Below are 72,089 nucleotides of genomic sequence, written 5' to 3' on the forward strand. Positions count from 1 at the left end.
ATCTTGTGATCATGCCATCTATTGTTGCTGTCAGTGATAACATCACAACTCTGAAGGGCAAGCGCCTGCCTGCAGTCAGTGGCACAATAGACAACGCACCTGACCACAGAGATTATATGTTCGAATCTTACCTGGCTCGAGGGCAGTGCTGAGTTTGCCCCGCTCTTCTGTCGTTCAAAGGCTGAACTGCGGTTTCAAATCCTGAACTGCAGGAATAGGGTCTTTTTCATTAAATGGGAAGCTGAAGTAGTCGCACACGCTGCTTTTCGCACCATTCAATTTTCCAATCCCACCTCCGGTTCACTGTGGCAACTGGGCCAAGCAAGGCAAGGATAGAGAACCAAGTGTCAGCTCTGACAATCTTGAGAAACTGTTTGGGAAGCGGAATCAGAGAAGGATGGAGTGTGAAATCTCTGACTGAGCAGAGATTGCTGAGTCACCATCCCCTTCGTTAAAAGTCCGTGACATTGACTCTCATGTCTTGAGGTCATTAATTGATCTGAGGTATGAAAAGCACTCCCATTGCAGGTGCTCTGCTTTTTCTGATGTCGCTCTCAGGATCAGAACAAACCCCAAGTCCCGGAATGAGAAGTAAAACTAGGTCACAGCGAAAAAAAAAGAACCGCTCGCCCACCAGAAACAACTGCACGATCACACTCATGCGTGGAGTTGCAGCCCTCAATCTCGTTGTACGTGTTCTTGTCAAAAGAATTCGCTTGATGATCTTTGTTCTTTTTCCATCACTTGGCGTTGTATGCATTAGCATCTCAAAATCACATCCGAGGTGATAAGGTTATGTGGGTACAATTCTGTGAACCCTTGCGGACAGTGAACTCTCGATGCAACCACCCGCTGCCTGATGAACTTTGTTCCAGTGCTGTCTCATGCTTGGAATAATATGAATTGAAGAAAAGCATGCAATATTCTCGGGGGAGCTGAATGAACAAATGAGAAAAATGACCAGAGAAAGGCACAGAAACTTGCCTTTTCCAATAAAGCATATTTTGCTCAATACTATGGTCTGAATTTTTTCTCATCCCATGCTCCAATTATCTCTTGTCCGTGTCAGTAAAAGCTGCTACATGAATATTAATCTCAGAACCACTGCATCTAAATGGGATTGACTTGCTTGAAGGTACCGACCGTGGGATTGGGCCACTTTCAACCAAAACAGTGACCACTGCAGCACAGACTGAACAGTGTCAATGGAGTGTTATATTGTGCAATTCGTCAGTGAAATGGGAGGATGGACGCATAGGAGAGTTCGTGCTTGTGGGAAGGAGGTAAATCTGCGATAACGGATGGTTATGATATTTGAAACACAAAAATGTCAGAGAGCAGGTGTTTGAAGGAGTAAATTGATCACCACGAAGGGTATTGCTATGTAATAAAAAAGATAGTTTTATTTAACATCAAACACTTCATCAATTTCCTCACTCATTCACGTAATCATTGCTGTGGAATATCATATAATTCCAATTCCCAGGAGTGGAGTCAGATAAATTGAATCGCACAGCCTCCAAAACCGAGTGGAAATGAAGATGGGGATGAGTGCGTGGATATGGCTGCAGTAACGCAATTGTTGAACAGTGTGTCGTCCTCTGATGGTGCAGAGGCGTGTGACATATCGAGGCTAAAAGCTCAAGCCTAGTCTAGACCAGATTCTCTTGCTGTGCATGAAGAAGCAGTGGGACATCAGGCTTGGAGCTCCAACCTCACCTGGATCAGTTTACTTAACATATATTAGGGAACTTTGGGGAATCTAGCTGTGAGCTCTGTCTTCACCTGGAAGAGCATCGATTGGAATGGAGGCGGGACATCGGCTGGGGGAAAGGATAGTCAGCTGTTTTAATCTTAAGTTAAGTAGATTTCAGCAGGGCACATTTTTGAGCATGGAGAGAATATCTCAAATAAAAAGAAGTATTCTGCAAATATTCCACTCATGGAGGAGCATCAGTGCACAGCGAAGCAGAGGAAATGTTTCAGTTATCTTACCGCCTGATATGGCTGACTCTGCACTGGATTAATTCGCATGAAGGATTCTTTTTTTGTTCTGTTCACATTTTTCAATTTCTTGCATACTCACACATGTCATTAAAGTAATCGAGATTTCCGACAAAAATCTAGTACATGCAATGTAGTTATCAGGCTCAATTGCACCTCAGTTATGGTTGAGAAGCAAGAAAGTGGATTCAAAATTCATCAGATCAGCATTGATCCCATTCAATGGCTGAGGAGCATAGGGTGAATGGAAGATACATGAGGGCATATGTGATTCCTTTGGGAAAATCGCTGCTTCGCAAGGTGATGAGCATTGAACCGAAGCAGTGACAAAGATAATCTTTCTTGCATTTTCAAAGTGGGAACATGACTGCTATCACTCATGTCCGTTTTAACAGCACAGCTCTGGAAATTGAAATCGGCTAGAGGGCCAGTAGCGTGTTGGGTACTGTGCCTGACGGCAGGTTAGGAGATTGTAGGCTCATACCTGGTTCGAGGTTCTTTTACACATACAAACTTTCTTGTTGTTCTGAAGTTGAAATAATGTTTGAGATCCTTCTCTGAAGGAACGAGTATGGCTTCATGAAATATCTCTGAGAACATAAGAGTCACTGTTCTACTGTTAGCACAGGAGAGGAAGCTGAAATATTCGCATACGTTGTTCATGGGCACCTTTCCATTTCACAAACCCACTTATCCAATAACAGTGGCTCGCGGGAATGGTAAGAAAATAATCTCTATCGCCCATTCCAAGCTTTGATAATCATTGGAAACGCTTGGGACAGTGAAATTAGAGGAGAATGAAGGATTAACTGTCCAACTGAGCAGGGACAGTCAATGAACATTCTCCTTCTTTCAGAGGCAGGCATATTGAGTCAAATATTGTGGGAGACATTAAGTGATCCGAGGCATTGAAAGTACTCCCGTTCAGTGTGTATATTTGCTCGCTGAGCTGTAGGTTTGATATCCAGACGTTTCATTACCTGGCTCGGTAACAACATCAGAGTCGACCTCCAAGAAAAGTGAAGCTGCTGTCTCCTGCTTTCTGGATGTCAAACCTACTGCTCAGCGAGCAAACATACACCCGAAACCTAAACCTGAGCTACAAACCTTCAACATACCTTGCAGTACTCCCGTCACAGATGCTTCGCAGTTGCACAGCTGTTGTCGCTGACAGGAACGTAAAGATAAAGAAAATCCCTATTTCTCTGTTGGTACCAATCCCAGATCACGGCAGAAAAAAACACAGCTGAACCCTAACCACTGTAACCAGAGATGATGACCGGAGACGAGTGCACGGGTGAGGTGACACTTCCCATTATCCCTATACTTGCTCTTGTCACAAACAACCACACGACGAACTTCACCCCATTTTCCCTCACTTGGTCTTGCATGTTTCAGCGTCACAAATTCACACTGAAATACTACTGAATGTTATTTGGGTTTCACCCTCTGTGTTTCTTACAGAGAGTGAGTTGCAGAGTCTCCCACTCGCTGACTGATGATCGATCTGGAGGAAAAGTTTTCTTCAATCTGTAATTCCATGGTCCTCGTTAATTTGTACACCTGAATCATATCTATGACTCTATGTCTCCTCACAAACAACTTTGCTCTGAGATAAACAATTCCTGTTTTGGCGAGACCAGACCACTCAAATCATTCTGAGGTAGACAGTCCAGAGCATAACTTCGCTATTTGTTTCGGTAAATGTACAGTGAAATTTATTCGGAATAAGTTAGCGAGGTTGACTTCCAGGTTTTCAAACAGACAAAAAATTATTCACGTAATTGCGGAATTCTAAACAAAGACCAAAATATAAAATACACACAGAATGCAGCTTTCTAAACTCGACATAATTATGTTTTTTCAAAAGCACTCAACAGCCCCAAAAATTAAGCGCCATAAACACAGAGTAAAATTGAAACGGAGGTTTCCTAGTCGAAATTAGAGAGGCAGAAGAAGAGAGACACGCACATCACTGGCATCGATGGGCACATTGAAAGTCTTCGTGAAATTTGATATAGCTGATACTTTGGCAATGATTAACACAGTATTTAGGCTGTTAATTACGTTCTGAAAGTCGTGTGTTCACTGAAACTTCTTGCTTGTTTTAAAAGTTCATTGTGTGGAGCAGTCCAACTGCACACATTCGGAACAAACTTTCTGAAAAAACCACTCAATCCGGGGAACTTTATTACTGCTCGTTTCGTCAACGGTGTGAAATAGTCCCCTGTAACTTTCGTTTTCGCATCCCCTGAGGCTATCTGTCCGTGTTCAATGACATGGTCCAGGAAGGTGACTTGGGCATTGGCAAATTCACTTTCAGCTAGGTTTAGCACACAGTCTGACTTCCGAATTCGATCAAACAAGTCCGATAAATGATTCAAATGTTCAATCCATGAGTGACTAAAAGTCACCACGCACAATATACTCCATGCAATTGGGTATTCTGGCGATCACCTTGTTAATTAGTTTCTGAAGTGTGGCAGAAGTGTTTTTCGTTTAAATGGCATTACTTTAAACTGCCGAAGTCCAGTTGTCTTTACAAAAGCTGAAGTTGCCTTTAATCTTTCTGACAAAGTTCACTGCCAGAAACCTTTGAGCAAGCCCGACTTAGAAATGTAAGTTGCTCTTCCCATCTTTGCAAACAGTCCTCCAACCACAGATATGCATGTGCATCAGTCTTTCTAACAACATTGACTTTGTGGTAGTCCACACATAACTATTGAGTCTTATCTGGGTTTGGCACCACGATGATTCGTGAACTTCATTCATTGAAACTCACAACGATTATGCCATCCTCGAACATGTCTTCTATCTACTTATGAACATTTACCAACTTTAGAGGGTTATGCCCACAAGGATGTTCCGAAGTCAGAACAGCATCTCCTGTATTTTGATTAGTAATTCAGAGTTTATTTCAGCATATCTCCGCATGCAAGAATATTAACTCTTTCAGGTCATTTCGATTTTCTTCTTGAAGATAACTGAATAGTTAAACCAATTGTTGACATCTGTTGCATTGTCCAAATTTATTAAGAAACTACCAATGCAGAATCCCCTGCCATTGGTTCTTCCCATTGTGTTATCGTCAATAACACATTCTCCTCTTGCGTTATTTCTCTGCCAAACTACCATTGCAGCATACTCACATGACACACTCTGAGTTTTTTCATGCCTGCAGTGCCTATCAAGTAGATAAGCTCACTCAATTTCCTCTCAATTTGATAAGGTCTGCTAAACCTTGCTTTAAAGGTTCAACTATTACTGAACGTTTGACCAATACATTATTCCCCGTTGCAAAATTGTGAATTTTTGATTTCTCAATAACTTCCTTCTTCACCATATGCTGCGAGAATTTTAAATGCTGTCTTGCCAACTTCCTAACATTATTTCGTCGAACTCTAAAATTTGAAACATCAGCCAAATGCGTGGTCTCTGAAATCTGACTTAATAATTTCTCCTTAATCAATTTTAATGCCCAAAATTAGTTTTAGATTGACTTAATTTGTTGGAATCGTTTGGTACATCTCTGATCGCAAACAGCACAGATGTAACTCCCTTATGGAAATCATCTGGCTGCGCCTAACCATAAACATCAACATAGTGTTTAATATTTGTCGTCAGCTTTCTAGTGTTCCCTGTGATTCTGAATGGTACACAGTAGATATGAATTGTTTTAGACTCAAGCTATCCATATACTCCTTGAAAAGTTTGGATGTGAAGCTTGAACGTTGATGTAATTGAATCTCTGATGGTCGGATTAATCTAGTTACAAAAAAAGTGTAATATTTCCACAATTCTTTTCGGTGCAATATTGCATAATTGAACAGCCTCTGGAAATCTCGTCAATACATCCATTCATGTAAATAAATGCTTGCTCCCATCTTTATTAGATGTCGGGAACCTACACAATGAATGAAGACACTTCAGAAAGATTCCTCGAACGCTGGAATGGGTGTGAAAGGTGCAGGTTTTATTATTGCGCATGGTTGTTCCGATTAGTTGAAATGTATGACACATCTGTCAAAATTCAACTACATACTTGCGCATTCCAGGCCAGTAAAAATGTCTTTGCATTTTAGCCTGTGTTGTCCTCACGACTAAATACCCTCCAATTTGCAGCAGATGCGGCACTCTGAGCACCACTTTTCCGTTCACTACTGGAAAAAAAATTCCTGTCCATTTCAAATCTGCTTGAAGATGTGAAGGTCTCCATTTCCTCATTAATAAATCATTTATGAAGTAATATCACACAGGGATTCATTCACTCTCCTTCCATGTCTTCTGATCCAACTGCTTTAACTCTTCATCTTTCTGCTGTAACTCAGTCGCATAGCAGAGATAAAGATACTTGCATTTTTAACATTTGTCTCTGCTATGTCCCACTCAACTAATCAAAAATAGTTTGTAATCATATTTCAGCATCCTCATTTGTGCCTTTTGATTTCTCCTGCCTCAGCTCGTGACCCTGTGATCTCGTTAAGACACATTCTGGGAAAAATCCTTGATAAACGGCCTGCATTGCTTCACTTACTTGCATCTCCACTGGCTTTTCAACTGGAGTATGCAGCACGCTTACTGGTGAATGAGCTATACAATTTGCAAGCACAAAGTGTATTCCTGGAGATGAGAGTTTGTCCAGAACTCACACCACAAAGCCTCTGCTCTTTTCTGCACACTCTAGTCTCATTTTACATAATTAAGCATTTTTTCATCTCACCATGAATTCCCATACACAGTACCTTTTCTGAGAATAGTCCTTCAGGAATAAATATTTCCCCAGCCATCAGCATCACAGACTGAGAGGATGCTGTGTACATAAATATTGTTACCTCACTACCTGCTACTCCTGGCCAATGTAAACAAACTTTATTTTGCAGGTATATTTTAAAACAGATCGAGCAGTCCCTCCTAATCAACCTCGGATCGGCTTGTGCTCTCTGATGCAGCTTTCTAGCTTCCACTGTGTTTTGTTACCATGCCAGCAAAACATCCAGGCTTTATGTTTCTCTTCATCTGGCTTTGCAGTGCTTTCTCTAGTAATACAACACTGTGATTTCATTTGGCCTACTTTATTGCAATGAAAACGTCAGATCTTGTTCCCTTCAAGGGATTCCGATTTACCCTGTGATACGTTATCCTTATGATCTTCACTGAGATTTAACTTTCCCTTTCCACATGAGGATTTCTGTTTGCCACAATTTCTGTCTCTCAGAGACTTAAAATGCCTCTGGAAACCAATCCGTTTTTTATGGAGCAGTTCATAATAATCAGCCATTTAACATTATGCTATTCCAAACAAAGCTTACCTTCAGACTTTACCTTCAGCACTTTAACGTGAATTCCTTTAATACTTGTCAGTTTATGAAGTGCACTCTGTCTCCCTTTCTCCGTGGTTTGCCGTTCTCGCTTCTTTCCTCTCTCTGCTTCGAATCGTTACTCAAACTGATTTAAATCTGGTGTCCTTTCCTTATCTCTCGCGTCTAACTCAAGCTGATTCACTTTCAATTAGTTTTTTTCCATCTCTACAGATTCTCTTGGTTTTTCCAGCTGAATTAAATGTTGAGCTACTGCGGGAATGATCTCAACTTTCATCACAGAAAGGCAAATACAGCCCCAGCTTCTCTTCTACTTCCAGAAGCCTGGACAAATCAGTTTTTTTTTGTAAAACTACTAACTTATTCTCGTCCACAGCCAGACAACTCTTGGTAACTAAATGAGACGTTGCTTTCCCAAGCATTGTCTTCTACCAGCCAAATCAACACCCGAAAGCAAGACGCTCACAATTGCTCTTTTAATCTGTCAACTACCTCCCAATTTGTGATGGACGATGCTAAACCACTCAAAGCACTATGAAGGAGGCAACCCCCACCATAACATTATAATTTGTTTCCTTAGGTGTACCCTGAAATTGGCTCGAGTAAGCAAGTTAGGTTGACCAAATATTATTGACAAAATGACGGATTGAAAAACGAAGAACAGAATATAGAATACCCACAGAACCTAGTCTATGCAAACTGGACTTATTAAGCTGTTCTGAAAACACACACTTCTCCGAAAAAACAAGCAACTTAAACACAGTAAAAATGAAACAGAGGCTTACAGGCCGAAATTAGAAGGGTAGGAGGAGAGAGGTTTTTGGTTAACACACCACTGCTGCACGAGCTAAATACCGGTATTCAGCTTTCCAGAAGGACCACTGTTCTATCATCATGCAATTTATTTCTAAAGCAAAAAGTTTCGGTCTAAAGCCTCTGCTGTTGACGATAAAACAAAAGGCCTCACAGTGAAAACTTTAATCTCTGTACCACTTCATACAATTAGGACCCTGAACTGTTTTACAACGCCTCTGATGAAAAGAAATCAAGATAGAGTATCCTTGAGAAAAAGCAGAGCTCCTTTTTTTTTAATAAAGAGAACACATTTTTGACAGCCAAGTCCGTCCAATCTACCTTCATAACTGAAACTCTTCGAACAGAAAATATCCTGATAAATCTGGTCTGCTACGCTTCCAATGCTATCACATCCCTGCTACAATACTTATTGCAGAATGACACACGATACTCCAGCGAGAACCGATTGAGCAAATGATATTAATGACGTGGAATGCCGTGAGAGATAAATGAGCAGTTTGTGAGTTGGGGGCGTGAAAGCTGAGATTGCGGTGCGTTGGTGAATGTGCAGAATAAGATAATAGTTCAGAGAGGAGATCGAGCGTGTCGGTTGGAAAGATAATGTGAAGGTCATAAGGGCTGTGCTCAGTTGGAGTCATGAAACGAGAATAATGTGAGGGGAGGGTGAATGTGGTAACTGGTAATCCCATGTGGTATCAAGGTCCCAGGCTGAAGATGAGACCTTCTTCTTACAGGCGTCAGGTGGTTAGGGTTTAGCACTGGAGGAATTTCAGGAACTCCTTGTACTGGGCCGATTGGGAAGGGAAGAATAGTTTGCATCACAGATGATCTTCCAACTGCATATCCAAACTATCATTATGAACCTGATACATCTCAGGAACAGTTTCTGACTCTACCACACCTGAGGAGAAATTGAGGACTGCAGATGCTGCAGATCAGAGCCAGAAAGTGTAACTCTAGAAAGGCTCAGTGGTTAGGCAACATCTGAGGAGCGGGATGAAGGACTTATGCTCAAAACATCGACTTTCCTCATCCATGGATGCTGCATTACCAGGTGTACATTTCCAGAATCACACTTTTAACTCGACACCACCTCAGCTCATCTGCTTTAGAAAATTAAGTGAAGCACCTGTCACCACTCAGTTGATTATTCTGTCGCATGCAAGACAAACTGCAACATTGTATTCCCCATAAATCTCAGATCATTCAGATCTCTAAAGGAAAGATTACTGCAGACGGTGAAAATCTGAAAGAAAAGCAATAATTGCTGGAGAATGCACGAATCTCTCAGTTCAGCTGAATGGTCGAATATTAAACTTGGTGAAGGAAAAGAAAAATGTGCAATTTCATAACGGCTACATTCTGTTTCTCAAAATAAAAATGAGTTTCATGAAGTGGACTGTTTCGATCAGGCAATGCACGCTCACCTTGTCGAGTGCTACTGGGAATGTGTGAATATAGATTGGCATCGCCACTGCTGAACAGATGAAAAATATTATTTTGCCTTCCGAATCAGTTGCTGCTCCTGCAGGAAAGTCAATGTGACTCATATCCCAGCACAGTCAGATCGGTGTGTATTTCAGAGTCCTGCAACATCACATTTAATTTAAAAAATCTTTACTGATTGTCCCTTATAAATATCGCGTTCTCGATTTTATTCTGCATCAGACAATGTTTTACCCACTCACTTACTCAACTGTACATCACTCTATTTTAATACCCCTGACGTTCCATTAACGATTTACCGACCAAACTACTTTCTCAAAGAATTTTTTTTTTAAACCGAAGACTGAGGTGAACTCATGCCGATCGGAAATCAAACATCGTTCTGTCACTCTCTATACCTTGTTTAGTGTATCTCAGGGCCTGTCACCTTAAACCTGATCCCTCTAATTTTGAACTCCACCATCCTGGTCAAATGATTTCGGCCAATTGCCTTTCCATGACCCTCGTGACTTTATAAACGGTGAGAACGTTACGCACTGCCTGTAACATTCCAGCAAAAAAGGCCCTGCCGACCCAGTCTCAACATATAACCCAAGCCCTCATGTCCCAGCGACATCCTTGGAAATCATTTGTGCACAGTTTCAATTTTCACAACATCCTTCCTGCAGAAGCTGACTATTAGTGCAAGCAGGATTCTAAATGTGATCTCACCAGTGCTCCACAGCCACAACATGGCATTCCAACTTGGATAATCGACTTCCTGACTAATGACAGAAAGCGTGCCAAGTACTTTCTTCACCAAATTGTCTCGTCGTGAAACCACTTTATCTGCTTTTAAATTCTTTGACTTGACTGATAAAGTTTTGCTTTTCTTCTTAGCTACTACGTTCTGCTGCCTTCACGGATATGTGGCCCAACTTGCAAGGTCACTCTGTTCCTCTATTAAGTACTTCGTATTACTTCCAATGTGCATCACCTCATATTTTTCATGGTTAATTTCAAAACTCCATATCTGAATTTAACACTTGACAAATCCTCACTAACCTTCTCGAACCTATGACCTTCTTCCTTCCTGTTAACTACTTTGCCAATATTCGTATCATCGGTAGTTCTGCTTATCTTTTCCCCCTAATTTATTCTGTTTACACCAATGTATGTCAGCTTCCAGTCACACTAACAGCCTTCTATCACCATCCTTAATCTCCTACCACCACCAAACTACGTTTGGATCCAACTTGCCAGGGGACCTTATAACCCTTCTCACTTTTAACCTGTTACCAGTCTCCAGTGTGGTGTCTTGTTAAAGGCTTTGTTGAAGTTCACACAAACAACATCAACTTCACTATACTCGTTAAAACCCCTGATCACTTGCCAAAAAATGTATTTACTCCGGTGTGTTCGGCATGACATCCTCTAACAACACCGTGATGACTCTCCCTAATGAAACATTGCCTGTAGAAGTGGCAAATAACTGTCTCCTCACGGAGTGTTCCAAAAGGACCCCTTCAACTGATGTGAGACTCCCTCCTGTGTGATTCTCTGGTTTATCTCTCCCAAGCATGCAGTCACTTCTAAGGTGCGAGACGCCAATGTAAAAGAAGAAAAGCACAAATTTAGGAAATGATATTTGCAGCCAAACTGATTCAAAATTTTTTGTTGAAAGGAAAATCACACTTGGCAATTTTTGTAGATTAGATTAGATTTTTGTTGATTAGCTTACGAGATCTCTCTGCGAACATGACCAGCAGAGCTAATCAAGGGAGATATTGGTCGGAGTGTTCTTGAACATGAAACAAGCAAACGTTAGTGACATATTCATTTCTTTTTCTGGCGAACGAAATGATCTTTCCTGATGGTTACAATGAAAGAGATGGTTTCCAATAAAAGACAGAGATTAAGTCGCATGTAGATATATTTCAACGTGATAAGATCCACTTTCAGTCCCACATTACCCCAGAGGTGGAGGGGGTGAGTTAGTTTTCTTCACTCTTCAACTCCTCAGCATGGAGGTACAGACACAAAACCGCTAGAGATGGAGTGCTTGAATTGGGAAGCAGCGACACTGAAGGAACTAGGCAAAAGTGAGGACTGCAAATGCTGGAAATCAGATTTTTGATCAGAGTGATGCTGGAAAAGCACAGCAGGTCAGGCAGCATCCGAGGAGCAGGATAGTCGACGTTTCTGTTGCCAGGCTTGCGGCGTTCTGCAAACAATTTTCGTTATTGGCTCAGATTTCCAGCAACTGCAGCTATTTGTTTTATGTTAACATTCATAATGTTGTGGACAAACCCAATGACCTGCGAGCATCGGAAAATCGGCAGAAGTACTGGTACACCGATATGTTTACTGAACCATACAACCATTCCATGAGCGGGAATAGGATCCGGGCCACGGTGCTGAGAGTACCGAATCCTCACAAGTAAATAACAACACAAGGCGATAGATACTATCGTATTTGATGTAAATAACACACCCTTTCTAAACATTTTCGTTGCAGATTATTTTCAACTTGTCTTCGAAGAATTAAAAAGTGGCAAAAGGCCATTCGGCCCATCGTGCATTGCGGCTCATCAGAGAGTCATCTATTCTAGTCGCAGTTTCCAATTTTGACCCAAAGTTTGGTCATGGTGTCAACCAAGCAAGACCCTGCAGAAACTCAGCGAGTTCACGCAGACATTTTTGTTGTGCAGAATGATTGTCACATTTTGGCAAATTCAATGGCATCCGAATGGGTATATAGACAGAAAGGTTTCAGAGTGATATGGAACACATTTTTGCAAATATGATTCTGTTAATTTCGGTTTTCTGTTCAGCAGGGATAGGTTCGATTGTAGGGCCTCTTTCCGTGCTCGGCAACTTTGATAGGCTCCAGCAACTGAAACCAGTTTTAACGGACCATTTGCAAATAAAATGCAATCTATTTATTACGCAGTCAGCGCGTTTGCCTCAACTTCTGGAGGGTGAATGGGACGAGCTGAACCAGCGATGAAGGTAATTCCGAACTTTTGCTACCAACGACTATTCATTTGGCACCTTCCCAACTTTGCCATCAAAGTGTTTGGCTGAAGACTAATACCGCACGGATAATGTTACCCCCTCAGCTCTCCAACGAATCCAGATACTGACAGCTCTTCATTTGGAACAGAAGCAAAACAGAAAGGGTGGACCATTGCCATGCACACGGAGCATGCATGCTGCCTTTGATGCAGTGGAAGCCGATTATGTCATGAACTGCTCAGAGAAATGGCAGCCAGGCAATTCAAGACATGCTGGAGATTTAGTGCATTGCCAAGTCACAGAAAGTGTTCAATAAACATAAAACAAAACTGAACAGCAATAACACATGGAAAATGAAGATTAACGATTACACTCTTGATGAAATTAGGTCAAGAATGCGCTAATGCCTCCATCTGATCGAGAGGACCAATCACCAGCCCCCCTCACCAGGACAGTAATGAAGGAAATGAGAGAAATACAAAAAACATTTCACATCGCGATTGCCAACCTATTCGCCACGGAAACAGCAAAAGCGCTGAGCAGATACAATGCAGGATCTGGTTTCATATCAGCAATGAAATGGTAATCTCCATTCACTTTCAATGAAAACGGTGAACAAAGGAAATTGTCTGAAATATCAATACCCAGCCCATGCTACTTGGTTCCCCGATTATACTGCTGCACAGACTTTCATATTTAAAGGTACCTTTCAAAGGTGGCTGTCCACATGACAGTGGAAATTGTTGCCCTCGCTCTCACTGCCATTATTGATCTTGTTGGGTTTGGCATCCTCACCCTGCACGCGGGAGTTTAGTGTCCAATTCTCTGCTGTGAAAAATCGGAATGCTTTGGAGCAGACAGATGTGAAGCTCGTGTGCTTCATGGAGATGTTGTTGGAATGTTTTGCGGAGCTGGGAAGTGTGATCCTCAGAGTTCTGGGTTACATCCTCAGGGTTGCAGAGCCTGTTGTGAAGCGCTACTGTCCTGTGGCGGTTGGAATTGATTCAGTTTCATTGCCGCTGGGTCCGGTTGTTAGTGTTGCAGATTGGATCCTGATCAATGTGTTTATTGATAGAATCCATAGCTGAGTGCGCTGCTTTTAGAAATTCTCTGGCTGCCTTCTGTTTGCCCTGTCCTTTTACTGTTGTGCTGCTCTCGTGGAATTCGTGATGCTTGCTGTCTGTACGTATAGCTACTCGGGACAGCTGGTCGTGGCAATTAGGGACGGACACAAAAATTCTTTGCCAAGAATATGTATCCCACAACTGCATTCCCAGATGTCTGGCACACTAAATTGTCAACTAGGATATGCCACAACGCAATTGAAACAGCATGCATTCCCTTATTAATATAAGTTTCTGGAAACTGATAGCCAGACTCCTCTGAACACTCGGATTTACGACAGCAGATAAATCACCAACGTCGCTGAGGGAAATCTCATCGGAAAACAAAATCCAATGCCCATCTTGTGCAGGATAAATGTTGTTGTCAATATTCCACGCAGGGACTGCATGAAACACTATATAGGAGAAACAGTCGGACAACGAGCGAGCTGCAATCATGAACTTCAACAAGCCCGTATACGCCACGGGTAGCTGTTCTTGTCGTCGTATGCAGGGCATTGAGTGTTTCTGATTCAGGGGCTTGGACTCTCTGCAGCACTGGTTAGTTCCTTGCGTGTGGTAACTACTGTTGGAACATATACAAAACTCGATTGCTCATTGAGAAGTACATTCAAAATAGTAGCCGAGATAAGTATTTTGGTGGTTTTGCTGGTGCTGTTCCTGTCATGCCCTCTGGAACTGGACTTATTGGGTACTTCCTGACGGTTCGGTGCATGTTTCCACGATCGTATTGTGGGCACAAACCTGCGTTTTAACTGCAATAACGTGCGTTTGCAAACCTGGTACACCTCCCTCTATTTTGTTATATCTTATTGTGTACAATTGCAACATGCGAAATTCTTAATTAACACTGGAAGATGAGAAACGGAGGCGCGTGAAATGCCAAGGTATTAGTGACATTTATCCTCTGGTTGCATATTACTTTGATTCAGGAGATAAGAAGTCATCTGCAGGTGGAGCTAACAAGTGCACTCGCAGTAACCACGATTTACAAGAAAAAAATACTGCATGGGAGAGATAAAAGATGGCAATAGTTACAAGTGATCTCAGTTTCCCATCTCCCACTCACGGTTCAATGGTAAAAAACGTTTGGATGACAATAATCAATAAATCATATATGTCCCAGAGAACGACGCGGGCCATATTTTGGTCATCAATTAGTTTACAGGTGACAGTCTCTGTCTTTTCTTGGAAGCCATCTCCTTTGTTGTGACCATCAGTAAAGACATTTCATTTGACATAAAGAAAATTTTGATTATGTCACTAATCTTTGTTTGTTTCATGCCCAAGTACAATCAGACGAACAGCTCCCTTGATCAACTCTGCTCGTCATATTAGCAAAGAAATCTGGAAAAATGCCAAGTGTGATTTTTGTATCAATAAATAATTTTGACTCAGTTTGACTGAAACCACATCTTCCTAAAGTTGTGCCTTTCTTCTTTTAAAATGGTGTCTGGCGTCTTCCAAATGACGGCAAAGATATGAGAGCAGATGGAAGCAATTTAGCCCATCAAGTCTGCGACAAAATTCAATGAGATCATGGCTGATTTGGTTAATTCTCAACCCCCGTTTTCAGCCTCATCTCCGTGATGCTCCATGTCTGTATATCACAGCCTTGAATATACCTCGCCCTCACAACCCTCTGTTGTTCGGAACCCCACAGATTTGCTACCCTCTGAAAGAGTGAATATCCTCCTTATCAAATGTTTGATCCCTTCAGCTGTTAGAAAGCACTCCCGTCCCAATTTCTCGCGGGTGTACATCAGAGCAGAATAAGCCCCTGAAGGTAGGTCTGCACTCTCGAGTGCCGCTCTGTGTATTTGAAACGTTTTCATATTTTGACCTCTGATTAAAAATAATAGACCTGATTTGCACATCAGATTTGCCAGTGGTGGTATTTTTCAAGAGCACTTCAATGGCTGTAATTCTACTGGCAGTGAAAGGGCTAGACAAATGCAAGGGCATTTTTCTTTCTCGATCCAGTGCTGTGTTCATTCACCTCTCTGCGCATGAAAATGGATCATACCCATCCACTTTATCTCTCATCAATATGTGTGCAATTCAAACTGATGCGGCCATTACTACACACGCGCAATGCTGTCTTAGTATGTCTAATGTCATAGCAAGTTCCAACCAGAATCAGGATTTGGCTTTTCCTGGTACCCCAGCATCCTCCTTCTTTCGAAAGCAAGAGAGTGTGACAGCGAATACTTTGGGACCATGAATACCCAAATCCTGGTGTTCCAGGTTGGAACTTTCCATTACATAAGACATACTAAGACAGAGTTGCGTGCGTGTCGTCATGGCAGCGTGATACAGGTGATGTATCAGAAATCCATTAGGGCTTCTCTCCACAGTCTCGAATTCTGCTGGCTCTGTTTTCAGTGATGTCATGCGGACGAATTTTCGCTCACAGTTCAGAAATTTCGTCTCAACCAACAAGACCAGACAGTTGATTAGTCTTAGCAAACTCAAGTTCTTAATCAAAAATGCAACACACTTAAAATATTATCTCCGTTTCTCTTTTCGCAGTTACTGCTAGACCCATCGCGATTTTACAATATTCTTTGAATATACTGTGCAGGTGTGCTTCTTTTGAATACATTCCTTTTACGCCAGTCCTCCTTTCACTAACTCTGGTCAGTGGCAACACATTCCCCCGCTCGTCGAAGAGCAAATCCCCAACACTACTTCTCCCATCATTAATAATAGCCGCAGGAAATTTGCTGACAAACCATCTTTTCTCTATAAGGATGATACAACCAAACCCACCACAAACCAAAATTAAGGAATAACACCTCAGTATCGCACTCCACCGCAAGCCCAAGGATATCTACACGATGCTGCACTTCTCCTGCTTCCACCCTAAATATATTAAAGAAACCATACTGTAAGGACAAGCGCTTCACCTGCACAGGAACTGCTCAGATGAGGAATAATGCGACAGACACCTAAAGATTTTGAAGGATATCCTCACGATGATGGAGTACATGTTGAACTGATTGATCGCAAATTCCGGTGTGCCACAGTGAAAATCTGCTGTGAACACGTCAGAAGACAGACAGAGGATGCGACTAATCAAGTATCTTTCATTGTCAGTACTTTCCTGGAGTTCAGCACAGTCTTCACAGGATTCAACATGTCACCAATGATGATGATCATCTCACTAAGAACATCCCCATGACTTCACTTCTCACCTTCAAACTCCCAGCAAAATTATAACATATGACCGCTTATAGTAAACTACTCAGCCTTCACACAGCATTAACCACAACACCACAGCACCATGCCTTCGTAACTTCTGCAAGACATGAACACTACCATCTCCGTTGGTACACCACCCACCATGTACACGACAGGTACTCCTGTGACTCAGGCAATGTTGTTTCTCACATATGCTGCAGGCAATGATACCACAAGATACCACAAGATACCCAGTAATGGTATATTGGCGAGGCCATGCAGACGGTGTGCCAATGGATGAATGGTAACGGCATAACAATTGCCATACAGGATTATTCACAGCCCGTCGGGAAAGAGTTCAGCAATCAAGAATTTCAATCTTAGTCTAATTGTCGGCCAAGGCAGCTTTCGAGGTACACAAGAACGCAAAATCGCCAAACAGCATTGGATAGCCAACTGCCCTTGCCGTGGTCATGGCATCAACCATCATATTCGGTTAATGTCACACCGCATGTTTCCCACGACACTGTTCTGTATCCCTAAAATCTTCCTTATTGCTCTGTTATCACACCATCACCGTGACAGGTTGTTATTGTCTCTCTAATGTAATCACTTTGTTCAATATTGGCATGCGACTCTAGCCAAATGAAAATCAGAAGAACTGGGAATGCTGTAAACCAGGAGCAAGGGCAAGGGTAACTAGGCAGGGTGGGAGAACGGGACTGGGGCAACGTGGCGAAGGGGGCAGGTGTTTCGCTGGTCTGGGGACATCTGTGGAGAAACATGAGAGTAAATGTTTCGGATCTGGTGACCCTTCCTCTGGTGTTTTTGTTGTGGAGCGATTTTCCAGTTGCTTCTGTTTCTGTTCCATGTCATTCCAGTGCCTTGCTTTGTCTCCAGTACGACCATATTTTAACGTTTTGAAATTATCTCTCTGCCTCACTTTGTTGGATCATAGGTCATCCATTCCGTTGGCATTCAGTTATTGACACATTACTCTCACTTTCTGACATTCTTGTTCAGCTGCAGAGACGAAGTCATTGACACTCCGCTCACACAATTTGCCTGATAGTTTGATATGTCTGCCGTTGATCTCTCTTCCCATAAATTCAGTATTCTGTGTTTATCCCTCTCACTTCACCTGACGAAAGGGCTCTGGTCCGAAATCTTGTTATTTCAAATAAACATGTAGATCTATAACCTGGTGTGATTTCTGAATTTGTCCATCTCAGTCCAAAACTGGTACATGGGAACACTACCACACGCACGTTCCCCTCCACACTGTGTTCAAGCTCATTTACTCCTGTTGCCTCATGTAATTCTGAACTTCTTGTTGTTCGTGATGAAATCTTAAGTTTCAGGCGGTTATTTTGCAATGTATGTACTTTGGAATGTGGTTCAATTTCAAAGAAAAGCATACTTCAAGGGACGATATCTGCTTCAAAGCTTTGCCTGAGTTGTTTGTATGTCACTTATATTGAACCCAGCAAGCTGCCAGAGGAATAAACATGCTTCGCACTTCTGCCACACAGTGCCAGGGACCCAGTTCAATTCCAGCCTGTGGCGATTATCTGTATGGTGCTTGCACTCCTCCCATATGTGAGTGAGTTTTCCTCCCACAGTATGAAAGCTGTGTAGTTTCGGTGGATTGCCAAATGGAAAAATACCCAACGTGTCCAGGTATGTGGAGTTTAGGTTATTTAGCTTTGAGGAAGTGGAAGGGGATCGATTAGGAAGTGGTTCTTGTTGGGATAATCTTCAATGCTTTGGTGTGGACCTGATCGAGCGAACGGCCTATTTCCACACAATTGGGATTTTACGAAAATTATTGCGATCGTGCGATTTTCCACACAGTCGGAAAGATAAATAATATTTTCAGGTTTCGTTTTGAATGTCTGCAAACAATATTCCAATTCTCACACAGGAACTACACCTCAACCCTCCACTTACGCAATTTAAAGCTGTGCATTCAGTGTTCACGCTTCGGAAATCACAGCTTTTTACCATTAAGATCAAATCTTGTGTTTCTTAATCTATGTCATAAAAGTCGAATTAGTCTCATTTATCGACCTTTCGTGCATGTACTTGCAAACTGATTGGAAATATAACTTCTCAGATTCGGGTTCATTTTGATCATGGATAGTTAGATGACAACCACTCTTCCCATCATCCCAAGTGGATTTGCAAGGCCTCGATCACCAACGCTGAGCCGTGCTGCTCCCTGGGAGAACGTGAAGCTCGGTGATGGCCTGTTCAGTGACATCATACATGTATTTTTCTCCAGTTAGTTTCTATGGAGTAGGACGGACAATGAAGGGAAGTTCGAAGGCAAGAGCTGATTCTGGGAGGGGAAGCCTCTTGAAGAGGTTTTGGCAGTATCTGAGAGACTTTCCAAACTTCAAACAGGCAATGTCATTGAATAAAATCTCGTGGGATGCCTTCTAACAGGAGAATGGTGTAACTGAAAATATATAACATAGCCTAAATGAAGATAAATACCGCAGTCTTAGCAGGACGAATGGTAAGAAGAACATATTTGATTGAAGACTTCCTGTTGCAGCCTTTAACGAGTGCAGCATGGTCAGCTGCTCATAAATGAAGACAAAACATCTGTCCTTTAACTGGTCACCTTCAGCAACGTGCTGGAGTATGTTTAGTCTACGAATGTCCACTTTATTCTGCAAAACGTCTATGGAGACTTTTAGGTCTTTGTTATCAGGCTTATTCGGAAGAATGGCTCCACTAAGGTTTGAAATTAGATTCGTGACTCGTTGGTGAGCACTGCTGCCTTACAGCATGAAGGAACTGGATTCGATTCCAGCCTCAGGCGATCGTTTGGAGTCGCACATTCTCCCTGTGTCTGCATGGGTTTCTTCGGGTTGCTCCCGTTTCCTCCTTTAGTCCAAAGATATGCAGTTTTGATTAATTGGATATGCTAAATTCTACCTCGTTCTCCAGAATGTGTTGGTCAGGAGCAGTGCAAAGTAATAGGGGAGTGAAATTGCTGTGGGTGGAATACTCCTTAGAGATTGCTTGTGAACTTGTTGGGCCTAATGACCATTTTTCCACACTGTAGGGATTTTATGATTCTATTTCCTAACGTCGGTACTTTAACTCAGCAGCTTGCTGGTAAAAATGGCGAATGGTGGATTCACGCTGATTATTTGTGTTAATGTTAACTGGCAAGTGTTCGTCTCAATTGGAATTGACGACAATGCAACTTTCATTGAAACAGAATCATGGCTGCAAAGTGCCTCCAGTTAAAATGCATCACCAAATTCAACATTTCTATTCATGGCAAGTTGCTGAGTCAGCCTATCTCAAATGTCTAATTACACGAATCTCCTGCAAGAACACAGGGATACATGTTTCCAAACTGCTTCTCTTCATGCTGTAGCTTAAGCGTTCCATTTTTGTGAAGTTTTTCACACCTCCCAGTAAGTGTTGGCCTTCTAACAATTGAGTTTGATGAAGTTTATTGGAAAAGATCATTAACTATTTCGATGTTTTGAAGTGGAAGAGGAGAGCAACCCTCTGATCTACCGGGACAGTGAAGGACTGACTGAGGGAATGCCTATCCAATTTTGATGTTTAGTAGCTTGAAAGGGAACATGCAGATAATGATATTCCCATTCGTTTACTTCCTTTGTCTTTAGGACGATAATAGTACTGGAGTTGGACTGTGCTGTCAAATGGAAATTGTTGATGATACAAAAAGCTGCGACAGTGGTGAATGGATTGAAATTATCCATAAAGTGTCAATCGAACTGGCTCAATTGCCATGGAATGGGACGTTCTGAAGAAACTCAGCTTGCAGGCAGGTGGCAGTTGCTCATGGTTCTGCTGAATAATGTACTATTATGGAGGAAGAAAAGGAAACTTGAAACTCTTATTGGCTCTGGGTTTCGAATACTCTCGCTCCGTGTTGTGCCATTCTCGGATTCCGGTGCTAAACAAGTCTTTCTGTTCATCCGAGCAGCAGGAGAGTCGGCGTTTCTGGCAGGAGCAGAATTCATTATCTCCAGTGATCACTTTATCTGAGGAGAGAAAATAAACAAAGTTTCACACAGTGACTAATCAGAATTGCATTCCGTTTCAGCATGGTAGCAGATATGGGCTCGCAAATTCAAAGCCAGATTTGCTGATGAGAACAACACGCACTACCGCTCAGAGAGAGCAATTTCTTTCCACTGCTTATTTTGCAGAACTGGTGCAGTTGCTGCGAGTCTGCTGCAGGGTTTCATCAGGTACATGCTCTTGGGTTTCCGGTTTGGCCTGTGTGCCTGCGTGGCTGAGCAATCTGAGACTCTGTTTTCAGATTCCACTTCTTCAGAAGCCTTGTGTTTGCATCACTGCGCGGCCACGTGTGCCATTGGATTAAGCTGGCAACGTTTTGCAGGGATGAGTTTTGTTAAAGTTGAACAGAAAAAAAAACAGCCATTTCATCGAACCCGGTTGTGATGTGCCACAGCAGAAAACAACCAACATGTCAGTGCCCACGCTGCTTTCCCCTTCTGCTGAAGTTGTCACGTGCCCCTCCAGCGTAATGCACGACTGAAACGCAGGCGGCGCCAAGCTTTCATATTCCAGACAATTTGCACTTTTCACCGTTTTGTCTGAAAGTGAATGGAGATATTTATTTCCCTGTTGATGTGAAATTAGGTTGTACATTGAATCTACTCTCAGTTTTCTGTTGTTGTTGCGAAAAGGAGGGCAATTGCGATATGAAACTTGGTTACCTTTCCCTAATTTCCTTAATTCTGTCCTGATGTGAGATGCTGGGGATTGGCCTCTCGATCCGGGTGGACACATCAGCCCAATTATTAACCTCATCTTATTGAGACTGTAATTGGTAATCTTCACTTTTCATGGTTTACTGTTAGTCACTTCTTATTCATGTTACTTGAGCACTTACCTGGAAGTACTGGTGCACTAAGGTGTCAGTACGTTGAAAGCACCATTTGGAATTGCCTCGCTGCCATTTGTGCGAGCAGCCCTGGACCCAGACGACTCGCTCTGCCTCACAGACAGCATTCATGAGTCCGTGTGTCTGAAAATAGGTTCTCTTTGTCAGTTCTGCTTCTGTTCATGAGTTGTCAAGTTTTGGTTTTACTTCAGAGCTGAGTGGGTAACATGACTTGTGAGGTATTTTCCGCAGCCATAATCTCCCACTACGAAGCTAGGAATGTGTCAAGAACAATGGTCATTGGCAGCCTAAGACCAGAAAAACTTGATTCGTTGCTGATTTTAACCGAGCCAGTGTGTGTGAGTTATCTTAAATGGGCGAGTACACTCTTTGCATGAGAGAGGTTGTGGGATCGATGCCTGCATTCTCCATCCCCTTTTACGGCGGCTTAGTGGTTAGCACTGCTGCCTCACAGCACCAGTGTTCCACGTTTGACTCCTGTGCTGAGTTTGCACGTTCTCCCTGCGTCGGCGCGTGTTTTTCCCACACTCCAAAGGTGTGCAGGGCAAGTGAATTTGTCATGCTAATTTGCCCATAATGATCGGTGCATTAGTTCGAGGGAAATGGGTCTGGGTGGGTTACTCTTTGGAGGGTAGGTGTGGACAAGCTGCGCGGAAGGGCCTGTTTCCATACTGTAGGGAATCTAATCTGACCAGAAAACTAGCCCAACGCACTGACCAAGTGATAAGTGCCTATTCAAACTGGTGATCGCCACTGCAGCATCTCAGAGGGGCTGAGCCCGTAAACACCCGCTCTATTTGCCAAATTTTCACGTTTATTCTTTTTCAACATTTCTGTATGTATACAGATCCACATGTCTTTGAAATGTTGAGAGTGTACCAGACTCCACCACAAAATCTGACTACCTATTTCAAACACGCAAAACTTTCCGTGTGAAAGAAACAATGTCCTTCAGATCCCTTTTAAATTTTACCATTCTCCCCTTAAACCTGTGTTCCCTTGTTTTGAACTTGCCTGCCTTGGGAAGAAATAATCATTGACCATTTACTCTACCGTCTCCCTCATATTTAAAATAACATCTGTAAGCCCATCCCTCAGCCCTCAAGCTCCAGGAACAGTTTTTACATCCTATTCAGCTTTACGCTGCAGTCCAAACACTGTACGCCTTGCAAGACACTCATAAATATTATCGAACTTACGCCAAGTTCGCAATTGAAAGTGCGTGTGGGGAAGTGCCTGAAGTGAGGCGATGCTGAAACACTAATGCTGAAAGACATGGTTGCCGGGGGTTGTGTGGCAGCGTGGCAGAGGTGTAGAAGGAGCTGTCTTTAAACTATAACCTCGATCCAGTCATTGATTTGAATTCCCACCACCACCAGAATCACAGGTGAAGTAGGGTACTCTGTTTTTCATGAAAGACCTATAAACATTGAGATGTCAGGATTTGATCCCAGATGCGGGTGTTTTTTGACAGGACCTTTCACTAACTAAGGCAGCGGGAGTGCCTAAGCTCAACGATTCAAAACCATGCTTACGTTTACTTGACTATTCGAACACAGGTTCTCGGACTCGTTTTTGCGTGTTTCACATTTACTCGTTGAAAATTTAAAACAATCTCCGGTAATGGAGAATATTTCAAAGCTGGATATTCTCCACTGGAAATGCTTTTGTTTTAAACTGATAACTTAGCCTGTTTAAACTGACAGGATAACGAAGATCCGTCCTTCCCTTGGGCACCATTATCCGCGTTAATATCCATAAAGGGAAACTCACACTAAGAGGAATGCGCTCATTTTGGTGAATTGTTAAGACGTGGTTTGTGAGTCAGATTGAATAGTGGTCAGTAAATACTGACACTGACATTGAAAGTTGCTACACCAGCTCCTCAATCACTTGCTGTCTCATCCCTCCCAGTCATCATTGCCTTTCACATTTTCCCCTCGTCTGTTCCACTTCTCAACTTATTCCCGACTGCTTGCAAGTGTTCCCTTAGAAACTGCAGCTTTAGGAAACGTATTACTGGGATAAGGTCATTACTCAATGGGATTCACCGTCCATCCCTAATTATCCAAGAGATTGAGATTTTGAGTTACTCCACAGAACCTTGGATGTCCTCAGTAGCGGGGTACAGCCATGATTTAGACCTAGTGACATTGAAGGAACAGCGAGATATTTTAAACGGGGAAACGCGAGATCGTTGGAGGGGTAATTGCGGTGATAGCTTTTGCGTGTATTTGCTGCCATTGTCCTTCTAGACAGATGCTGATCGATCACTGAATTGTTCTGGCAGGATCTGTGTGTATGTTCTGTGTGCAACCAGGATTTAGTTTTCATTCGGATAATTCACATGAAGAGAATTAAATCTTCACTTCCTGACTGGGAAGTGAAGCGTGGTCTGGGCAATGTAAACACAAACTTATATGCAGGGATGTCCATTGATCCTGCAGTAGCATTTGGAACGTGACCTGTACAAACTCCTGTGCCTGCTCTTCAGGTCATAATCGTCTTCTCAGTAGTGATTCTCTCTCCAAATTTCCAAGTCGTTTCATATTATCACCCTGGGTTTAAATGTGGAAAAGGCAATGCTGTGATAATCTGATGTCGTTCAGCCGATATACTGCAGGAAGTTAAGTAAAGACTGATGCTCACACAAGTTCGTTTTGAGCTGTGCTGATGTGTCGGCACGAATAAAGGCACCGTCCAACTCGCCTCATTCCGGATGACGGGCTCGAAATGATCAGTGGTTTCTCCCTGAATTAGTTCAGGCTCTGGAATGTAAAACAGTTCAAATATGAAAGTACAGTGAAAGGTAATGTTTCACAGAGTGTGGAATTCCAAGTGATGGTGATCATGTTTGGTGATTTTTCACCTTGCGAATGCTGTTTTCCTGATGTGGACGTTTACATTACATATAGACAAACTGTCACAGCCAAACCTGGTGTTTGTGTCAGTGACGGAATTTTTAACGCGCCTGACGTCGAGTTAGGGGATTGTCGGTTCGCATTTAAAGTCGCGAGAATGCAACGTGCTAGTCCATTCCTGTTGTCTGTCAGGAACGGAAGGGATTGGGTTTTCGAATTTATAGTTTCTTTCGTCCACTTTAAATTGTAGCTCAGAGCAACATCTCTCATTGTCTGTCGAACTCGTTTTGGTTTAACCAAAAGCTGCCTTTTAGCTGTTGAACTTGCATGTTGGAGTAGACAGCTGAAGTGAAGCACAAGGGGCTGGTCAAATCCTGAGAACTCTGCCACTCTTGTGTGTCTCTTTCTGTGGGAGATACGACGTGGGTAATAACACAGGGTGACTATGTCAAACTTCAATCCCATTGTTGAGTCATCTAAGTTCAAAGCGAGAACGTCGCTGCCATTTGCACTGGAAATATCAGAGCGCTTAAGGTTATGGACCAAAGCTGGAAACTGGGAATAGAATAGATGAATATCTTTAAACCAGACTGCACCATGGGCCAAATGGGCTTTTCCATTCTGCAAAATTTGAAGACGAGTAGAAACCAATCTGCAGTGAAACTGATCAGAAATGAAAGGGAAAAACCATTTCATTGAGAATAAGTGCAATAGCGTCTGTCTTCATTCCGTGTAATCTCATAGTTAGGATTTGGAACTCGAACTGCCATGGCATAAGTTCTATTTTCGGACAGGGAATGAATGTTTTATTGCGCAAATATATCGTGGTACCAGTATTTCTGACCACTGGTCTGAACCAGGTAATGCTTGGTTTTGTGCCAGGTTATGAAGAATCAAAAAGATACAGGTTTTGGAAATCTGATCTAAAAACGAGAATTGACAGAGAAACCCACTACACCTGGCAACACTTGTGGAGAGAAACGGATTTATATTTAGATGGACAGAAACTGGTTAGTTATAGATTTCTAGATTATACTGTTGAAAAATGATAATCTTGCCTGTCGAATCAGGATATTTATCAAAATCACTCTTGAGCTTCCAAACGTCGAATTGACAATCTTAATCATCTGTCGTTCCACTTTCATTTTCCTGAGCTGGTGGAAGGCTATGTATTAATGCCTACATTTCCTTTTGCTGTCTGTTATTTAGCAGTCACGTCGAATGGAGAATTGTTCCTTTCAGTGTCTACCTAAATATGTGTCTTTGTTTTTCTATATTTGTCTCTGTATCCTCCTGCGCCTTTTAAACATTCTCCGACTCTCTGGCTGTCCATATCCCTCATTTCCCATTTCTGCTCTTTGTAAAACCTGAGATTCAGAGACAGTTTGAGATTCGAACTGCTGAGAGGCTTTCTGGCGCCTGGCTGAATTCGATCGAAGTCGTCTCACATTCTCTGTATAATGCGTCTGTCACTTCGACTTGAGGCAAGAAGACATTTCTTCCTCAAATCCAAAGACCGTTTCGAAGTTAAAGTTCAATTCCTTATCCAACAGAAAATGAAAGTAATTACATGATAGCTGAAGAAGAACAAGGATGCATTTACTGTTGATGTACAACGAATGAATGGTGACAGCAGAGAATGAGGGTGATCATGTCGTTGTGTCAGTGCGATTACCACAACATTCCCCGGGAATGCTGCTTTGTCTCCTGCCTCACCACTTAATTTCCACAAAACTGGGAATGAAGGAATGAGAATAAGAGGATGAGAAGCAGAAGTGCTTGTGGAACAGCGGGAAGAATCTCCAGGTTAAAATAGTAGTTAAAAACAGCAACATACACTACTGGATTTAAACTAGGAAAATGAAGCCGGAACACGAAATCAGAACATACAGCAATTCAAACAGGACACTGAGTTTCTCAATCAGCAACACAATACTTGCGAGAAATAATGAGCTTTCAATACAACGAGCAGACTCCAGTGTGATGGACGGTGCTTTAACCAGCTAAGCCACGGCGCCACGTTAAAAGACAGATTTCTCGTCCATATGTGCAATTCCTGACCAACTTGATCACAGGAATTCGAAAATGCGTTTTCTGTATTAGCGTTGCTCAGTGTGAATGGCAATCAAACTCTGCTTTTGCAAAAACAGACATTTCAAGTCTGAACATTCACCACTGAAAAGGCACAGAAAAAGACAGTATCCTCTTGCATTGGCATCCAACAGATACTTTCTTCTGGTTAAACTAACAGAATAAAGAGGATGTGCTCATCACCTCTCGTGTCCCATTAACCTCGTTTATACACACGCAGGGATTTTCAAGCCAAGATGACCAGGCTCATTGGTGTGAATTGACAGCAGTGGTGTATGAGCCATTGCAAACAGTGAACAGTAAATGCTGAACCAATAGCACTGACACTCTGCCTTGCACCAGCAGCTCCACACTCACATCTTGCGTCATGTCTCCTCGGCATCAGTGCATTTCACTTTATTTTTTTTTACCCTGCACCTCTTCTCAAGTTATTTCCGACCGCTTGCACGTGTCGAATTAGAACATGCAATTATTAGAAATGCATTTCTGGGAAATAGTTGCCTTTCAATGCGATAATATTCACTGCCCATCCCTAATTAACCCAAATATGTAGGGGACGAGTTACTTTTGTTAACTCCTCAAATCCTTAGCACGGAGGTACTGAGTAGAAATCGCTAGAGATGGAGTTCCTGGATTGCGAAAAGCAGACTGACTCCAATTTGCTGACGTAACTCACCCAGGGAAGAAGAGATGGATCCCACTCTGTCAATGTGACTCAACCGGGGCATCACACGATCAATGTAACTCAACCAGAAAATTGTGGCCTGACCGCACTCTGTCAATGTAACTCACCCAGGGAAGAAAAGGTAAAAACAATGACTGCAGATGCTGAAAACCAAATACTGGATTAGTGGTGCTGGAAGAGCACCGCAGTTTAGGCAGCATCCAACGAGCAGCGAAATCGGCGTTTCGGGCAAAAGCACCCAGGGAAGAGTCGACTGTTGCCACTCTGTCAACGTTAGTCATCCAGGGAAGAGAAGACTGACCCAACACTTCATATGTAACTGACCCAGTAAATGGCAGACTGACACCACTCCGTCTATTTAGCTTCACAAAAATCCTCTGAAGTACGTCCTATCCAGACACTCTCCACATCCCTGTCTCTGTAACCGTGTGCGCTCAATGGCGATTACAAATAATCTGCAAATGTTTAGAATGTGGCAGCAATCCTGACAACCACACAGAAATTGGGCGAATGTGCAAACTTCCATCAGGCAGTCACCGAAACCTGGAATGGAAACCAAACCCAACAGAGGTCGTGATTACAAAATGGCTGAACAGAAACCAAGCTAAAAGAATAGCGTCCCTGTACTCTGAGTATTAATTAAGCCCCCCTTTCTGTAGTTAATTCCCATTTTCATCACTGCCAACCTTCTTCAAAGCAAAGGATGCACTTTCTTTTTTGAGGTTTCTACTTCCCGCTTTCATCCTGCTTTTTTACCTAATCATATTTCTGACTTTACAAATTACGTAATAACAGTTTGACAACCGAAGAGTGAGCTTTGTTCCGTTCTCGGCTGATGTTGACAGTTGTAAAACGGATATTCGAGTAGGACTTGCTGCGCTAGCGGGTGGTGTATTAGCGGCATTTTGGCTCCTCTTTTTCTTTTTCGGTCTACTATTTCGAGTTCATTGTGGAGACCTCTGAAGAAGACTTTTTGGAGTCGAAATGGTAACCGTGTTTTCTCTCTAAAGACAGATGTAGCTTTATTTCTGTTTTCTTATAAATTGATCTTCTTCTGATCTTTGCACGTGAAATAGGGTGGATTACTATTGCTCGGTTTTAGTTTCAAAATCAAGAGAAACATGGTGGACATGAAGGTCAAATTTAAATAACGGTTCAAGAACATTTAGTCTGTGGAAGTGGTATGTGACCTTAGTTGCAAATATATGTGTCCGTTCTTCAAATACATCTTTGAGACTCCCAGAAAACATTGATTGTTTTCTGTATTCACTTTGTATCGCGATATCTGTCTTCTGGTTGACCAGGGACAACTTGAATTTGCGTCTGCATTGAATGAGTTTTCGCTCTTTCTTTCGAGAAGCAAACCTGTGCATTATGTAACGCATATTATGCTGATGGCTAAGAAGTTCAAAATGAATTACGGTTTATGGATTGTGAGCAAGAATAAAGTGATCTACTGGCGAACAGATGTCACCACGCCCCATTCCTACATCGGGCCTGATGCGTCCATTGGCAGAGTCGACAGGAAATGTCCACGTGACTAGTCCATTGTTGAGTTTGGTTTGATACCAATGGTAGTGTTGTTTTGGTGCAGAAATGTGTCAACATCTCTGACGCGAGAATCAATATTTAAGTCACATCTACTCCATGGAGTGTCTTCTCAAATTTGAACATGCTGACATGAAAACATCTAGCTCTGAAAGCAAAGGATTTTTTACGAAACTTGGAGTATGTTTAACTAAGCAATTCAGACAGCCAAGATGAATAATTGGCACTTGGTTCTTCAAGCTGAGCTCTCCACACCAACTGCTCCAACGAATGTCGAGGATAAGGTCCCGATCGATTATTTTGGTCAATTTTAGCCTCAGCAACAACCTATTGTTCTGAACAATGCTACCCTTCAAGCAGAGGGCTCAGTCTGCTTTTCAACGTTAATTTACTATTTCAGTTCTTTCTGCACAGATTCTTACGAATGTGGACAGCAGAAGACCGTAAACATTCCATTTCTAATATTTCCAGAAAATTCTACTCCGCTGAGCCATTCTACTTCCAGGCGACTCGCATTGATAATAGAAAACAACTGTTCTCATTGTACTCGCTAAACATTCTCTGATTTGAAACTTACATTCGCTCTACACTTGAGCTCTTTTATATTCCGGTTTCTGAATGAAACAATGTTTCAAGTCGTCTTGGTTTCGAACTCGTCAACAGGTTCTATCCTGTTTATCCCTTTTCCTGTGTTGTCAGAGCTGTCGAATATTTCTTCTCGTTTGGTTTTGTCGTGGCCATCTGACAGTTTATCTGATCGGCTTTGAATGACATTTTCGCTAAACAATGTATGAACTACCGTTCAAGTGGTCCCAGTCGATGTAGAATTTCTGGACGCAAGCAACCACTATTCCACAAATAATGTTACATCTGATCCTCTCGGAGGGCAGGCACCAATTTATTCTTATTTCTGAATGAATTCTGTTGACCACCTTGCTTCGTGGTTTCATGCAATGAATTATTTCTATATTTTGAAAGCAACAAGAAAACATGCTTGTAGATTCTGGACAATTGGGGGCTACAACACCTGAAAAGGATTAGTCAAATCACAAACTGAAGACGATGAGGACAGAGGAAAGTCATAATCGCCCACAAAAACAACTGGAGCTAGAAAGAAAAAACACAGCAGTTCACGCAGCACTTGAACAGCAGTGGATTCCACGTATCAAACAGGACCCTTCGTCAGCACTGGAAAGGGGGAAGGGAGCTGAGAAGTAATTACAGAAAAGGGTGCGACTTCGGGACATGTAGGTAGAATGGTTTTAAGTGGGTGCGTGTAGGAGGAGCATGAGATTGGGCAGTGGGGGCTGTGAAACGTGTCAGTTGGAAAGAACATTGACACGTTAGGTCAGTTCCAGGAAATATGGCAGAGGGGGAGGGCTGGACCTGCGATGAGGTGGGTCATGTGGAGATTTACAACCTGGTGATTTTTATGTTGAAACATTAAGTTTCTCTAAGTTTCTGGCGGAAGATGAGGTGTTTTTCCGACACTTTCGGTGTGGCCTTATTTTGACAGAGGAGGAGTTCCAGGTTAGATCCGCCTTTGGGGGTGTGGGAAGGGAATTTGCCATGGCTGGCAACCGGGTGTTTGAGTTGGTATGGACGCACGTAACATGGATGCTTCTGCAACACTCACCGAGTTGCGTTCTGTCGTGCAGGGTGCCCCAGGTGTGGGTGGCACAGTGGTTAGCCCTGCTGTTTCACAGACCCTGAGACCCAGGTTCAATTCCCGCCTCAGGCGACTGACTGTGCGGACTTTGCACGCTCTCCCCGTGTCAGCGTGGGTTTCCTCCGGGTGCTCTGCTTTCCTCCCACAGTCCAAAGGTGTGCAGGCCAGGTGAATTGGCCATGCTAAATTGTCCATAGTGTTAGGTAAGGGGTAAATATAGGTGCATGGGTGGGTTGTGCTTCGGCGGTTCGCCGTGGACTTGTTGGGCAGAAGGGCCAGTTTCCACTCTGTAATGTAATCGAATCTAAGACCTGCTGCCACACCTCACTTCGCAGTGGCCTTTCCTGACCTCGGGTGACTTCATTTCAGTTTTGTTCGGCATGGGGGAAACAGGAAACCCAGTATTTACAACTGCTGTTACATTATGCAAACACTGCTACAGTCCAGGAACTGGCCGAAAATGAACCTGAGCAGGAGTTGTGCTGGGCGGAAAACAAACCCAAGTTCGACAGCTCTCTTGACCATTGGACTCTGCAATGTCTCCTCCCAAGACAAAATGTTGGACTTCATCCTACTGTGGCAGGCTTCTCAGCGTGCGTGTAGAGACTGCAGCGTCTTTGTTTTCATGGAAACATAGCTTAGCGACAGAGGTTCAGACATTTCCATCCAGCTAGATGGTCTTGACTTGTTTCTTGCCGTCCGTAATGCAGCTCTGTGCAGGAATACTCGAGGTGTGAGTCTGCGTGTCTACATCAACACAAAATGTTGCAAAGATTCTGTGCAAGTCTACAGTTACTGCTCATCACTGGTGCAGTTGGTGATTATTGGATGCAGACCATTTTATTTGCCATGGGAATTCACTGCTGTCCTTATCGTTGGGGTGCACCTCTATATTATTTGCAGTGTTAATACTCAGGAGGCATTCTGTGAACTGCATGAGTGTATTAGCAGACTGTACACTGAACACTCTTTATTGTTGCTGGAGATTTTAACCATGCAAATCTCACATCCGTTCTTCCTGAGTGGCACGGTGGCTCAGTGGTTAGTACTACGGCCCCACAGCGCCAGAAACTCGGATTCAATTCCCGCTTTGGGCAACTAACCGTGTGGCATTTGCACGGTCTCCCTGTTTCTGCGTGGGTTTCCTGCGGTTGCTCCAGTTTCCTCTCACAGTCCAAAGATGTGCATGTTAGATAAATTGGCCATGCTAAATTACCTGTAGTGCTATGTGCATTTGTCAGGGATAAATGTGATGGTGTGCTTTGATCTTTGGATGTTTGGTGTGGTCTTGTTGGGCCGAAAGGCCTGTTTACACACGATAGGGAATCAAAATTCTCCCAGGAAATGGACATTGTGTTTAGACCGGGAGAATGTCGTATATTGTTTGTGAAAAATTCCTCAGTGCAAACAGGGCAGAGCCTGCCTGCACTTTGGCTCCTCAGACGACATCACTGTTATGCTAATTCTATCATACGACCGTTGATCAGATGTGTCAAACCTGTTCTGAAGCAGTTTAAAACGAGCGGTTTCAGCTCTTCCAGATTGTTTTGAGCACGCAAACGGACACCTGTTTGATGAGGCAGCAACCGATTGTGACTCCATCAACTTAGAGGAGTAAACAATATCTCAGTGATTTGCTTCATGAACAAGTGCACTAAAAATGTCACTCTGTCTAAGGCTCTCTTCAACCAGAAGCCGAGATGACCACAAAGGTGCTTGCACTGCTGAGGACCCGTGATTCCAACGTCAGAGCACGTGACAAGTTGGCATTGACAACAGTGAGGACCAATCAGTGCCAGGCCATCAAAGAGGTGAAGCACGCACACGTGCAGAGAATATGCAGCCTTTTTCTGGACAGTGAGATGTAGAGCATATGCAAGAGTATTAAAGCCATCACCAAGGACAGCACAGCATCGCCTGCTGGTGTTGGTGATGCCTCCATCTCTGATGGGATTCACAAATCTATGGGCATGTTTGGGGCATGAAAAGATGTTGCAGTGCGGAAGACCATTCTAAGGATCAGGTGTTGTCTCTTACCACGACTGACATGGGGGAAATGTAATGCAGAGTTAATCCACAGCAGGCTGCTGGACCACATACATCGGTGAAAGACTGCTCAGAGGATCCTCTGACGTGCAGACAGATGTTCTCACAGATATCTTTAACATATCCCTGAGTTGCGCCATCGTTTCAACGTGCTCCAAGTCACTATGATCGTCCCTGTGCCGAAGATGTCTTCAATGTGCTGTCTCAATAACTGCTGCCCCATTGCGTGATCACTCACCATCATGAATTGTTCCGATAGGCTCTTGATATGACCTTGTTGCATTCCCCTCCCCACGTAAAGAAGCTCTGCAGGTTGTCTGTCGCACCAATCGCTGAACAGATGATGCCATCTCTCCAACTCTCCATCTGGCCTCATCCACCTGGACAAGGGGAACACCTTCGTCAGATTACTGTTCATTCAATACATTTCTACATTTAATACTGTCATTGCTCATCACCTGACTGCGAAGCCGGGTCTGCTGGGCTTGAATGCCTCCCTCTTTAACTGGATCCTGGAATTACTGACTTTGATCCCACAGTCAGTCCAGATTGGAAAGAGCATCTCCAACAGCATCGCTCTCCAGGGATGTGTGCTTTTTCCACTGCTCTACCCCCTGCTTTCTCGCTGCTATGTAACGATGTCGAGTTCATATTATATATCTAAGTTCGCTGTTAACATGACGACAGTGGATCTCATTAGCAGGACTGATGAGTCAGCATACAGAGAGGATGTGCAATGACGAAAGGACTGCTGCTGTGCCAACATGCTTCTGTCTCTCAACGTGGAGAAAACGAAAGAGATGGCTCTTGTCTTAAAGACGTCACAGAGCCATCATTCTTTGCTGGACATTTATGGCTCCCCAATGGAGATTGTGAAGTACCACAGATTTCTTTGAGTGCATCCGGTGGGTAGTCTCACTTGGTTCCAAAACACCAGCTACATAGTCAAGAAAGCAGAGCAGCGTCACTATTTTCTGAGTAGGTTGAGGAAAGCCCCTCTCACACATGCTGTCCTCAAGATATTCTAAAGAGGGTTTATTGAGAATATCCTGAGCAGCTGCATCACTGCATGTTTTAGGAACTGCGCCAGTTCAGATCGTACGAAACTACAAGAGATAGTGAAGATATATAAGATGATCATCGGGGTCTTTTTTTCCTCCTTCAAATAAACTTCCAGCCCAAACTGCATCCCCAAGGTAACAACATTTTGGACGACCATACATATCTTTGATTCAAATTCTTGGCACTCTTGCTATCTGACAGAAAATGCAAGAAACTTCAGTCTCCCATAGCCAGTCTGTCTAATTGTTTCTTCACCCAAGCCTTCAAGTGTCACTACACTGTATGCTCACATTCGCTTCCATTTGCAATTTCTGGACAACTTTTTGAGTTGCTGAAAAAAACAATGTTTTATTAATGATCATTCATTGTTGCGTTGTTCTTTGTCCACCATTGTGTGTATTATCTTCTCTTGTCAGGAATTACTGAGCAACCTTACAGCTTTTCCACTTTTTATACATTTTATGCTGCCTTGTGTATGACTGTACTGTCGCATATTCTGTTTGTTCACATAGCACCTTGGTCCTGGAGCAAAGCTGTTTCGTTTTTGATTGTACCAGTTGTATATGGTAGAAATAACAAATAAAGCTACTATCGCTCTCTCTAATCTATTCTCCTCTTTCTTGTCACCGTGCAGGGTCTCAAAGAATTGTTACAATGCACGAAAGATTTACCTGGATTTCCTCAAACCTGACTTACTGCATCCGTTGTTCGTGGTGTGGTCTCCTCTGCATCAGAGAGACATAGCGCAACATTGTGGACCATTTCAGGGAACATCTGTGGTCTCCTCTGCTTTTTCCAGTCGACACTTCATGGCAAATATCTGGGAAGTGTTGCTGAACAAAGAGGTCTTGGAGTGCAAGTTCATAATTCCTTGAAAGTAGAGTTGCATGTAGAAAGGATAGTGAATAAGCTCCTTGGTATTCTTTCCTTTATTGGTCAAAACATTGAGTGTAGGAGATGGGAGATCATGTTGCAACAATACAGGACACTGCTTAGGCCAGTTTTGGAATATTGTGTGCTGTTCTGGTCTCCTTCCTATCAGAAGGATGTCGTGAAACTTGAACAGGTTCACAAAATATTGACAGGGATGTTCCCAGGGTTGGAGTATTTGAGCTATCGGGAGAGGCTGAATATGCTGGTGTGCATCGAAGGCTGAGGGTTTGTCTTTATGTTGGTTTATGAAATGATGATGGACAAGAATAGCATACACAGAACAGGCATTTCCTCGGGTATTGGCGTCCAGAACGAGGGGACATGTGTCTATGGTTAGACTTGAAAGCTCTACAAGGAGCCTAAGGGATAACACTGTCCCACAGAGGGTGATAATTGCATGAAATGAGCTGCCAGAGGAAGCGGTGGAGGCTGGAACAATAAAGCATTTAAGAGCCACCTGGATGATTCAAGGAATAAGGAGGATTAATCGGGATATCGAGTGATTGCTGGCAAACAGGAATGGAACATGCCAGGGTATCTGGTCTGCGTGACAGATTGGACCAAGGGGTCTGTTTCCTTGGCTCTACTTCTATATGACTCTGTGACTCTATATTCCAGAATAATCACAAATTGTGTGTCTGAAATATTATCTCAGCTTGACTTTCAACTGATCCTTAAAAAAAAGCATGCATCTCCTGCAGGTAAAAGCATGGCATTGCTTCTTGATTCACTTAACTCCTCTCCGAACATCCAAATTTCACGATAGTTCGTCAAATTTGTTCAAACTTATTCATGTTGGAAGTTGGTGGCTTTTTGTGTCTCGACATATAATTTATTCAAACAGAAGATTAGGTCAGTCTTGAAATTCCTTCTCATTCTTTACAGGTGAAAATTTGCTTTCAAGTGAATGCGAAACTGAAGCTCCACGAATTCCAAATCCAGCAAAGGAAGTAGCGACGTTTAAGAGTCTCGACGCTGTGAGCAGGGAACCCGCATTGGATTTCAAAGCCAATGCCTTAACCTTTCGCCCATCACAGCGTTATTGGCTGGACCACTTTTCACAGTAAAACAACTGAATTCATGAAATACGTTCGTTGTTGGAAGAACAAATTGTCAAGACCCAAAGATTTCGCCAAATTCTTTGCAGAGGCCCACACGAATGTTACCTGAAGCAGATTGACAGCCTTTCATAGCAACCTAGATTCTGACACAGCTGAACTTGTGGAAATGATTTTTCATCGAATTATAGAGTCACAGATGTACACCACATGAAGAGAGGATTTTTGTCTCACTGCGGACGATCGATTTTGACTCAATTGCTTCGCATCTGGTGCCAAAGCAGATATGCTGTTGAGTTTTAGCATTCATCGAAATATGGTATTAGAAATATTGATGCTAAGTCCATAAACACTGGCTAAATTCGTAAAAAACGACACCGGAATTAGAAAGAATTCAGAACCGATTTACAGGAATTGATCCAGCAATTAATCTGTAAGTTCTGACATCACCTTGTGAGCACAAGAGAGGAAGATTCACCGAAGATTTGTAACTTCAAATCGTCTTGACGGAATCATTTGCAATGTTTTTCCTGTTGTTCTCGAGTTAGCAAGTCCCAGGGAACGTGGCCCTTCTATCCAACTTGACCATGGTGGACAGAGATCCTAAAGTAAGAGGTCCCATTTGACAACATTAGGCCCACATCTCTCTAAACCTTGTTACTCATATATCCATCCAAATGTCATTAATTGTTACAGTTGTACCAGTGTCCACCAATTTCTCTGGAAGCTCATTGTGGATACCCCTGAAGTCCCTTTTAAATCCTTACCCTCTAACTTTAAACCTATCCTTTCTCAGTTTTGACTCCTTCACCAGCGGGAAAACACCTTGACTAGTCAACCTATCCATGTCCCTCATGATTTAATCAATAGCAACGATTTGACTTTATCATACTTGTCAGGTGGGAAATGTGTGGAGATTATTTGTCGAAGGTAACAGTTTGAAATCTGATTTATGTAGAAAATCTGATGTACAGATTTTTAGGAATGCATCTTGGAGACGTTTTTAATAAGTCATTGAAGTCTAGTTGCAATTATAGAAATCTGTTGTGAAAGCTGCAGAAGAATTTCAGGGCACGAGAAAGAAGCATTATTTCCGATGTATGGTGGCTCAGTTCGACTGCACTTTGAGTACAGTATGAGGAATGATAATCCTCAATTTAGGAGAGATTCTAATGCCGTATGAGGAATACCACGAATGGTGATTAGCCTTGAAATCATAGATGAGCGTTAGTCCTGTGAATTGAAATTGGGCAAATCCCGCCTTTTTTTTTACAGTTTCCAAACATGACAAGTAATCTCATTGAGAGTTGCAAAATATTTGATGAGAAAAGCAGGGTGGTGCAGTTAATTTTTTTCCCTCATTGGTGAATCTAAAAGCAGGAGAGCACAATTTTAAAATGAAGCATTGTGATTTATGACCATGATGAGAACTATTGACTTTTGTGTTAGCCTTGAGAAGACTCGCTATTCGACACGACAGTGAGCCTTGGATACTTGGTCTTTGAATGCATCACTATCAGCCTGACCCGCCGACACTTACTGTATCACTATAAACCTGGCCCCTCACACTTACTGCCCCTCAAACGTGAACCCCTCAAACTTACTGCATCACTACCCATCTGGCGCCCTCACACTTACTGTGCCACTTGCACTTCAACACTCTCATTTTGACTGCGTCACTATCAGTGACTGCCAAACACTTACTTTTGTCACTATCAGTCACGCCCTTACACTTCCCATGTTACTATCACCCTGACTTCTTACACTTACTGTGTCACTATCAGACTGATGCCTCAGACTTACCGTGTCACTCCAACACTGCCTCCTCACAATTACTATGTGACTATCACCCTGACCCCCTCACATTTACTGCGCCACAATCACACTGACCCTCTCACATTTACTACTTCACTATGAGCTTCAATACTCACACTTACGGCGTCACTATCAGCCTGACACAATTAAATTTATCACTTGACAATCAGCATTACTTCCTAAAACTTATTTCATCATTATCAGCCTGAGGCACTCACACTGACAGCGTCACTATCAGCCTGACCCTTCAAAGTTGCTGCGTCACCTCACTCTGACTGCTTCAGTATTCCCCCGACTCGTCTCACATCCTGTATCATTATCAGCCTGGACACCGCACACATACTGTGTCACTATCGCTCTGACACCGTGACACGTACTGCATCACTATCAGCCTAACCCCCTCATGCTTACTGCGTTGGCATTTCTCTGATCCACTCAGACTTAGTGCGTCACAATCACTCTGACATCCTCATACTTATTGCGTCACCATCCCTCGGGCACCCTCACACTTACTGCATCACTAACACCCTGACACATGTGCACCTACCACATCCCTATCAGCCAAACCCCACACACTAACTGCGTCACGATCTCTCTAACCTGCTCAAACTTAATACGTCACCAACACCTTGACAGTGTCTCACTTAGTGTGTCAATATCAGCCAGACCCCCTCACGCTTACTGCGTCACGACCAGCCTGATCCCTTCAAATGTACTGTGGCACGATCAGACTGACCCACTCATACTTACAGCATCACCATCCCCTTGACCCCCCACAAATATTGCGTCCAGATCACGCTGATCCTTTCACACTTCTTGTGTCACCTTCAACCAGATCCTGCACACTATCACTCTGACTTACTCATACTTGCTGCATTACGATCACCCTATCCCAGTCACACCGTGTGTTTCACTATCACCCTGACAACTCATACTCACTGCACCACTATTATCCTGACTCCATCACAATTAGTATATCATTATAAGCCTGACCCCCTTACACTTAATGTGTCACTATCAACCTGTCCCCTCACACTTTCTGTGTCATTCTCAATCTGACAACCTCAAAGTGTCTACCTCACTGTCACACTAACCACGTCACACTTACCGCATGGGTACCTACCTGAAACCTCACACTTATTGCGTCACTATCATCCTGAGCCGCTCACACTTACTGCATCACTAACACATCAACATTCTCACCCTTACTACATCACTATTAGCCTGACCTGCTCACACATTTTGCGTCACTACTGCACTGACCCCCTCACAATTGCTGTGTCACTATCAGCCTGACTATCTCACTATCACGCTTACTGCATCACTATCAAGTTGACCCCCTTATACTTACTCAGTCACTATCACCCTGACCCTCTCGCACGTAATGCGTCACTATCACACTGATACACTCACATTCTCTGCGTCATTATCAGCCGGAACCGTCGGCGCGCAGCGTCACAATCAACCTGACCCCTCACACTTGCATGCTTCAATATCAGCGTGAACCCCTCACATTTACTGCATCACTTCCACCTTGACATCCTCATTTTAACTGCGTCACTATCAGCGTGACAGCCACACACTTCTTGCGTCACTATCAGTGAAGCCCTCGCACTTTCTATGTTACTGTCACCCTCACTCCTTAAACCTACTGGGTCACTATCAGCCTGACTCCATCAAACTTTTTGTGTCAGCATCAGACTGACGCCTCATACTTACCATGTCACTAAAGGACTGCCCCATCACACTGACTGCATCACTATCAGCCTGACCCCTCAGACGTACTGCGTCCCTATCACCCCGACCCACACACAGTCTGCGCCACTTTCACCTTGACACCCTTATTTTTACTGTGTCACTACCAGGCTGACCCCTCAAATTTACTGTGTGACTACCAGCCTTACTCCATCACACTTTTTGTATCAGTTTCAGTCTGATGCCTTGCACTTACCATGTCACTGAAACTCTGCGCCCACACTGACTGTGTCACTATCAGCCTGACCGCTTTATATTTCCTCAGTGCCTATATTTCGAAGGTACTTGGATGCTGCCTGACCTGATGTGCTCTTCCAGCACCACTAATCCAGAATCTGGTTTCCAGCATCTGCATTCATTGTTTTTACCGAGTTGATTTTAAACCTACTGTGAATCCTCTTGCAAGGATGCCTGCCTTGAAGAAGTTTTCCTCCTCTCTCTACAAGAATCTCAGGGAGTCCCTCTCCCACTGCAACCCCCAGGTCATTTCCTCCCCCACTCACCCATTGTACTCTGTGCTACTCTCTCCCCACCCCCACCCTCCTCGAGCTTATCTCTCCATGCTTCAGGCTCACTGCCTGTTTTCCTGATGAAGGGCTATTGCCGAAACGTCGATTTCGCTGCTCGTTGGATGCTGCCTGAACTGCTGTGCTCTTCCAACACTACAAATCCAGTATTTGGTTTTCAGCATCTGCAGTCATTGTTTTTACCTTGTTGATTTTAACCCTACTGCGAATCCTCTTGCAAGGATGCCTGCCTTGAAGACGTTTTCCTCCTCTCTCTACAAGAATCTCAGGGAGTCCCTCTCCCACTGCAACCCCCAGGTCATTTCCTCCCCCACTCACCCATTGTTCTGTATGCTACTCTCTCCCCACCCCCACCCTCCTCTAGCTTATCTCTCCATGCTTCAGGCTCACTGCCTTTGTTCCTGATGAAGGGCTTTTGCCCGAAACGTCGATTTCGCTGCTCGTTGGATGCTGCCTGAACTGCTGTGCTCTTCCAGCACGACTAATCCAGTATTTGGTTTTCAGCATCTGCAGTCATTGTTTTTATCTTGATATTTTGATCTGTCTGCCCTTGATCTCTCTTCCCATAAATTCAGTGTTCTGTGTTAATCCCGCTCACTTTACCTGACGAAAGAGCTCTGGTCCGAAATCTTTTTATTTCAAATAACCTTGTATATCTATAACCTGGTGTGATTTCTGAATTCGTCCATCTCATTCCAAAACCGCAACATCCACAGCAAATACACGGGAACACCACACAGGCACGTAACCCTCCACACAATGTTCAAACTCATTTACTCCAGCTGCCGCATGTAATTCTGAACTTCTTGTTGATCGTGATGAAATCGTAGGTTTCAAGCGGTTCTTTTGCAATGTATGTACTTTGGAATGTGGTTCATTTTCAAAGAAAAGCATACTTCAAGTGACGATATACGCTTCAAAGCTTTGCCTGAGTCGTTCACATGTCATTTATCTTGAACCCAGTAAGCTGATGGTAGAATAAACATGCTTCGCACTTCTGCCACACAGTGCCAGGGACCCAGTTCAATTCCAGACTTGGCGATGATTTGTATAGTCCTTGCACTCCTCCCATGTGTGCGTATGTTTTCCTCCCACAGTATGAAAGCTGTGTAGTTTCGGTGGATTGCCAAATGGAAAAATAACCAACGTGTCCAGGTATGTGGAGTTGAGGTTATTTAGCTTATAGAAACTGAAAGGGGATCGATGAGGAAATGGTTCTTGTTGGGATAATCTACAATGCTTTTGTGTGGACTTGATAGACCGAACGGCCGACTTCCACACAATTGGGATTTTACGAAAATTATTGTGATCGTGCGATTTTCCAGACAGTCAGAAAGATAAATAATGTTTCCAGGTTTCGTTTTGAATGTCTGCAAACGATATTCCAATTCTCACACAGGAACTACACCTCAAAGTCTGCAGTTACACAATGTAAAGCTGTGCATTCAGTGTTCACGCTTCAGAAATCACAGCTTTTTACCATTAAGATCAAATCTTGTGTTTCTTAATCTATATCATAAACAGTCAAATTAGTCTCATTTATCTACCTTTAATGCATGTACTTGCAAACTGATTGAAATGGTAACTTCTCAGATTCAGGTTCATTTTGATCATTGATGGGTGGATGACAACCACTCTTCCCATCATCCCATGTGGATTTGTAAGGCATCGATCACCAACGCTGAGGTGTGCTGCTCCCTGGGCGAGGATGAAGCTCGGTGATGGCCTGTTCAGTGATATTATACATGTATTTGTCTCCAGTTAGTTTCTATGGAGTTGGCCGGACAATGAGGGGAAGTTCGAAGGCAAGAGCTGATTCTGGGAGGGGAAGCCTCTTGAAGAGGTTTTGGCAGTATCTGAGAGACTTTCCAAACTTCAACCAAGCAAAGTCATTGAAAAAAATCTCGGGGGATGCCTTCTAACAGGAGACTGGTGGAACTGACAATATACAACATAGCCTAAATAAAGATAAATACCGCAGTCTTAGCAGGACGAATGGTAAGAAGAACATATTTGATTGAGGACTTCCTGTTGCAGCCTTTAAGTAGCACAGCATAGTTATCTGCTCATAAATGATGACAAAGCATCTATCATTTAACTGATCACCTTCAGCCACGTGCTGGAGTATGTCTAGTCTACTTATGTCTACTTTACACTGCAAAATGTCTATGGAGACGTGAATGTCTTTGATATCATGCTTCTTCGGAAGAATGGCTCCACTAAGGTTTGAAGTTAGCTTTCGTGACTCGTTGGTTAGCACTGCTGCCTTACAGCATGAAGGACCTGGATTCGATTCCAACCTCAGGCGACCGATTGGAGTTCGCACATTCTCCCTGTGTCTGCATGGGTTTCTTCGGGTTGCTCCGGTTTCCTCCTACAGTCCAAAGATATGCAGGTTAGATTAATTGGATTTGCTAAATTGTACCTCGTTCTCCAGAATGTGTTTGTCAGGAGCAGTGCCAAGTAAGAGGGAAGTGAAATTGCTGTGGATGGAATACTACTTAGAGGTTGCGTGTGAACTTATTGGGACTAAAGACCTGTTTCCACTTTGTAGGGATTGTATGATTCTATTTCCTAACGTCGGTACTTTAACAGAGTACAACTCAGCAGCTTGCTAGTAAAATGGTCAATGGTGGATTTACGCTGATTATCTGTGTCAAAGTTAACTGGCAACTTTTCATCTCAAGTGGAATTGACGACAAAGCAAATTTCGTTGAAACAGAATCGTGGCTGGAAAATGCCTCCTGTGAAAATGCATCACCAAATTCAACATTTCTATTCGTGGCAAGTTGCCTATCTCAGTCAGCCTATCTCAAATGTCTGATTACTTGAATCTCCTTCAAGAACACAGGGATACACATTTCCAAACTGCTCCTCTTAACTCTGTAGCTTAAGCGTTACATTTTTGTGAAGTTTTTCTCAACTCCCAGTAAGCGTTGGCCTTCTAACAATTTAGTTTGATGAAGTTTATTGGAACAGATGATTAAACTATTTCGATGTTTTGAAGTGGAAGAGGAGAGCAACCCTCCGATCCACTAGGACAGTGAAGGACTGACTGAAGGAATATCTATCCAATTGTGATGTTTAGTAGCTTGGAAGTGAACACGCACGTAATGATATTCACATTCGTTTACTTCCTTTGTCTTTAGGACGATAATATTACTAGAGGTGGAGTGTGCTTTCAAGTGGAAATTGTTGATGATGCAAAAATGCGACAGTGGTGAATGGATTGAAATTATACATAAAGTGCCAATCGAACTGGCTCAATTGCCATGGAATGGGACCTTCTGAAGAAACTCAGCCGACCTGGTAGCAACTGTGAAAAGTGTCAGAGAAGTAATGTTTCTTGTCCGACATGTCTTCTCTTCAGTACTGTTCTGAAGAAGAGTCATTTTGTCTTCAAAAGGTTAACTGGATTTCTCTCCAAGTATGCTGTGATAGTTGCTCATCTTCTCCAGCACGTTGCTTTCATTTCAGTTGTTAAATGCCCGCAGTATTGTCCTTTTGTACGAATGTTTTATAATGGCGCTGTCCAACATCTTGAGGTATGTTGTAGACACATTTGTTCATTCAAGCGGGGAGTATTCCATCACACACTTGACGTGAGTCTTCTCGGTATTAGAGAAGCGATTGGAGTAATGAAGCCCATTACTGATGGCAGTATACTTGTCATCTGGCCTGCTCTTGTAGCCACATTATTTATGTAGTGAGGACAGTTCATTTTGGGGTTAATAGTAACCCCCAGATTGTTGATCGTTGAAGACTAGGTAATGGCAACAGCATTGAATTTCCACAGGTGTTGATTAGATTATCTTAATCAGGATGTGTTAAATTCATTTCACTTGTCTGTCCAGGCCTTCACATTGCCAGAACTCTGTTGCATTGTGAAATGGAATTGAGGAGGTACGAATGCTGCTGAACTCTGGGCATTTATTAGCGAACAGAATTTTGAATAATTCCTGAAGTGAGGTCCTAGAGTTGAGATAACTGACCTGCAACAACCAAACCAGTTTCTGTGCGTCTGGAGTCACATGTATCTTGGAGCAAAGAAGAATAGCAGGTTTACTTCCCTAAGGGGTAGAGGTGAATCGGAAGGGATTTTCCATGTTAAGTGGGAATGGGTTAATAGGCATTAGACATATAATTTCAACTTAGAAATCAAGGGATCTGTCGTTGCAGAGTTTGAATTAGGTCTCTGATATCAATTCTGGAATACCTTCACGTGAGCTGATTATCATGTACTGACGAGCAATGCTTCTCCAAAACTGGGATCAAGCTTGTTATTAAGCTTTTTCATTTCTCAGAAATTTGAATAAAAAACAAAAAAACCTGAGCAAAGCAGCAGTCTGAGTGTCCACAAGCTGCTTCCACACAGTACAAGGCAACATCTTTGGTGATGCATCAGCTCAGATTTACAAACAAGCAGCTTGTCAGTTGCCTGAAGGGAGAGATAACGTCGCACCGAAAACTGCATCAAACAATTCAACATGTGGAGAAGGTGATCCTCACTATCCTGATCTTCTTGGCGTTCCTTGTAAGGCATTATGACAATTTCACTTGATTTAGTCTGCTGCTGATCTGCTCGTTGGTTTTAACTTTTGAACAATAAAGTCACCAATTCACTGACTAGTTTCCTTATTTAGATACAGGAAGAGCGATATCAGTTCGCTGAGCAGTAGTCTCCTTGCAATTCTCCACTGATAGAGACTCCCGATGTTACTGCAAATGCAGAACTTCCTAATCTCTGTGTTCTGTCATCCGTTCCGGTTTCACACCATTTGTAGGTATGACAAGAAATCAGGCAAGTCAGTTGCAAAGAATGGTCAACGGAAGTGAAACATTAACTCTTGCTATCCCACAGATGATGTAAGACATGCTGAGCCATTTCTGTTTCTGATATACAAATGAAGCCTGTTTTTGCGACAAATTTGAATGTTAATTGGTGGCCTGAGAGAAGTCATGCGAGACACTAAAATGAAGCAATAAACTGTTTCAGTTCATTGTGGATTCTGCAATGAGTCTGAAAATGAGTTTCAGAGTATTCAGGACAGATATTAGTGAGCACTTCTACAAACAATATTTGGGAGAGGTTTGGAACTCCCTTCCACAAACGACAGCAGATGCAGGGTATTTATTTTGGTTGCCAGAATGAATCCTGTGATTGTTTACATCTATCTCGAAGGGCAATAGCAGCAGAAACAAGATTGGTGTGACCACCAATCACCTATCAGGGATCTCGCCTTTCTGAGTTAGAAGTGTCTGGCTATTCCTAAATCCTGTAACTCCCTCGCTAACAGCATCATGGCTGTACCTCTGTGTTAAGTTCGCTCATGTTTCTGTAAAGTAGCTCGTCATCTCAATCACTGGAGTAATTAGGTATGGGGAGTGAATCCAATGCCATCGAATGACCTCTATATGCCACGAATGAGTTTCGAACACCTACAGGTTCTACATGGTTGCCCGCAAACGATCGGGAGAAGTGAGTAGTGGAGCAGGGCGTTTGAATAAAGTGAAAGGCAATGATGACTGGAGGGCATGAGGCTGTAAGTGAGAGAGGAAGTGGTGATGCAAGGCTCACTATTGGAATTAATGGGTCAGCCTTTCCAGGCCACTGTTTACAATGACTTACACAACACTGCTGATCAATTCACCTCAATGATACAGTTCTCTTGGCGTGGTATTCCATCTGTGCATATTAACGTGTTGAATGGGCCCCCCAGAGGATAAACGTATCTTCTTTATCCTGTCGGCCTAAACAGATTAATATATCAGCTTGAAACGAACGCAATACGTGATTGGCTCTTTCTGTTCATTTACACTGGAGAATTTCCAGGTGTGAACGTTTCTTTTCTGTATCAGCGGAAGTTAGTTTAAATTCTGACGGAGCAACTTTAATAAAGTGACAAATATCCAAGTTACTGTGATTGAATAGTTAATTAAATACACATATGGATTTGAACAGCATTGTCTGCGCTGTCACCGTTGATGAATTAGTTAAAGGGCCTGGTAATAAGGAGACTTGTATGGCGTCAAATCCTGGCGTTGCATGTCCTGTACATTGAAGGATCGTTGCTTACACTTCTTGAAAATGCTGTATTGTTGATCCACCACACCGAAAGATCATGCATCTTGCGTTTGAGCTCAGCGCATTTTTATTTCATGTTACCACGTCCTGCCGCCTGCTGTGGCCCCATCAGTCAATGCTCGATCCTGCTAGTTCAACGGAAAGATTCTTTACTCTGTCTCACAAGGAAGTTTAAGTTCATAGTCGAATGCACTGAAACTTCCAACCTAACAACTTGGACGATCCTCTAAAGCAGTCCATGACTGAATTCCAAATTGAATCTGCCTTTCCCTGAACGATTACTGTCCTCTACCAGTTTTACTTTTCCAAATGAAAGACTGAACCATTCATTATGGATACATTGTAACAGTCTGATACCCCCACGACAAACACAACCATGTCACTGGGAACCAGCCCACCTCCAACAGGGACAATCTCCCTTTTTGCCTCTCAGTTTCTTGTGTGTTCCAGAGATTTTCATTGTCGCAGAGTCCAGATGAAGTTTCTATTGCTCATGTACCGGAGCGAGAATGTTTTCAATGTCTCAGATCAGTTCCTGTCCCGAGAACATCAAAGTGAATATTACGGCCTCTGCTCGCTCCGACATTTCACCCTTCTGCATTCTCCTCTGATTCCACTTCCCAAAGAGTTTCTCAAGATTCCCAAAGCTGGTACCTGGATTGTTTTGTATCCTTAACATTTTTCCAACTGCCAATTGACAATATTTTCACAGTATCTCTTCAGAATCCTCCGGCCTGCACCATGTCCAGTGATGAGAAGTCCCGTTTGGTGGAGAGATTCCCGAGGCTGATGAGTTTCATTTTGGAACAAAGATGGTTAACTGGCAATTTCCTGTGGTAGATTGTAATGATGGGAGAGGAAGCGGTGGGGAATGAGCACTTTCACGAGCAGGATTAAGTGTTGCCACTGGCCAGAGTCAGTGAACAGAGGATAGGGATTAAAGGAATCTAATGAAAAGCAGCACTTCGGCTTCGTACGTTCAATAACAACTGCAGAAACCCGATGTGTCAAGCAGTGTATCTGGAAAGAGAAACAAGATAATATTTTATGTATGGTACATTTCTGATGAAGAACTCGAGTTTCTAAAGTCTAATCAAATTACGGGCCTGGTTTGCAAAATAGGTTTTTTGAACTTTGAGCAAAAATTCGCCCAGCAGCAAGTCATTCATAGCTTAGTCAGCAGGATTCGGAACTACGCGGGGAAACCCCAATGGATTTTTAACCTATCGCCTTTACCACTCGGCCATGAGTACTGACTAAAAAGCAGAGTTGAGCATTTACCAAATCAGCCGTGATCTCATTGAAAGCATTCGCTGACTTGATGGGCTAAATGCTTCCATCTCCTCTCATAACTCTGCTGTCATTTGTAAGGTGATAGACACCAATGTAAAAGACGAAAAACACAAAGATAAGAAAAGATATTTGCACCAAAGTGAGTCGAAAGTATTGATTGAAAGGTAATCACACTGGGCAATTTGCGATATTTATTTGCAAACATGACCAGCAGAGCTGATCAAGGGAGGTATTGATCTGAGTGTTCTTGGACATGAAACAATCAAAGGTTAGTGACATATTCATTTCTTTTTCTGACGAACGAAATGGTCGTTCCAGATGCTCACAACGAAAGAGATTTTTCCCAATAAAAGACGGCAATTGAGTCCCATCGAACGCTGACACCATCGTGAGCACTGCTGTTTCACAATGCCACAGAGTCAGCTTCAATTCCCGCCTCAAAAAACTGAATGTGTGGAGTTTGCACTTTCTCCCCATGGCTGCGTGCGCTTGCTCTGGTTTTCTGCCACAGTCCAAAAATGTACCGGTTAGGTGAATTGGCCGTGCTAAAATGGCGGGGTTAATGGAGAGGAATGCATTTGGACTGGGGCGGGTCTGTGTGGAATTGGTGGACCGAAGAGCCTGTTTCCACATTGTAAGTATTCTAATCTACAGTAATCAATGACCAAGGTATGGTGCGCATTGTTCGATGGGGTATTTATGACTTATCGATTGTTTTTCTCCAAAGTATCTTTGCAATTCAAACGGGAGTGGAAGAAGGGAAATGAATGTCTCCCATAATTCTTGCCTTTTTTTCTCACTCATAGGCAACAGCTTTTCCTGTACGTTTTATTTTACACTGGTTACTGTAAGTGGTCTTGGAAGCTTCACCGGCTGGTGTCCTCTTGCCTCACTGCCACTCATCTCTACCCAAACACATTTTACATCCTTTTCTCCTGAATCAAAGTAATCTCTAACTATTGCATAATTGTCACGGAAAGTGGGCTTTTCTCACGCCTGTATATGTCATTTTCCAATATTAATTCATCGTTTACTGTGTTGCAATTGCGCACGAGAAGAGGAAAACAAAGTAGAGGCAGGTGGTCCTGGGTTTCAAACACACGTAATTGCAGCTAAGACGCAGATTACTGCACACAATACGATCACGGAAGCATGCACCGAACCGTCAGGAAACACACAATAAGTACAATGCTGGAGTCATGTCAGGAACAGTACCAGAAACATAACAGAAATACTTCTCTTCGCTACTATTTTGAATATTTTTCTCAATGAGCTATCGTGATTTATATATGCTCCATCGGGAGTTACCTCACACAAGGAAGGAACCAGTGTTGCAGACGGTCATATAATCCGAGTTCCAAGTCCCGAAATCAGCGACACTCAGTGCCCTGTTTGTACCTACAAGGAACAGCTGTGCATGCGGTTTTCAGGGTAACTGAACTGTATGATTGCAGCTCGATGGTCGTCTGTCTGCTTCTCCTGTAAAGTTTTCTGTGCAGTCCCTGCGTGCAATCTTGTCAACTATGTTTGTCCGGCACAAGATGGGCATTGGTCACTTGTCTTGGAGAGAGGCTGTTGGTTTATGTGTTGTCATAATTCCGAGTGTACGGAGGAATCTGGCTGTCAGTTCACAGAAGGTTACTTCAATAAATGGAAGCGTGTTTTTTAACTTGCCGCGTGGCAAATCCTCGTTGCGAAGTTCGTGCACTGCAAATCAAGTTGTGGGACTATCCATTTTCGGCAAAGAATTTGTGTGGCAGTCACGAGTTGCCACGACCACCTATCCCGAGTAGCAATATGGACAAATGGCAAGAACTACAAATTTGATTAGAGCCGCACAAGGTTAATGTGTCAGGGCGAACAGAAGGCAGCCAGAAAATTTCTGAATGTAGGGCAACCATCCAAGGTACCTTTTCATATGAAAGTCTGTGCATCAGTAGAATCTGGGACCCAAGTAGTCTATGTTTTTTTTATTCATATTCCAGGCAACTTGTGTTTTTTCCCATTTACTCTGAAAGTGAATAGGCATAGTTATTTCACCGTTGTTTCGAAAGAAGAATCTGCATTGAATCTGTTCACCGTTTTCTGATGCTGTGCCGAAAAGGTGGGCAATCGCGATGTGAAACGTTCCCATACTTCTTTCATTTCCTTCATTACTGCCCTGGTGAGAGAGAAAGGTGATTGGCTCTTTCGATCAGATGGAGGCACCGGCGCATTGGTGGCCTCATTTAATCACTGATATAATAGGAAATGTTCGCGATTAATGGTTAGTTGTTGTTCTGTTTTGTTTTATGATACTTGAGCACTTTCTGGGACTTGGCAATACACTAAATCTCCAGTAGCTTTCGAATTGCCTCGCTGTTATTTGTGAGAGCAGTTCATGTCAGAGACGACTCACAGTGCCTCACAGACAGCACTTAAGCTTCGGTGTGTCTGATCATGGTACTGGCTTTTCAGTTTTGATTCTGTTCCACGTGAAGAGCTGTCAGTTTTTGGATTCGCTGGAGAGCAAAGTGGGGAATACGATATGTGAAATATTTTTCTTCAGCCAAAATCTTTGACGGTGAACTTCGAAATGTATCAAGAAGAATGGTCATTGGCAGCAAATATCCGGAACACCTTCATCTCTGGATCGATTGGGCCCATCCACCCTCCAAACAAAATCGCCAAACTCGCTGGCTGAGTAACAAACAGCAGGCGATTTTTGCAAATAGTGTATTCAAAACGTTGCCGGTGGCTGGAGCCTCTCAGAGTGGTCGAGCATGGAAACAAATCCCGCGATCCAACTTGCCCTTGCTGAACAGATAACCGAAATTAATTCATACATATCTGCCAATATTTGTGCCTTATCTCTCCAAAGTCTTCCTGTCCTACACCCATTCAGATGCCTTTGAAACGTTGAGAGAGCACCGGCCTCTGCCACTAAATGAGGCAATTCATTCCACACACACAAAAATTCTGTGTGAAAAAACATGTGTCCCTCGCATCCCTTTTAAATATTTCCCCTCTCACATTAAACGTATGCTATGTAGATTTGAACTCGCGAGTCTAGTGAAAAAGTGCTCACTGACTAATTTACTCTGTCTGTCTTCCTCATCATTTTATTAGCTTCTGTGAGGCCATCTCTCAGCCCTGAGGCTCCTGGGAATCTGACGAAGGCTATTCAGTTTCGTTCTCATGTCCAAGCACGGCAAACCTTGCAAATCCTTAGAAAGGTTTTCTACACTGACACTTGCAAGAAATGTGTCCAGCTGCAGCACTTGTTTGACCGCATGGCCACTCTGGAGCTGCGGATGGACTCACTGTGGAGCATCAGCAGTTCAGAGGAGTTATGTTGCCTCCCAGGTGCTCAGGTCAGGGATGTCACCCATCGGCTGAAGAACATTCGAAAAGGGGATCGTGAACAGCCAGTTGTCTTGGTGCATACAGGCACCAACGGAAAAAAACGAGATGAGGACCTGCAGGGAGAATTCAGGGAGCTAGGAGAGAAATTAAAGAGGAGGACCTCAAAGGTATTAATCTCGGGATTACTGCCGGTGCCACGTGACTGCCAGCGTAGAAATGAATTTTAAAAAGGCACAATGAACACGTGACTTGAGGAATGGTGCTGCAGGGCGTGTTTCAGATTTGTTGGACTTTGCCACCAGTTCTGGGGAATGTGGGACGATAAGAAATTGACGATCTACATCTGAACCAGACGGGAACGAATGTCCATTCGGGAGTTTTTGCTACTGCTGTTGGGGAGGTATTATACTAATGTGGCAGGGGGCTGGGAACCATAAGAGAAAACAAGTCGGCAGTGAGGTGGAAACTGGAAACTGTAAGAATCAGGAAGATACATTAATAATGGGAAGAGTAGGCAGAGAGCAGACGAATGCAAAAGAACTGGTGGCCTGAAATGCACCTGCTTTCATGCAGGAGTATGGACAAATGAACTTAGGGCTTAGGTTAGTGCCTGGGAATATGACGTTATTGCGATCATAGAGATTTCGTTGAAGGAAGGGCATGGTTGGCAACCAAATGTTCTTGCATATCGACGCTTCAGACGGGACAGGGAGGAAACTAAAAGGGGAAGGATTTGCATTGTTGGTCAGGCATGATATCATGGCTGTGCGAAAGGAGGACACCATGTAGGGATTGTGTCGTGAGACACTATGGATTTTGAACAGTGAAATAAGAAGGGTGAGATTAGGTTTTTGGGGCTGTTTACAGTGAGCGTGAGGTGTAAGAAAAAGTAGTTAATCAGTTCATGGAAAGACGTAGAGGCAATAATTTAGTGGTGATTGGTGATTTCCCTTTTCCCAACATTGACCGGGATACTGTTAGTGTCAGTGGTCTGGATGGGAGACCATTTGTAAGAAGCCTCCAGGTGAGTTTTCGGGAGCGGTATATCAATAGTCCGACGAGGGAATAGGGCATATTGGAACTGATATTGGGGAATAAGCCAGGGCGGGAAAGAACAGTTGGCGTGGGTGACTTATTTTGGGAAGTGTCCAATATTCTGTAAGTTTTAGAATACTCATTGACAAAGATGAGAGTGGTCCTGAGGAAAGAGTACTAAACTGGGCCAAAGCTAATTATTTCAAAATTATGCAAGAGGTCGGAAATGTGGATTGGATACAGCTATTTGTATGAAAGTCCACAGTTCATATGTAGCAGGCTTTCAAAGATAGGTTAAATATCGTGCAGGATAGGCATGTCCCGTTGAAGGCAAAGGATTTGAAAGGCAATATTCGTGAACCGTTGATGACAGAACAATTGTACGACTCGCCAAGAGGAAAAGGGAAGCATACATAACGCCTCGGCAGCTAAGAACAGAATAGTCCCTGGAGGAACATGAGAAGAGTAAGAGGCATCAAAGGGGTTAAAAGGGGTGATGAAACAACTTCACGCTTGCAGAATTAAGAAGAATCCTAAAGCCTATTATTCATATATAAGAAGCAAGCGGTTAACGAGAGAAAGGATTGGTCCACAAAAGGAAAATGAAGGAAGGCTGTACGTCGAATCTGAGAGAGTGGGTAAGATTCTCAATATTTATTTTGCATCAGTGTTCACTGAGGAGAGGAACATGATGAATGTTGAGTCTAGAGTAAGACATTAATTAGTCTGGATCGTGTTGAACATAAGTAAAGAAGCTGTGTTGGGCAGGCTAGGTGTAATTCATGTGGACAAATCCCCAGGAATGGATGGTATCTATCCCTGGTTCCTGAGTGATTCGAGAGAGGAAATAGCTGGGTCCTTGAAAGATACCTTCGTGGCATCCTTAAACACAGGTGACTGGAACGTTGCTCATATTGTCCTCTGTACAAGGAGGATTGGAGGGATATTCCGGATAACTACAGACCAATGGGCCTGACATCAGTGTTGGGAAAGTTGCTGTAGAAGGTACTGAGGGATAAGATCTGTTCTTATTTAGAAAAAAATGGGCATATCAGTGAGAGGCAAAATGGTTTTTTGCGGCGGAGTTCGTGATTTTCCAACTTAATAGAGTTTTTCGAGAAGTGACCAAGTTGATAGATGAAGGAAAGGCTGTTGATGTCATATACATGCACTACAGTAAGTAGTTAGATAAGGTTCCTCATGGTAACTGAATACAGAACATAAAATAACATGGTGTGCAGGGTGTTCTAGACAGGTGGATAAAGAATTGGTTGAGCAATAGGAGACAGAGAGTGGCAGTTGAAGGGAGTTTCTAGAAATGGAGAAAGATGACCAGTAGTGCTCCACAGGGGTCAGTGTTGTGGCCACTGTTGTTTGTGATATACATAAATGATCTGGAAGAGAGCACTGTTGGAATGATCAGAAAGTTTGCAGATGACACGAAGATTTCTGGACGAGCAGAAAGTATAAGGGACTTTAAAGAATACAGGAGGATATAGAGAAACTGGAAAGTTGGGCGGAAAAGTGGAGCTGGAGTTCAACACAGACACATGTGAGGTGACGCATTTCGGTCAGTCTAATTCTAGATCGAGTTTTACAATGAACGGATGAGCTTTGGGAAAAAAGTTGATGGTCAGAGAGATCTGTGAGTGCGGGTCCATTGTACACTGAAGGTTGATGCTCAGGTGGATAGAGTGGTCAAGCAGGTATATAGTCTGCTTGCCTTCATTAGATAGGGTATTGAATAAAATGGGTGGCAAGTTATGTGAAAATTGAATAAGACATTGGTCTGGCCGCACTTGGAATACTGTGTACATTTCTGCTCGCCACATTACCAAAAGGATGTGGACGCTTTGGAGAGGGTGCATAAAACGTTTGGGTGGATGTTGCCTCTTATGGAAGGTGCAGTCCAGGAAGAGAGGTTGAGTAGGTTTGTTTTTTTTCATTAGAAAATACGAGTTTGAGGGAGTCCGCTTGAGGTTTACAAAATCATGAAGGTTACAGACAGGGTAGATAGAGAAATGGTTTATTTCGCAGGTTGAAGGATTAAATACCGAGAGGCCATGCTTTCAAGGTGAGAGGTGAAAGGTTTAAGAGGGATACACGCGGCAACAACTTGACACAGCGGGTAGTGGGTGTCTGGAACGCGTTCCCAGCAGAGATGGGAGAGGTAATCATGGTAGATTCAATTAAGATGCATCTGCACAGATGCATGAGTAGTTGGGGAGCAGAGGGATACAGATGCTTAGGAATTGTATGACAGGTTTAAACTGTAGATTTGGTTCTGCTCAGGCTTGAATGGATGAAGGGCCTGTTGTTTGTCTGTGGATTTTCTTTGGTCTTTCTTCTTAAACTACGCCAAGTTCATTACAAAATTTACGAGGTCTGAGTGCCTGAAGTTAATCGATGCTGAAGCACGAGTCATAACAAATCTGAGCGCTGGTTTTTGTGTGGTAGCGTGGTCGAGCGGTCTAATACACTGGACTTTTTTTAAGCATCAGTCTCCATCGCGTCCTGGCTTCCAATACCAGCATCGTCAGTGAGCTACTATGTGGAGATGTATGTGAGAGAACTGCGCATGTGTGGATGCATTTTAATTTGAGTGTTTGCAGCTCCTCAGTGTCCTTACTCTCTCAGTGATAAAATCATCAACATCCGCAACTGTCTCTGAAAACAACGCAAGTTCCTGCTGTCCGACGTATCCTCATATCCCGTCGATACCTTTGCTTTTGGATATCTGCGTTGCCAGTTTCTGTGTCTCAAATGGTCAGCGCAGTTGGATGAAATGGTGGTTCGAGCCCACCCAAGGCATAAAGCCTCAAATATTTCAGCACAAGCATTAACGCCGACTATGTATCGACATTGAAACCGCGAAAACTCATCCATGATTCACCCCAAGTCCGCAGGGAGTGAGACGTTTTCACGCAGCAGAATACGACATCACTTTCTCCAAGCCACCGATGCCAACAGAAAGCGGCCACTTCAGCTTCAATCAGCGGCTTTCTGCCAAGCCATGGGAAACAAATCGTGGAAACTCCTTCCTTAGTAACAGCTCTTTCCGTGTGAAAGGAGCAAAACTTCCGTTTTAAATTGGAAACGCCTTCAGGATATTGGAATGTTGCTCCAGTTCTTGGAACGTGTTATAAATAAAACTCCTGACTTGAAAATAAGAAGTGATGAAGGTTTTAGGTAGAAAGAATAAAGAAAGTGTTGATTGTGATGACCCTGTCTCGTCAGCAGATGGGAAATTCCCAACACTGTAAACGGAAATGATTGGGTTTCCTTAGGTAATTTCCCGACTGATTTCCTGTCTGCCAGAGTGACTGGAAATCACTTCAGTGACCTAAAAGTGAGGTTAAAAATATGAAGATATTTAGGTTGAACCTTAAATCCCGGAACAATTGCTGAATAGGTTGTAATGCTTTGAAGGAATAACTGATGTGAAAGGTGTGAATGATGTTTTTGTGATTAGGAGGAATGAACTGGATCCTTACAAATTGCTGATGAATTATGCTCGCAATGTAATAGCAAACTAATGCACAGTGCACCGTGCTTGGTTAGCTCAGTCAGTGCAGTGTGAGATGATTGCAGAACGTTTCAGAGGACACCTCTGGGCCCCCCGGACCAACCAACCCAACCACCCCGTGACTCAGCACTTCAACTCCCCCACCCACTCCACCAAGGACATGCAGGTCCTTGAACTCCTCCATCGCCAGACAATAGCAACACGCGACGGCTGGAGGAAGAGCGCCTCATCTTCCGCCCAGGAACCCTCCAGCCACAAGGGATGAACTCCGTTTTCTACAGTTTCCCCATTTCGCCTTCCCCCACCTTGTCCCAGTCCCAATCCTCGAACTCAGTACCACATTTCTTACCTGCAATCTTCTTCCTGACCTCTCCGCCCCCACCCCCACTCTGGCCTGTCACCCTCACCTTAACCTCCTTCCACGTATCGCATTTCCAACGCCCCTCCCCCAAGTCCCTCGTCCCTACCTTTTACCTTAGCCTGCTTGGCACAATTTCCACATTCCTGAAGAAAGGCACATGCCCAAATCATCGAATCTCCTGCTCCTTGGATGCTGCATGACCTGCTGCGCTTTTCCATCAGCACGTTTTCAGCTCTGATCTCCAGCATCTGCAGTTCTCACTTTCTCTTATTTGTTTCATTTGCTTCCCATTCCCAGAAGCTGCAGTGATTGGGTCGGTATGCTTGGGAAAAGGAAAGGGGGCAACTTGTGAGACAATGTCAGCTTCCCTGCTCTGACACTGCAGGGACATTGACTCTGTTGTTCATGACTTGGAGGTGACGGTGTTGAACTGGGGTGGGCAACGTTTAAAAAAAAATCACATATCACCAGGTTATTGTCCAGCAGGTTTATTTGGAAGAATTCGTTTTCATAGTGCAGCTCCTTCATCGGGTGATTGGCTTTCTGCACAAACTTGATGCCTTTTTCGACATCAGCGATTTTCTTGAAAATCCTCTCCACTTTAAGCTAACATTTCTTGACTTAGATGGTTGCCATGACTTGAACTTGCCGGTGTTAGATTGGGGTGAACAAAGTTAGAAATCAAACAACACCAGACCATGGTCCAACAATTTTATTTTGAAACATTAGCTTTCGGAGTGCAATTTCAACCACCTGATGAAGAAGGCGCTCTTCGAAAGATTATGCTTCCAAATAAACCTGTTGCACCACAGCCTGCTGTTGAGTGATGTCTATTCTGATGTTCTCAGTAACATTTACTGATTGGAGACAGTGAAAGAATTCTCATTTATGCTGATGAAAATTTGTAATACCAACTCTGCGTCAATGCAATGGGAAACATTTGTTTGGAAGTTCAATAATGCTCCCATTTGAGTTTGAACCAACAGTTGAAATTACAGTCACCTGATTTATAGTCAGATGTGCACGAGTATTCTTTGTGCCATTGTCAAAATGCTTGATTTATGCTTACATGCTGGAAAGTTGTTCTGTTACATGGACATAAGCAATTATTACAACATTCACAAGGTGACTTACCAGCAAAGATAATCACTGTCCCAACTTCACTTCAATGGTTCCCAGTGAGTTTGTCTGGCAAAAGGAACACATTCAGCCTCAGGAAGCGGATGTTCAATCTCTCGATTCTATTCAGCCAATCAATGATGTCACCAGTGATTCTTTTCCAACATAACTCGAGGTTAGCTCCAGTCTAAGCACAACATTGAATATTCCCGCTAATTTTCGGAGCTTTAGATTACTCTAACCACCTGTGCGAATTCGCAGGAAACTGAATAAAATGAAACGAGTAAAAAGCACTTCCTGCATTTTAACCCAGATCACAATCGTCTATATAAGAAAAGTCAGAGAACTGAAACATTGGCGCGGGTTCGCTGTACATCAATGCTCTATCACAAGTTCGATCACGAGAAGGACTTTTCTTAATAGACTAAAGAAGTTAAGTTTTCCTTGAAACGATTCTTTGTCAAACAATTCACATCTGAGCTGCCAAAAATTATTTTGCTTCAGAATAAAACTGCTGCATATACTCCCAAGCCTGATGTCCCAAAGCTCCTTGCAACATGTCAGGAGAAGCTGCTCCAAGTGATTTTGTAAATCGCAGACTTTTGTTCCAATGGTTTCTGCTCCATGTCAATGTCCGCTGCTCCAGCTGAATTTGGAATTTCCAACATGGCGTCCTAATGTTCCCTGTTCCATATGAATAAAAACTGCACCAACTGAGGTTGGAGTTCCTAGTCTTGGCAGCTCACACGTTTGTGTACCATCATAGAAATACCACGCACTCATCAATTGCATTACAGGAACCAGAGAGTAGCTGCGCTATTGACTTTGGACCCAGTGACTGGCGTATGAGAACCCAATCCTATTTTTAATCACGACCCAAACATTCATTCTAAACCATCTTTTTTCCTTAACCTTGTTTAGCATTTGAATATTGCAGTCAATCCAAAGTAAGCAAGTGATAATAAATAATACATTTGCGAGAAAATAAATCCAGAATAGAATTCATACTGTGCAACTGCTACTTAACAAAGGTAACGATTGTGAGGAAATCAAGGCGTTTTTTTTCCTGAGCGAAAATTTGGTTTCTATTCATGCAGTTGAATTTCTTCATGATGTAAAATGATCACAATAGATCTCAATTTGAAAACTATTTGATCACCTCGTTCACCTTAAAATATGTTATCTTCTTCTGTCCGGGTGTTTGAACTAATCTCTTGCTAATGACATGCCAATAAAGTACTTTAAGTCATTTTCATTTTTACGCTTTACTAATCAGCGGTTATTGATTTATCTTTCAATGTTCAGGACCTGCAGTTAACATGCTGACCTCCTGTTTGTTTAGCAGGTCAATGCGTTATATCAAGTGTGTGCATGAAGAGAGTGCTTGCCACTTCTTTTATTTGTCTTCCCGTCATATCCATCATTGACCATTAATGAGAGCAATGGGAAAGGGAGAGATGGAACGGAACCTACATTGGCAAGTTTTGTGTTGTGCATTCACAAGAAGTCCTCTGTGCCCCTGGACCGCCTCCTACCCCGACAGAAATATCCCCATTATTTTGTGCTGTCTCTGTGCTCTTCCCACCAAAATGAACCACTTCGACCAACTCTGATGCAAGTTTCATCTGACGAAATACTTATTAAAAATCCATTTCGAAATTCCTAGCTTCTCATCTCTGGCAAGTGCACAGTAACTTGAGTTGGAAAGGATAATCGTGTTCCTTTCATTATCCCAGTTCAGTCAATTTTTCAACAGTCTTTAGGCGACAGGTTCTTTTCTTAATTTAGACGTTACTGTTGCCTCAATTGAGAAACATTCCAGCTCCAATTTAGGCCAGACAGCTAAGATGCAATGAAAAAATGGCACAATGGGAAATTGCTTACAACATCGACGAGAGTGGGATTCGAACGTGTGCATATCACACTGGATTAATAGTGCACATGCTTTAACCTGTCTAAAACTCGTCATGTGTGCAAGCCTTATTTCCGCCTCAGTTAATTAAATTGCGCAGAACAGCAGATATTTCTCCCTAGTGTTATTGAAATGAAAAAGAACAGAGTTTGGTTTCCAGAATATTGTCTGAACTCTGGGTTTTGGGCACAGTACATTGAATAATTTTACTCATGTGCTCACGGGGGAAGTGGGATGAATTGCTGGGGTGCAGCAAACGTCCCCCAAGTAACCTGGAAGGCAAGGATTTCCTTCTCCAGTTTAGTAGACCATTACTGCATTGATCTCCATGTGTGTGCTCATTGAAAATAAGGCAATTACAGCAAGACTTTCAGACCAAGATGCTACAATCGGCTTGCACTCAAGTTTTTTCTCCGAACAGATATATTCATCATTGTCGTATGCTTGTGAATGGTAACATTTCCTGAGTCTTGAGCACCGTCATTCCAGGCTACTCTGAATACTATCATTCGCTTTTCTCTCTTTCACTTCTGGTTCCCATTTTAATATCCCGTAATTTGTCAGTTTACGTTGCTTTTCGAAATAGTTCAGTCAATCTCATTCGTGATTACCAAACTAAAGTAATGCAGTAATTTAGTCAGTTTATGAACTGTGCAGCTGTAGGGCATGTTGCCAAGAGGAAAACCAAGCAGCGGGAAGACGCAGTGTGCATCAGCGGGCTGGTGGAATCTGCTCGGTCCATCAAAGCCATATTTAAAACATTTAAGAAAATCTTTGGCTACATCATTTGGAAGGCTTGCTCGAGTGGTTCAGGAGGGTTTAAACTAGTATTGGAGGGGGGTGCGAAACTGAGCTAGATACCAGGGTTAAAGCTGATAGAGATTAGGCAAAAGGAAGAGGTAGCTCAGCCAGTTGGAAATAATTTCCTGGCAAAGAACCAAGGGATCGTTTAAAGTGTGTTTGCTTTAATGCAAGGAGTATCAGGAATAAAAAGTGATGAGCTTAGAGCATGGATCAGTAGCTGGTGCTTTGATCATAACAGAGACGTGGGTTTCTCAAGGGCAGGAATGGTTGCTGGATGTTCCAGGGTTTAGAACATTTAAAAAGAATAAGGAGGGGGGAAAGAGGAGGGATGCTAATCAGACAGGGCATCACAGCTGCAGAAGTTACTTTTGTCGAGGAGGGTTTGCCTACGGAGTCAGTATGGGTGCAAATTAGGAACGATGAGGGAGCAGTCACCTCATTAGCGGTTTACTTCAGGCACCCCAATAGCAGCAGGGAGATTGAAGAAAGCATAGGTGGGCAGAGTTTGGAAAAGTGTGAATGTAGTAGGGTTGTTGTAATGGGTGACTTTAACTTTACCAATATTGATGGGAACCTCCTTCGAGCAGATGTTTTTCGAAGGAGCTGTGTTTGTAAGTTGTGTTCAGGAGGGCCTGCTAACTCAATACAGGCCGACGGGGGGAGAGGCCAATTTGGAGTTGGGGCTCGGCAATGATTCGGGTCAGGTGTCAGATCTTGCGGTGGGAGAGCATTTTATGGAGAAGGAGAGAAGCAGGCAAAATGGGAGGATATTTAATTGGGGAAAAGGAAACTATGATGCTATCAGACATGAGTTGGGAAGCATGGACTGGGAGAAATTGTTCCATGGAAAGGGCACTATAAACATGCCGAGACTCTTTAAGAAACAGTTGTTGCGTGCGATGCATAAATGTGTTCCTCTGAGACAGGCAAGAAGGAGTAAGATAAAGGAACCTTGGATGACGAGAGCGGAGGAGCTTTTCATCAAAAGAAAGGCAGCTTACGTAAGGTGGAGGAAGCAAGGGTCTTGCTCAGCTCTCGTGGATTACAGGCAGGCGCGGAAGGACCTGAAAAATGGTCTGAGGAGAGCAGGGAGATGGCATGAAAAAGGGTTGGCAGGAAGGATTAGGGAGAATCGAAAGGCATTTTACATATATGTCAGGAATAAGAATGATCAAAGAAAGTGTAGGGCCGATCAGGTATAGCATAGGGAACGTGTGTACAGAGTCTGAGGAAGTAGTGGAAGCCCTAAATAGTTTTTTGCTTCTGTCTTTACGAAAGACAAGGGCGTTGAAGTGAATGAAACCATTGAGGAACAGGTAAGCATGCTGGAATGGATAGAGATTGAGGAAGCTGATGTGCTGGAAATTTTGACAAACATTAATATTGACAAGTCGTCTGGGCCAGACCGGATTTGTCTTCGGCTGCTTTGGGAAGCGAGAAATGTGATTGCTTCGCCGTTGGCAAAGATCTTTGCATCCTCGCTCTGCACCAGAGTCGTACCTGAGGACTGGAGGGAGGCAAATGTAATTTCTCTCTTCAAAAAAGGAAATAGGGAAATCCTCGGCAATTACAGACCAATCAGTCTCACGTCTGTCGTCTGCAAGGTATTAGAAAGGATTCTGAGGGGTAGGATTTATGATCATCTGGAAGAGCATGGCTTGATTAAATGCAGTCAGCACGGCTTTGTGAGTGTCAGGTCATGCGTCACAAATCTTATTGAGTTCTTTGAGGATGTTACTAGACAATTTGATGAGGGTTGAGCGGTGGGTGTGGTGTATATGAACTTCAGCAAGTCATTTGATAAGGTTCCCCATGGTAGGCTCGTTCAGAAGGTCAGGAGGAATTAGCTACAGGGAAATTTCGCTGTCTGGATACAGAAGTGGCTGGCGACAGAAAACAGCGAGTGGTAGTGGAAGGAAAGTATTCTGCCTGGAAGTCGGTGGTGAGTGGTGGTCCACAGTGCTCTGTTCTTGGGCCTCTACTCTTTGTAAATTTTTTTAATAACTTGCATGAGGAGATTTTCGGATGGCTTAGCAAGTTTGCAGATCACACAAAGGTTGGAGGTGTCGTTGACAATATAGAGGACTGTTGTAGGCTGCAATGTGACATTAACAGGATGCAGAGATGGGCTGAGAGGTGGTAGATGGAGTTCAAACTGGATAAATGCAAAGTGATGCACTTTGCAAGTTTGAACTTCAAAGTTGAGTACAAGATTAAAGACATGATTCTTGGCAGTGTGGAAGAACAGCAGGATCTTGGTGTGCAGGTACATAGATCTCTTAAAGTTGCCACCCAGGTGAACAGGGATGTTAAGAAAGCATATGGTGTTTTGGCTTTCATTAACAGGGGGATTGAATTTAAGAGCCGTGAGATCTTGTTGCAGCTCTATAAAACTTTGGTTAGACCGCATTTGGAGTACTGTGTCCCGTTCTGGTCGGCATGTTGCAGGAAAGTTGTGATGCTTTCGAGAGGGTTCAGAGGAGTTTTACCAGGATGCTGCCTGGACTGGAGAGCTTATCTTGCGAAGGGAGGTTGACTGAGCTCGGACATTTTCATTGGTAAAAGAAGGAAGAGAGGGGACCTCATTGAGGTGGACAAGATAATGAGAGGCATGGATAGAGTTGATAGCCAGAGTTCTTTTTCCCAGGGCAGAAATTGTTAACACGAGGGGTAATAGTTTTAAGATGTTTCGCGGAAAGTATAGAGGGGATGGGAAAGGCGGGTTCTTTACGCAGAATGTTGTCGGAGCATGAAATGCGTTGCCAGTAGCAGTTGTGGAAGAGAGGTCATTGGGGATATTTAAGGGACCGCTGGACATGCATATGGTCACAGAAATTTGAGGGTTCGTACGTTAGGTTTACCTTACATGAGTATCAATGGTCGCACAACATCGTGGCCTCAAAGGCCTGTTCTGTGCTGTACTGTTCTATATTCTATGTTCTATGTACTATGTTCTATCATTTTGGCAGAGATAAAATGAATGAACTGCGGATGGTGTAAATCATGGCTTAAAAACTGAAATTGATGGAAAATTTCAGAACGTCTGCAAGCATCTGTGGCCAGGCGGACTTGTGGATCTTAAATATGTCCTGTAATTCCACTCCACAGATGCTGAGCTTTTCGAATCCAATTCTGATTTTTTTTTCAGATTGGCAAATGTTGCAGCAGTTTATTTGAACGGTGCTTTCCAGATTCAGCGAGAGACCACGGCAGCTGGCAATGTGAAATGAGACAGGAGTAATGAACGACATCAGAGTAAAAGCCCCCTTCACCAACACCCCCCACTAACCACCCCCCACCCCGCGTTGCAGTGATTATAGCGTGAATGATTTTCGACCTTAGTTTGGAGGAGGGCAGGCGGTATCTAGGACGAGTGGTAAAAACCTAAACAAGGGGAATGGCATCAGATAGCAAAGTTGGGGCAAGCAGATGTGAAGTGGAAAAGTCTGTCAGGAGATACGTCAGTGCAGTTGGGTCACGTCTGTTAGAGAAACGCAGAAGGAGCAAAGCAGCCTCAGTGCAGGCACAATGACAGGTAATTTGGCAAGGAAATAAAGCAACACATTGAGATAGAATGGAATTATTGATGAGAATAGTAGGTTCCATAACGTCTATTAATTACAGGCTGCTCTCACGTTTCAAAAAGCAATTTCCTGCAACGTAATGGTGATATTTGCCTCGTTAAATCACAACGCTGAGAGACACTGACCCATCATCTTCTGTGACAGCGTGCCTAAGTGAAAGCTTGTTAGGTGCATCAACCCAACGTCAACACAACAATGCTCTCCGCTGCGTTGCAATTTGTATTTGCCTGTCCTGTATTCAGATCTCAACAGCCTTGGCCTGTACCTACTCCAGCTCACTGCTTCCAGTAACCAGTTCAAACCAAAACAAATCAACAGTTTTTCCACTCTCATCAATTTTATTTGTAACTCCTGAGCTGTCAAAGGTCCGATTGACCATTTGTCCTTCTCTGTCTCTCTCACTCTGGCATGATATGGTCTGTTGGACGGGCAGCACACCGTGCAGAATTTCCCCACGCTAATTCAGAAAGTGCCATCCTTCTTGTGGCATGTACATATTGTGTCATATTCTGTTGTCCAGATATGTCCAGGCTATCTCACAATAACCGCTTGTCTAACAAAATACGAATTGTGATTTTACTCAGAAGCACAAATATGTCACAGTCCACCTTAGCTGAGCTGGCTCTCCACAGTGAGGAAACGCATGTCTCCTTTGATATCATTCCCTTGCCTTCTTACTGTAAGTTGGACATTATTGCTTCTGGAATAAACATCGAATTCTTTTTTCAATAACTCGATTGAACCCGACTGTTTGTCTCCATCAGACACTGATGTGCAAATCCTAATTATGTCCTGTGTGAAAACGTTCATCCTCACGTTATTTTTCATTCTTATTGAATTTAAATCTCTGCCTATTCGTTCCGAATCCTTGCAGTTGTGGGATCATTTTCGCAAACTTCTTTCCTCTGTCTCGACCCCTCATGACTTGGAAAGTTTCAATCAACTCGGCATTCAGCCTTCGGGTCTCCAAGGAGAACAATCCTAACTTTCCAATCGACCTTCATTGCCGACGTTCCTCATACACGGCACCATTCACATCAATCAATTTAGCACTGCCTTCAATCACATCACGTGGCCGCCTCCTAAAGGGTCACATCCAGAATTGTGCACATAACCAGATGGAGGATTCATTCATAATGGAATTATGTGGCAAACATGCTGAAATACTTGTTTCGCTTCCATCACGTGCATTGCTGTGGCATGCTCGCTACAATGACACCTCTGATCACAAAGCACAGACATATTTCCAGAAGTCTAACCTCATGAACTGCCATTTTTTATTGAAAAGCTGATAAGGTGACCTGGCAAAAGTGAAAGCAAACAACCAAGGCACAATGGTGGCTTGAAACAAGGACCAGTTTAACACAAGCTCCAAAGTGACAATTGTGCCCCATGACAAACGAAGCCGTGACACGCTTTCATTTCCAACAGAAAACCAGCTGAGAGTCGCTCAAAGTAAACTATATCCCACCCAGCTCCTTGACTTCAGAGCAACAAAGAGATTCAACAAACTTTCGTTTCCGTTCTGCCTCCTTGTTCACGGGCCAGTGCTTTTCACCCCCTACTCCTTTGACTAAGCTGTCTCGATTGGCGCAGTATTCAGCAATTTCCCTCCACTTTCGGGCAATGTGAGGGGAAGGAAGGACCGATGGACTCTGCAACTCTCTCTCATTGGCAAACCCCATTGCACCAGATGCTGTACATCAGCGACTTTGATTGCGAACTTCCTCCAAATATCATTTATCTGAGGCAGAGAGAAAGATCCTGAGTTATGGGAAAGAGATAAATGGACACTTCCCTCGGGTTAATTATGTAATTGCAATATGGTGCAGCATGTTTGGAAGAGGTTCACACTCCCCCCCACCCGCCTTTCTTTCTAAACACGCACTTACAAGAGCAGATAATGTTCGAAAAACCCTCAGTAGGTCATGCAGCATTAGTGGAGAGAGATCAAACTTACTGAAGGAATCACGAACCGTTATGAGGAAGAGCCTCTCCACAGGGGATGAAAATTCTGATTTCTCTGATGCTGAAATTATTGCGTTTCTCTTTGATTTACATTACAAACAGCCTAACGGGTATTGTTTGCCATCTACCAAAACTACACACGTTTGGACCGTTGGAAGAAATCAGAGCAGCCAGAGGAACCCCGCACGGGAGAGAGAGAACCGAAATGTCCGAAGGTTACTAAGTCAATGACCCAAGTCTGGAATCGTACGCGGGTTTCAGGCACTGAGTTTATTACCAACTCAGTCCTCCCAATATGCAAGCGCCCAAAAGGGAATGTCGTTGAATACGGTCTCACACGGTGACAGGTGGAGGTACTACCCTGAACCTCAATTCAGAAATAAGCCAGTCATCGGATGTATCTCTTCTCTTCAATAGCAATCGTGTAACAATCTGAACTCCTTTTTAAATCACTTCATCCATAGCCTTGTATGCCTTGGTATCACAGATTCACATCTGAATTCTTCTGAAACACCCACTTTCTGAAAGGGCTTTTCCACGCATTCACTCGAATCTTTCCACCTTTCACCTTAAATCTGTTCCAGCTTCTCCCCGGTGATCGATTGCTCCATCAATTTGAAAAGTTTATTTCAGTCTATCCATTCAATATCCCTCTTTAGTTTGCAAATCTCAATCATGTCTCCCCCATCTCTTCTGCTCTAAGAAGAACAATTCCAATATGTCCAATTTCTCTTCTTAACTGAAACTCTTCAGCTCAGACTTTTTCCTGGTAAATCAGTCCAGAATCGTTTCCAAAGCTATCGCATCCCTGCCATAATATGAATCGCAGAACTGCACACAATTCCCAAGCTGGAGCCAAATGAACAAATGAAGCAAATGACATGAAAATCCACAGACGTCAGTCTTTTCCAGTAATCTTTGTTTTCTTTTTAATGCCTTCCTATGCCCTTTTCCTGAGCATGCTGCTCCAATCATCTCTTGTGCATAAAAGCTGCTGCGGGGGGATTGTCCCCACAATTACTGCATCGAAATGAATGGACTGGTTTGAAATTCCCAATGGTGAGATTGGGGCAGGTTTAATCAGCAAAAGTGACCGTGTTAGCACAGAATGAATGGTGTCACTGGGAAAGTGAATGCAATGAAATCGGAGGTGGAACTTAAAGGAGGGTAAGTGATTGCGGGAGGGAGCGAAATTTCCAAGAATGGGTGGTTTCGAATCCTGACATATGACTCGCAGAGATGTGTGAGAGCGACTATAAAAAAGCTCATTATCTGGGAGAATGTTTTCTTGTACAATTAACTAATTCCTTTGCCGTTTTTCTTTAACATGTATCACAAGTAGTGAGTGGTATTCAAACGAGTTTACTCCGGCCACAACGCAAAATAGTGACCGTTATACCTTCACCGGGCTACGCAATGAAGCAGGTTTGAAAACAGCATAAGTACAGTTGCAGAGGATACGCTCAGAAGAGCAGCAGATACATAACAGGAATGTTGTCGAGCAGTGGACTGAGATGTAGGAATGCAGAATTGGCTGATTCTTTCATTAAGCTGCTCGCAGAGGCTGTGGAAATTCCATAATTAAGTATTGTATGTTGAAAGCTGAACTTAATACATTTCTGCATGACATCAAAGGCTCAGAGGATAAAGCAGACTATTGTTGAAATGTCTGCTTCAATAGCAATGTGATTTCACATCGGTTGCTTCATCCACTTTTCCTCTCAAGTAAGTAGCCATTGCTACAGACAATTACATCGTCCGAATTCACAGGAGCAGAAACAGAGAAATTCAGTGACAAACAACCACGAAGGTCCAACTGGAAAGCGGGATGGGAATGAGCGTGCGGGGCTACTCTATATGTCCATTGATGCAATTGGTGAGCGCATAGTCTTTCTTTGAGGGTATAAGGGAGGAAGGGCACTTTTGTTTTTGTTTACTATATTATGAAAATTCAGCAGCAATATTAACACAAACTGCGGAGTGGTTCAATGGATGTGTGCTGGTGCCATAAACGAGAGTTTGGTGCATTGAAAGGTTCTCTGAACTTTTCCTGAACAAAGTGGTATTTTGTGTTTTTGACGGTAAAAGCTGTTTTTTTTCTGACATCGTCTCCACATTAGCCTCCTGCTCCCAGTGAACATTCCAATCTGCATAAATAGTTATCACCCTGACACAGCCTGTTCTCCCTTCCTCTGGGATAAGCTGAACAGATAATTTCATTCCCTAAAATGGAGGAATTGAGCAAGGAGTTGGTAGTGTTGTGGCAAAATATTGCTTTGGCAATCCTTGGGGACTGGCACATGGCAGCTGTTCATCATGGATAGAGTGACAGAGATGTGACAGAAACAGTCCATTCAATCAACTTCGTCCGTGCTACCCACATATTCCAACCCAATCTGGTCCCATCTGCCAGCACAAGGCCCATATCCCTCGAAACCCTTCCTCTTCATATACACATACAGATGCCTTTTAAATGTTGTTTTTGTACTAGCCTCCACCACTCCTCCGGCAGTTCACTCCACACACATACCACTCGCTCTGTGAAAGAGTTATTCCTTTGGTCTCTTTTTTAAGATCATCTCCTACACCTAAAGCTATGCCGTCTAATTCTGGATTCCCCCAGCCCAGGGAAAATACTTTGTCCATTTATCCGAGACATGCCTCTCATGATTTTATAAATCTCGATAAGGCCACCCCTTAGTCTCCAACTCGCCAGTTCCAAGGAGCTATGAACCTGCACTCCAAGGTCTCTGTGTTCAGCAACCCTCTCTGGGACATGATCATTAAGTGAATCATTCCTGCTGAGATTTGCTTTCCCAAAATACAGCACCTCGCCTTTATCTGAATTAAAATCCATCCACCACATCTCAGCCAATTGGCCGAATTGATCGAGATCCCGCTGTAATCAGAGGTGACCTTGCTCCCTGTCCACTACATCTCCAATTTTGGTGTCTTCTTCAAACTTACTAACTATATTTCTTGTGAACACATTCAAAGAATTAACGTGAATCATGACTGGTAGTGGACCCAGCACTGACCCTTGTAGCACATTACTGGTAACAATCCTCCAGTCTAAAACACTACCCTACATCATCACCCTCTGTCTTCTACATTTGTGCTAGTTCTGTATCCAACAAGTAAGACCTCCCTGCACTCTATGAGGTCTAACCTTGCTAACCATTCTCCAATGGAGAACCTTGTCGAACGCCTTACCCTCTGTCTTTGTTACTTCTTCACAAAACTCAATCAAGTTTATGCGACATGATTTCCAATGCACAAAGCCATGTGGACTATCGCTAATCATTCATTGCCTTTCCAAATACATGTACTTACTGTCCCTCCGGATTCCTTCCAGCAACTTGCCCACCACTGCCGTCAGGCTCACTGGTCTACAGTTGCTAGCTTGTCCTTACCATCTTTCTGAAACAGTGGCACCATGTTAGCCAACCTCCAACCTACTTGCACCTTACCTGTGACTATCAATGATACAAATCTGTTAGAAAGAGGCCCAGAAATGACTTGTTAGCTTCCGACAGAGTTCTAGGGTACACCTGATCACGGCCTGGGGATTTATCTACTTCTATCCGTTTCAGGACATAAAGCACTTCTTCCTCTGTAGTATGGATATTTTTCAAGGTGTCACCATCTATTTCCCTGCATTCCATTTCTTCCATATTCTTTCCCGCAGTAAATACTAACGCAAAATTCTCGTTTGGTATCGCCCAATCTCTTGTGGCTCCAGACAAAGGCCGTGCTGCTGCTTTTTGAGTGGCCCTATTGTCTCTCTGGATACGCTTTTGTCCTTAATATATTTATAGAAACCCATTGTCTTTCCTTAGTTACCCTTTGTCCTTCATTTATTTGTAACAAAAACCCTTTGGATTCTCCTTAACACTATTTGACAAAGCTATTTCATGTCCCCTTTCTGCGCTCTCGATTTCCCACTAAAGTATACTCCTACTGCCTTTGTACTCTTCCACGGATTCATTCGATCTATCCTGTCTATGCCTGACATATATTTTCTTCTTTGTCATAACAACATCCTCAATACATTTATTAATCTAAAATTCCCTCTACCTACTAGTCTTTCTTTTCCTTACATGAATATCCTTCTCTGGAGTCTCGTTGTCTCATATCTGAACTCGTCCCTTCTCCAGCCAAATTCTTTACCTGTGAATACGTGCCGCAAACCAGCTTTTGTAATTTCTTGCCTGAAGATGTCAAAAGTGGTCTGTCTCCAATTTCGAACTTCAAACTTAAGATCTGGTTCATATTTTTGCGTCACTATATTAAAATGAATAGATTTATGGTCTCTGGCCACAACGTGCTCCCCAACTGACACCTCAGTCAGCTGTCCTGCATAATTTCCCAAGAGTATGTCACGTTTTGCACCTTCTCTATCAACAAAGTTACTCTAAAACTCTTTTTTGTACAGAAAAGCCCTATCGATCTTAACCATTAACACTATGGCAGTAGTAGTCTCTGTTTGGAAATTTAAAATCCTCTATCATAACTACCCTACTATTTTAGTGGATCCTCTGCTCCACGCTTCAACCGATGCGCCGCCACCTACACTCCCTGCAGCCAGCCCTGCCCCAGCAAGGAACCGGCTGACCCCGCATGGACTCCGGACTACATTCAAACCAACACAATTTGGACCCAAATAGTACAAACTGTACCTGCAACAAATCCGAAGCCGCCAACAACAGACCTCCCTCCGGATCCTCCGCTCCACGCTTCAAGCCATGTACCACCTTGCAGTTAGCCCTGCCTCAGCTCAGGACAACACTCTCCCAGACCTGCAAAGGACCATTGCTGTTCTTCATTCTCAGAAGGATTCATACACTGAACAAACGTTTTTTATCCCTATCCATATCGAACGTCAAAGAAAGTAAGTACAAAAAACTTCCATATACTCACCCCCACACTCCGAATTCCTCGACCATTCCAGAACCTTCTCGCCACCTCCGGAACCGCTCGGGCGCCATTGCCCAAGAGGACACTGCAGCCACCACCGCTGCGGCAAACAGAGACATCACTTCTGCCCCTACCGTGGTATGGACAACAGCCACCACTGAACATACAGCCTCTGCGATCGCCGCCCAGACAACCGCCTCCACGATTGACAGGAAGACTATCGCCGACAGATACGCGGCCGCTGCGGGATCCACTGCCCCAGGGCACAGCGCCGTTTCTGCCCAGCGAGCCACTTCCGCCCCTAGAGTGGCCGTCACAGCAGCCACTTCTGCCCCCAGTGACGTCACTCACCTGCTCAAGGACCACGCCGCCCCCACGTCAAACCACGCCCCCACGTCGATTTTCGCCCCCATGTCGATCTCCGCCCCCCAGACCGACACCATCCTCACGACTAACTCCGCCCCCACTCCCAGCTCCAGCCCCACACCAGGTCCTAGCTCCCAGCCCTGCCTTCTTTTCACCATCCTTCCAGACATTCCCATCTCTAAGGATGAACGATCAGTCCTCAGCAGAGGCCTCACCTTCATCCTCCTATGCTCCTGGATCAATGAGTTCGACACGCGGCTAGATATTGAGCATTTCTTCCGCCGCCTTCGCCTCCGCACCTATTTCTTTCACAAGGACTCTCGCCCACCCTCTGACGACCCCCTCTTCCACCTCCAACACACCCCATCGACCTGGACACCTTGTGCTGGCCTTGAACTCTTCATATCCAACTGCCGCTGTGACATTGACTCCCTCAACCTGTCCACCTGTCTCACCCACTCCAACCACTTATCTTCACAACACACAGCCCTCCACTCCCTCCGCTCCAACCCCAACCTCACCATTAACCAGCAGACAAGGGACGCACAGTGGTAGCTTGGTGCACCGATATTTACACCACTGAAGCTAGACACCAACTCGCAGACACCTCCTCCTACTTCCCCCTTGACCATAACCCTACCTCACACCACCAAACCATCATCTCCCAGATCATCCATAGCCTCATCACCTCATGAGATGTCCCATCCACTGCCTCCAACTTCATAATCCCACAACCCCGCAACGCCCCTATCTACGTCCTACCCAAAATCCGCAAACCCGACTGCCCCGGCCGACCCATTGTCTCAGCCTGCTCCTGCCCCACTGAACTCATCTCTGCATACCTGGACACTGTCCTGTCCACCTTAGTCGAAGAACTGCCCACCTACATTCGGGACACAACCCACGCCCTCCACCTCCTCCATGATTTTCTCTTCGCCAGCTCCCAACGTCTTATATTCACGATAGACAGCCAGTCCCTATACACTTCCACCCCCATCACAAAGGCCTCCAAGCCCTCCGCTTCTTCCTCTCCCGCCGACCACGCCAGTGCCCTTCCACTGACACCCTCCTTCGACTGACTGAACTGGTCCTCACACTTAACAACTTCTCTTTCCAATCCTCCCACTTCATTCAAACCAAAGGAATAGCCATGGGCACCCGCATGGGCCCCAGCTATGCCTGCATCTTCGTCGGACATGTGGAACAGTCCATCTTCCGCAGCTATACTGGCACCACCCCCACCTTTTCCTCCGCTACATCGATGATTGTATTGGCGCTACCTCGTGCTCCAGAACGAGGTTGAACAATTCATCCACTTTAATAACACCTTCCACACCGATCTCAAATTTACCTGGACCGTCTCAGATTCCTCCCTCCCCTTCCTAGACCTCTCCATTTCTATCTCGAGCGACCGACTCAACACAGACCGATCGACTCCCACAGCTACCTAGATTACACCTCCTCCCACCCTGCCCCCTGTAAAAACTCCATCCCATATTCCCAATTCCTGCACTGCATCTGATCCCAGGAGGACCAATTCCACTACTAAACAGCTCAAATGACCTCCTTGTTCAAAGACGGCAATTTCCCCTCCGACGTGGTGGACGACACTATCCACCGCATCTCTTCCACTTCTTGCACCTCCGGTCTTGAACCCCGCCCCTCGAATTCTCACCAGGACAGAACCCCATTGGTCCTCACTTTCCACTCCACCAAGCTCAGCATACATCGTATCATCCTCCATCATTTCCGCCACCTCCAGACAGACCCACCCACCAGGGATGTATTTCCCTCTCCACCCCTATCAGCATTCAGGAGAGAACACTCCCTCCGCGACTCCCTCGTCAGGTCCACAACCTTCACCAACCCATCCTTCACAGCAGGCATCTTCCCATGCAACTGCAAGAAG

This window comes from Chiloscyllium punctatum, chromosome 28 (genome assembly GCF_047496795.1).
Source record: "Chiloscyllium punctatum isolate Juve2018m chromosome 28, sChiPun1.3, whole genome shotgun sequence".
Taxonomy (NCBI): domain Eukaryota; kingdom Metazoa; phylum Chordata; class Chondrichthyes; order Orectolobiformes; family Hemiscylliidae; genus Chiloscyllium; species Chiloscyllium punctatum.